Raw genomic sequence first — 72,089 nt, 5'->3', positions numbered from 1 at the left:
TATTTGAGTTTACGCATACAACACCCATGTTTGCTTACACCGTCCTCGGCCACTAGTCGTAGCCTCATTGAGGTCCACACATTTTGATCTGAGTTGACAGGCCTCCAGCTGCTTTTACCCGGGAAGTTCCTTTAGCCATTTTACACGGTTCAGTGTTTCCCACAGGTCAGGCATCTATTTGTGGTGGTGTGGTCGGGCGGCGGGGGGTGGTGGGGGGGTTGGGGGAATGGATGGGGATGGGGATGGGGAGGGGGGAGGCGGCGGCAAAGGCGGCGATGCCCGAGAAGAACGCGGAGTTGAAATGTAATTACAACACTTTATGTACATATTTATATAATATTTACATATTTATATAATATGTAACTACAAGCTCCATTCACAGACAGAGTCCCATTGCTTTTATGAGCGGTCGAGCGAGTCAAAAGCCGGAGGAAAAAAAAAGTTGTATTTTTAAAAAATTGTTTTTAATTTGTGGCAGGCCGCCACAAATAAATGAATGTGTGGGAAACCCTGCGGTTTCCACACAACTTTTTTCAGATACTGTACACCAATACAAAAAAAATGATGTTTGTTATTAGCATTCCAGCTGCAGCACACATAGCACTGTTTCCTGTAACTTATTCTGATTGGTCACCAGGCAAAAGATACAAGGCTTGATAATCCTGATTCCAATTGGAAGATGGAAGAGAGAACAAAGTTAAAAACCTCCCCCTCTTGCGATTAACAATTGCAGTAATTAAAACTTTGGTGTCAATTTGATGTCGATTAATTGTGCAGTCCTATATTTAAGTTATTAATAACTTGTTATGTTTGTATATTTAAAGTGATTCTGTTGAATTTGTCTGCAATTCTTTGTAAAAAAAAATGGAATGAACAGACAAAGTTATGTAGGAGGGCTTAATAATATTTTAAGGATGCTTCATTAACCCCTAAAATTGGCCTAAGGATGCCACCACTGTCTGGGAGCTAAAGACCTACCTCATGTTCACTGCTTCTCTGCTCACACACTTCACGAACGCTTTACATTTTGTGAAAAAAGCACAGTAAATGCAAGATTCTTCAATATTCACTCATTTTTATAAAACCAGATAGTGTTCTTATTGCTGTATGTAAAATATGGTGCTGCTGATGTTGTAGAAGCTCTGTGGTCTTCTTTTATGTCTTGCTTTTTATTTTTTAATGTTTCCCGCTTGTTTTCCCTTGTTCTTTTAACTTACTGATTTGAACCCCCTTTGGGACTGCACAACAATCACCCCTCTGTGGGATATATAAAAGTCTAACCTATCCTATCCTATCTCTACACAGCTCTGAGAGGTGGGTGGGAACATTTCGCCTATGAGGAAAGAATGCAGATTTACCCTGCCACAATTTACTACTTCTAGAGTACAGTGGTACCTTGATCTTCTCTATAAATCTACATCGGGGGTCGGCAACCCAAAATGTTGAAAAAGCCATATTGAACCAAAAATACAAAAACAAGTCCGTCTGGAGCCGCAAAAAATTGAAAGCCATATTATATACAGACCCCAAAAGGGACAAGCAGTAGAAAATGGATGGGATGGATTCCATATAGATAGTGTCATGAGATATAAATTGAATTAAGAGGACTTAAAGGAAACTAAATGAGCTTAAATATATCAACAAATGAGTCATAATGATGCAATATGTACATACAGCTAGCCGAAACAGCATGTTAGCATCGATTAGCTTACAGTCATGCAGTGACCAAATATGTCTGATTAGCATGAATTGATTAACGTGGACCCTGACTTAAACAAGTTGAAAATCTTGTTCGGCTGTTACCATTTAGTGGTCGGTTGTACGGAATATGTACTGAACTGTGCAATCTACTAATAAAAGTTTCAATCAATCAATTCAATCAATCAAAAATCACTCCACACAAGTCAATAACATCAACAAAACTCACCTTTGTGCATTCACGCAAAACGTCAAAAGTTTGGTGGACAAAATGAGACAGAAAAATAAGTGGCATGATAACACACATCGTAGAAAGTCGGGGAAAGTTATACATGTAAACAAACTACGGTGGGTTCAAGGACCGCCAAAATTAGTAGGACAAAACGGCGCTCGCCAAATACTCTAATCGGTGAAGCATGTTTAATGTAAACAGTGTGCTTTATAACAATTAGGGAGGTTTGTGTCATGTTTGTCCTCCGACAGAAATCATATTAATACAAAAAAATATATATTTTCCCCCCTCATCTTTTTCAATTTTTCATACATTTTTGTTAAAGCTCCAGAGAGCCACTAGGGCGGCGCTAAAGAGCAGCATGCGGCTCTAGAACCGCGGGTTGCCGACCCCCGATCTGAAAAAAAATACGGTGAGTTCATGACCACCAAAATTAATAGGACAAAACGGCGCTCGCCAGATACTCGAATCAGTGAAGCATGTTTAATGTAAACAGTGTGCTTTATAACAATTAGGGAGGTTTGTGTCATGTGTGTCCTCCTACTAGAGATGCGCGGTTTGCTGTGTCATCCGCGGAGACATATAATGTACTACAATCAACCATAGTAGTTTAATTGAGTAATGTAATAAGTGGACTTCTACGGTGTCTCCTGTGAGATGCTTCTCCATCGATCAGCCGCTTTTCCATAGTGTTATCAATAAATGACCACCATTTAGAAAATATTGTTATGTCATTGGCTAGTGTTTAATAGCTTCTGCTTGAATATAGTGCAGGTTGCACTGCGACACGATCATGCTGTTAGATGTTTTATTTTTTTTGTGTAATCAATTTCATCCGCTTCTTCTTCTCAGCACTTTCTTTCACACTCACTTTCTTCGGACTAAAATAAAAAAGTATTCTAGCTATTAGCTAATGCTGGTGAGTGACATACCGGGTGTTGAGTGAAGCTCACAGGGTTCATTGTGGCATTCGCTACGCCAACTAGCACTGGGGAGGTGTCTGAAGCTGGTCCGTAACTCATATTTTTAGAAGCAGGCAAAACATTTCTTAAAACAAAAAATAGCAAGAGACTGCACAGATCTCCAAAAAAGTTGTAAGGTGGGTTCTTATAAGCCGAGGTACCAGTGTATGAAACAATGTTTTAAATTTTATTAAAAGGGGAACATTATCACCAGACCTATGTAATCGTCAAAATATACCTTGATGTTGCAGAAAAAAGACCATATATTTTTTTCACAGATTTCCGAACTCTAAATGGGTGAATTTTGGCGAATTAAACGCCTTTCTATTTATCTTTCTCAGAGCGATGATGTCAGAACGTGACGTCACCTAGGTAATAAAGCCGCCATTTTCTCAAACACATTACAAACACCGCGTCTCAGCTCTGTTATTTTCCGTTTTTTCGACTATTTTCTGGAACTTTGGAGACATAATGCCTCGTCGGTGTGTTGTCGGCGGGTGTAACAACACTAATGGAGGGATTCAAGTTGCACCACTGGCCCAAAGATGCGAAAGTTGCTAGAAATTGGACGAAATTTGTTCAAAATACGAGGGTGTGGGAAAAGCCGACAAAATGGTCAGTCGTTTGTTCCACACACTTTATCGACGAAAGCTATGCTACTACAGAGATGGCAAGATTGTGTGGATATCCTTCGACACTCAAAGCAGATGCATTTCCAACGATAAAGTCAAAGAAATTTGCCGCCAGACCCCCCATTGAATGTGCTGGAGTGTCTGCACATTTTACCGGCGGTGCTAAGGCAGACATGGCACAGAGATGTATTGTATGGATAACCTGCAGATGCATTTCCAACGATAAAGTCAACTAAAACACAAAGGTGAGTTTTGTTAATGTTGTTGACTTATGTGCTAATCAGACATATTTGGTCGCGGCATGACTGCCAGCTAATCGATGCTAAGATGCTCTTTAGGCTAGCTGTATGTACATTTGAAACTATATTTACATCCAGCGTTTCCCTCCACCCACATTTAATGCCAAACAAACACTTACCAATCGATGGATTTGAGTTGATCCAGTGTCACAAGATGCGAAACTTCCGATCGTTGGTCTGCACATTTTAGCGGCGATGCTAAGGCAAACATGGCCGAATAGCGTCAATATCTATTCGCTCAATAGCTTCAGTTTCTTCTTCAATTTCGTTTTCGCTATCTGCCTCCATACTCCAACCATCCGTTTAGATACATGCGTAATCTGTTGAATCGCTTAAACCGCTGAAATCCGATTCTGAATCCGAGCTAATGTCGCTATATCTTGCTGTGCTATCCTTATTGGCATCACAGGATGACGTCACAGGAAAATGGACGATGGCTTCACAGGTAGCGAAAATCAGGCATTTTAAAGCTTTTTTTAGAGATATTCCGGGATAGGTAAAATTTTGAAAAAAAAATTCAAAAAATAAAATAAGCCACTGGGAACTGATTGTTATTGGTTTCAACCCTTCTGAAATTGTGATAGTGTTCGCCTTTAATAATGAAAATTAATTACATTTGTATATTTCGCTTCACAGAGAAATGAGAACCCATCCTTCATTCACTCCACATCCACACATGGATGGTAGTAAGCCACATTTGTAGCCATAGCTGCCCTGGGGTAGACTGGCAAAACCGTGGTTTCTAATTTGCGCCTAAAGCCTCATTGAGTGCAAGGTGGGTAGTGTTAACCCAAGGACGCAACAACCGTGACTAGGATGCTGGAAGCTGGAATCAAACCTGAAACCCTCAAGTTACTGGCACGGCCTCTCTACCATCTGAGCCGCGCCGTCTGAAGAACACTTACAGATCATGTACTTATTTTTGTCTTTAATGAACTTTAGTCATGGTTTTACAGGCGATAAAGAGCGTGCAAATATAGCATTTGTTTTTGATCATTACAAATCCGTCAAAATGAGTGAAAGGAAATTATCTCATGCTGCCAATTAAGAACTTGCATATTTGAAATATTTCCTCTCCAACAACCTCAACACTAAACCTCAGCACTAAACACCAGCCAAAAAATCCAGCATTAGTTTGGACACTTCGTTTTAGACAGCTGTTTTGAGGCCGAGAACAGTGTTAAAAGGATGATAGATTAGTGGTTTCGAGTTTGGTTTGTTAATGTGGATATTTTATCATGATGGTAAAAACTTTTCCTCACACCTGTTACACTCATTTTTGTTTTGGTTTTTAGATGGAACTCCAGCCATCGAGACTCTTCGTAGGGGCCTGACTGAGCTCTGTGATGTTTGTCAACATGTTCTCAACACTTTTGAGGTAAGTATTCACCTGTATTTTTACAAAGTAGCAGCTATCTGTGGACAAGTGGGGTCCAGTTTTCCTCTTAAACAAATATGCAATTATATAAATGTAAGTGCAAACCTCACATTTCTGCAACCATTTATGTTTTCTAAAGGGGACAAAACTTTACAAATATCACTGAGACGTTATAAATCAAATCAAATAAAATTAACTTTATTTATAAAGCACATTTAAAATTTACCACTGGTGTAGCCAAAGTGCTGTACAATGGACAGGTTATAAGATAATACGAGAACTGAGCAAACAACACAACACAAACAGAACATGATAAAAAATAAATAAGTAAAACATAAAAACAGGTTCACAGCAGGTGTATAATGGGGCGCCATTGCAGGATGGATATCACTCAGTGTTAAAAGCCAAGGAATAGTATGTTTTTAAGAAAGATTTAAAAACAGGAAGAGAGGAGGCTTGTCTAACACTCAGAGGTAAGTCGTTCCAGAGCTTGGGAGCAGCAGCGGCGAAAGCTCTGTCACCTCTAAGCTTCAGCCTTGTGTCAGGGACCGTCAGTAGCAGCTGATCGGCTGATTTTAGGGATCGGGTGGGGCAGTAAGGCTGAAGGAGGTCGGAGAGATATGTAGGCGCGAGGTTGTTTAGACATTTAAAAACAAATAGGAGTTTAAAATTGATTCGATAACGCGCAGGGAGCCAATTATAGTCTACATAGCTGCCAACACATGTGAGTACACTTTTAGTTCCCAGTCTTCATTTACATGTTCATCATATTCATATTGGTGTATCATCACTTTGGAGCAATGTTCACTGACTCTAGTATTTGTCTTTTGAGCGGGTGAAGTGTGCGGGTGTGCTCGTGGTGTGTGGCCACAGTGTCGAGAGCAGCGGGATGTGAGGCTGAAGAGAGAGGCGATGCATGCTGGCGTGTTCAGGGGTTAAATCGGTGCCTGTTCGTGGGTCTGTTGGTCACTTTCTGAGCGGGGGTGTCACTGATGTCATATTAATAAAAAAATGTTTTCTTATATTTTTAGAATCGACCTGTAGGGTCCGAAAGATCGACTGTTTGATCACGATTGACGGGTTTGCCCCCCCATGAAATTACTGCGTTGCACGTGACCTCAGGTATGGACGCCATGTGTCAGCACTGAAGCACAAGGTGGACGAACAAGTATTAATAAAAATGTATAATTTGAAAGCAGAGTAAAAATGTTGCATTCATGCACTGCTGTTCTCGCCTGTAGAAATAGTTCCAACACAAACTAAGGCAAAAATAATTAAAATCGTGAAAAAATGTAAATAGACGGAATATACATTTGAACTGGAAACTGGAAAACTTATATAAAAATATACAACTTATGGTGGCAAGAAACACATCAATAATGAATAAAACTAAATATTTATTGGACCAAAAAGCACTTCATATTCTTTACTGCTCACTATTGTTACCATATTGAGGGTTTGTGCAGTAATATGGGGAAATAAATACAAAAGTAGGCTTCAGTCACTAACCGTTTTACAAATAAGATCAGTTAGAGAAATACATAACGTTGGATATAGAGAACACTCAAACCCTTTATTTATTGAATCGAAAATATTAAAATTCCATGATATAGTGATTTTGCAAATAGCTAAAATTATGCACAAAGTAAACTATAACCTGCTACCAAATAACATACAACAATTCTTCTCTACAAAAATAGAGAAATCTAACTTTAGAGAACATTTTAATTTAAAACATTTGTTTGCATGTACAACATTTAAAACCTTCAGTATATCTGTATGTGGAATTGAATTACTGTGATGAGGTGGCGACTTGTCCAGGGTGTACACCGCCTTCTGCCCGATTGTAGCTGAGATAGGCACCAGCGCCCCCCGCGATCCCAAAGGGAATAAGCAGTTGAAAATGGATGGATGGAATTGAATCATGGAATGAATTAAGTAAATAATTAAAACTGTACTAATGTGATCCAATTGGAATTGTATGCATGTTCGAAACAAATTTAAACTGCGATTGGATGTCAAAGTTTACCAACAAATTAAAATCACAAAATGTAATTGGGGTATACTGTAGTTGGCGGATTTTGGATGGTTATTTATTGGGTTTTACTGGCGGCATAAAGGACCTCCCATTGGCTCCACTGTAAGCGGACTTGTATTTGTTTATTTATGAGTTAGAATGCATTATAGAAAAAATCCATCTGTCGTCATGTATTTGATTTGAAATGATTGTGATCGATAGGCAAAATTCCAAAAAAGTGCAGTTCCCCAGGACAAAGACTAAGGAGTTGAGTGGTTGCTTGCAACCCAGCAATTCTTTCATACTGGCCACTTGATGTTCAACATTCACCGCGAGGCATATAACGTTTGATTTAACAAATATAATTGTTGCTTTTCAAAAAATAAAAACAAAAAAAATAATATATATATATATATATATATATATATATATATATATATATATCTCCTGCTAAGGTATTTAAGGTCATACAATTATTTGTAGTTGCATTTAACAACACGTCTTTAGCATAATGCTAAAAGAGGGCATCCATCCATCCATTTTCTACCGCTTATTCCCTTTTGGGGTTGCGGGGGGCGCTGGCGCCTATCTCAGCTACAATCGGGCGGAAGGCGGGGTACGCCCTGGACAAGTCGCCACCTCATCGCAGCAAAAGAGGGAAATTGAAGTTAATTATTTTAACTCCACAAGGCTTTCTTCATAATTACTGTCATTATTGATACTATTATGTATTGTTTCTTCATTCACAAGACAAGTTATTATACTTCTTTACAACGGTTTCAAACAAAACAAATGAGCACCGTATCTTTTTTTCTTTCTTTTGTTCTATATTTTCAGAATAATTTTTTTCTGGCAAGGCGGGACTTGGTTAAAAAAAAGTAATCCTTCCGTAAGAACTGGTCACAACTGGTCTAGGAAGACCTAGATTCTGAGTGTGCAGCTCATAAAAACGGCCCTCAATGTGGCCCTCAATAAAAATGATTTGACACTCTTGACCTTCTGTACTTTAAAAGAAGCTGCTAAAATACTGTAACTTGACTGCCCACTGATTTGTATCTCACATACCCTATATGTATTTTACTTGTGTTTTAAATTGCCTTTCATTATGTATTTTCAATCCTGTGTAATTTTTATTGTGGATGTTAGATGCGCCATAAAAAGACTAAAGATAGAAATTAGCATGGTGCTAAATCTGGTGCAGCCATCTTCCTAATGTAACTACACATTTTCCTATAAATAAACAAATACAAACAAACCTACAAGATCGGAGAAGATTGGTTTGTAACGCTCATGCAGCCATTTTCCAAGATCGGGTCGACTAGCAACAGACCTTGCCAGGGTTGACCAAAAAAGCTGAGTCCTCAAGCTTGGCATCCTGCCCAGACGTTTGCTGGAAAAATAAACAAATGAATGCTTTCAGCATTGCTGCATCGATTTGGTCCGCCTTTGTCTCAGAGGGCAGCCTCATGTAAACCCAGTTAGCATAAAGTTTGCTGAAGACAAGCAGTACAATTGAATGAAGTAAACAACACCCAGATATACTTGAAAGGATGTTTACTTCTCACATTTGAACCAATGCAGGACAAATTCTGGGTACATGGGAAAAGCTGTGTGCTCACCAAATGCTTGAAACTGTGCTAGTCTGCAAAAGGAAATGACGTCACATTAAACAAAATTATCGAAATATGGTAGTTTGATTTCACAATAATCTGTAGTGGTTCGATTAAAATTAAGTCTGGGAACTGATGGTCAAATGGTCTTTTATTGAACATCCGTGTACTCAATGACCAACATAAGAGCAAATGAGCAAGCATTCTGAAAAAAATGGCACATTAGGATACATATTTTAACCTTACTCACCTTTTTACCTTGTTCCCTTTCAACTTGAATTAGAATCCTTTTAACTCTTCGTTAGATACTTCAACTTTTAACTACTCAAACTATCTTTACTTTGGCACTTTCTTTACTGTTGCTGTGGAATAATTGTTTCCATATTAATAATCCATGACTTCCTTTTGTAATTAAATGTATATCAGGTTTTTCCACCTTCAAAATACAAAAAAAAAGATACAGCAATAAATTCACAAAACAATGTTTCAGCGTGTGAATCTTCAGGTGTGTAACGATCCGATCCGACTCTTTCTCGGAGTGACGACTGGATTCAGAACCGATTCTTCTTTCAAGATGATTCTCGAGTCAAAACGATTCCTGAAATTAACCTTTTTCAAAACATGTTACAGGTTAGAAAAGCTTCTTCTGGTTGCATGGAGATGGCTTAAAAATTTATTTAGAAATATTTATTCTTACAAAAAATAGTGTGTGTATGTATGTATGTATGTATTTATGTGTGTATATATATATATATATATATATGTATATATATATATATATATATATATATATATATATATACACATATATATATATACACATATATATGGATATATATAGATAGATGGATAGATATAAAATGTTAAGGGAATAAGCGGTACAAGATGGATGGATGTTTTTGAAACATACAAGACAACTTGTCCTTTATAGTAAGTAAGCAAACAGACTCCTAATTTAACTGCTGACATATGCAGTAACAGTGTCATTTTCCATTCTATTGTTTTGTCAACATTAAGGACAAGTGGTAGAAAATGAATTATTAATCTATTTGTTCATTCACTGTTAATATCTGCTTAATTTCTATTTTAACATGTTCTATCTATACTTTTGTTAAAATGTAATAATCGTTCTGCCCAAATGCAGCTGAGATAGGCTCCAGCGACCCCAAAAGGGACAAGCGTTAGAAAATGAATGGATGGACTAATTCTTCTTTTGTTTGATACTTTCCATTAGTTTTGGATGATACCACAAATGTGGGTATCAATCCGATACCTAATAGTTACAGGATCATACATTGGTCATATTCAAAGTGCTCATGTGTCCAGGGACATATTTCCTGAGTTTATAAACATAATATATCTTTTTTTTAAAAGACAGAATATATTGTGATGCCAAAAAATATCGACGTCATCATAGTAGTATCGACTAAATACGCTACTGTACTTGGTATCATTACAGTGGATGTTAAGTGTAGATCCACCAAAGGTGTTTGTTTACATTTTGACACAGGTGAGCTACAGTGTGGAGTGAAGCATGTTTAGCTATTCCTCGCCCTGCAGGGATGATACTTGTAAAAAATGTACTTTAGTTGTCGCCATGGAGTCAAGGATTAATGATTTAGAAGTAGCTACAACACTGCCAACTGGAGCTGGACTTTAGCCGCTAGCTAGCTAGCTAGCCATGTCTTAAAGAATCTCTTCCAGTGGGTGTTTCTGTGTTATCTTTATTGTTAGTTTTTAAGCCCAAATGCGTACAATCTCCCTTTTCTGTGTACACACTGTGTCTGCTTGTAAGTACTCCGTGATAGTGCACTGCCGAACATGCTCGTCTCCTCGTAAACCAGCAATGACACGACATGACGACGACGGGGGGCGGGGAGGCCCGGTACTTTTCAGAGGCGGTGTAGTACCGATTATGATTCATTAGTATCGTGGTACTATACCGTACAACCCAACTTAGGACACAAGTTTGATGTTTAATGGTGGTGTGCTCACTTGTGTTGCCAGCTATTTAGACAAAATTGGTTGTTTGCTGTGTTGTTTTCAAGGGACAGTAAATCTATAATGATATACAAGCTATACACTGCCTGTTGTAAGTTTTATCTTGTGTAAGTTCTATAGCATTGTCCTTTAAAAAAAATGGTTTCCTAAATGTGGATACACTGTGAAATGATTTACTTGGACCCCGACTTAAACAAGTTAAAAAACGTATTCGGGTATTACTATTTAGTGGTCAATTGTACGGAATACAGTGGGGCAAAAAAGTACTTAGTCAGCCACCGATTGTGCAAGTTCTCCCACTTAAAATGATGACAGAGGTCTGTAATTTTCATCATAGGTACACTTCAACTGTGAGGGACAGAATGTGAAAAAAAAATTACAGGTATTCACACTGTAGGAATTTTAAAGAATGTATGTGTAAATTATGGCGGAAAATAAGTATTTGGTCAATCATTCAAAGCTCTCACTGATGGAAGGAGGTTTTGACTCAAAATCTCACGATACATGGCCCCATTCATTCTTTCCTTAACACGGATCAATCGTCCTGTCCGCTTAGCAGAAAAACAGCCCCAAAGCATGATGTTTCCACCCCCATGCTTCACATTAGGTGTGGTGTACTTGGGATGCAACTCAGTATTCTTCTTCCTCCAAACATGAGGAGCTGAGTTTATACCAAAAAGTTCTATTTTGGTTTCATCTGACCACAAGCCATTCTCCCAATCCTCTTCTGTATCATCCATGTATCCATTTTGGTATAAACTCAACTCGTCGTGTTTGGAGGAAGAAGAATACTGAGTTGCATCCCAAGAACACCATACCTACTGTGAAGCATGGGGGTGGAAACATCATGCCTTGGGGCTGTTTTTCTGCTAAGGGGACAGGACGATTGATCCGTATTAAGGAAATAATTAATGGCGCCATGTATTGTGAGATTTTGAGCCAAAACCTACTTCCATCAGTGAGAGCTTTGAATGATTGACCAAATACTTATTTTCCACCATAATTTACAAATACATTATTTAAAATTCCTACAATGTGAATTCCTGGATTTTTTTTTCACATTCTGTCTCTCACAGTTGAAGTGTACCTATGATGAAAATTATAGACCTCTGTCATCATTTTAAGTAGGAGTACTTGCTCAATCTGTGGCTGACTAAATACTTGTTTGCCTCACTGTATGTACTGTACTGTGCAATCTACTAATAAAAGTTTCAATCAATCAATCAAACTCCTACACAATTTTTCCAGACATGCAATGAGAGTTATATCAAGTGAGGCATAGATGTTAATTTTATATATATATATATATATATATATATATATATATATATATATATATATATGTATATATATATATATATAGGTGTGGGAAAAATCACAAGACTACTTCATCTCTACAGAACTGTTTCATGAGGGGTTCCCTCAATCATCAGGGAACCCCTCATGAACCCCTCATGAAACAGTTCTGTAGAGATGAAGTAGTCTTGTGATTTTTCCCACACCTACATATTGCGCTCTACCACGGTATCGAGCACTATTCTCTGGATAATCCAATCAATACATATATATATATATATATATTTATATATATATATATATATATATTATTTTTTATTTTTTTACTTAAATCTATATGCTGTAATAATTTTTAATACAGGTTTGCAAATTAATATAACAAGAACAAGAAGGCAGCAATTCGCTTCCGTAAAAACTATATAATACATTGATAATGATATTACGATATGATAAATGAGATGAAAAAGTATTTGATCAAGTATTTTCTAAATACTTTTTGGGACAAATTTGCTTTCATAAAATAAACACAATATTGGGAGTGTTTCTTACCTTTTTGTGTTCGTGTCTGAAGCAGCACTATCTACCAACCATTAAATCATATTATACCTTAACATATATCACAGTCATTTGTTCTCAAAATATCACTTAAAGAAGTATTTGATCTTAGATATATAATCCTCCATATTGGCAGACACCTTCATTTAATTTCATTCAAAGCAACATTTTTGCATCAGACAAAACACATGTCAGTTTCGTTAGAAACATCACGTGCCGGCTGACCACATGTCCCTGCATTAGTCCCTTAAGAAAGTATGCTTTAATTTGCTCTGCTCGACAGCTGGTCACGTCAGGCTTTTGGAACATCATGTTTTAAGATAGATCCATAATGTGAGAATATGTGCATAAGAGTTTGAGTGGCTTGGCTTAGATATCACATCACATACTTTATTTATTGAAATAACTACTTTATTGTGTCTCCAGTTGTCAAGAGTAATTTCATGATGCTGGAATGGTCACAGCATTGCGTGAAAGTACTGTACTTCATTACTATCATTCCATGTTTACAAATAGTTTTCTTATACAGAAAAGATTAACAGTCTGCTTCATCAAGTTGTTAATAAAACATATTGATGTTTTTTTAGTTACCTAATGAAACAGTACGTGTCATACAATGTGTATGTTGTTTTTACACCTCTGCAACTGTACAATTTGGCCATCACAGCTCAAACCCAAACATCTTAAAGTGAGGCAGGGAGAAAAATAAAATATGGATGCGTCTTCAGACTGAAGACAGTTGTGCCGGATATAAAGCAGTCTTAGGAACTCACAGAAATGGTGTCAGTGTTGCACCGGGTTCAAAGACTGAAGTAAACGCATATAAGAACACAACACCATAAATCAGTGGGAATAATAAGGGAGAAGCATACGTTCAGTATATTTTGTGGCGGCCCACTACAAATAAATTTAGACAGCCACAAATCGATAAAGCGCTGCCTGTACGTCCTCGCTCATTAACACATATATATTTATATTATTCATGCACGATTCACCATAATTAGCATAATGTGCATGTTAGTTTCATTTGACCCTCTAAATTGTCCATAAGTATGAATGTGAGTGTGAATGACAGTTTGTATATATATATTTGTGATTGGCCCTGCTAATTTTCATTAACCTCTCAATTGTAGTTTGTCCATTGTACGTTAGCATTAAGCTTGCGGCATTAGAGCCAAACTTCATCCTTTTTAGTTGCATTGCTTTTTTCCGTTTATTCCAAACTGTATTATTATTTTAACAGGATTCCTACATGTATGTGCCCTTAATGTATATATGGATGTACTGTCCTTTGTGTGCTTAGTCTTACAGTGACTTCATTTTGGAGAATATCAATAAACCACCAAGTTATTTCTTTCATCTCAAATTCAAATGAGTGTTTATATGTGCAGCCTGTATTACCTTAGACAATAGGCAACAAACAAATCCTAAAAATGAATTAAAGAAGCACCAAAACAATGTAAGAAAAGAAAAAATGTACATGAATACCAATAACAGATTTAAAAAAATATATATTCCTAACATTTTCTACCGCTTGTCCCGTTCGGGGTCGCGGAGGGTGTCTCAGCTGCAATCGGGCGGAAGGCGGGATACACCCGGGACAAGTCGCCATCCCATCGCCGGGCCAACACAGATAGACATTCACACTCTAGGGCCAATTTAGTGTTGCCAATCAACCTATCTCAAGGTGCATGATTTTGGAGGAGGGAGGAAGCCGGAGTACCCGGAGGGAACCCACGAAGTCAGGGGGAGAACATGCAAACTCCACACAGAAAGACCCCGAGCGAAGGATCAAACCCAAGACCTTCGTATTGTGAGGCAGACGCACTAACCCCTCTTACATTGTGCATTTAAAAGAAAAAATATATATGCGTCACAGCCAATTATGCAGATTATATGATGGCGTCATATAGGCAACGCCTCTACAGCCACAAGTATATTGACAATTTGTGCGAAAAAATGACAGTCTTTTAAAATTCAGTTTATAAAAAAATGAAGAAAATTTTTGAGCAGAAATATTTGTTCCCTCAAAACTCAAGATTCACATTTGATGATTTCAAGGGAAACTGCACTTTTTTTTAAATTTTGCTTAACGTTTACAATTATTATGAAAGAATTGATGACGGATGGATTTTTAAAAATGCATTTTAACTTGTAAATAAACGTAAATGAAAATCCGCTACAGCAGAGCCAATGGGAGGTCTTCTATTCCACCCATTAAAAATCCAATAAATAACCATTTAAAAACCACAAACAATACTTTACATTTCATGATTTGGATATTAACCAAGTATTATTACTATTTTTATGACATTTATTTAAATTTAATTATAAGTTAGAATGCATTAAAAAAAAACATCTGTCATTTCCTTCATATTGATTGTAAACAATTCCAAAAAAGTGCAGTTCTCCTTTAAGTGTACCTTACACAGATACTTTTTAAGTGTTGAATACTATTAACATAGACTGGACAATGTGTTGGATTATTAAACATTACGTGCTAACAAAATGGACACAAACACTTTTACAGACACTTTCACACACACACGCACATGCACACAGAAACACTTTCACATATACTATCTGTATCTTTATTATAAATAACTATGGAAAAATAATTTAAACCTAGTCTTGTCGCGAGAGCGATCTGCTAAGTATTTGAACCTAAACTTGTCATTCAATATACACTTTTCTTTGTCCATTTCTACTTGCTACTCATGGCTCGACATCAGCTAGAATGCAGCTGCTTTTCTCCCCAATACTATATGGACTGATATTCACACAGGACGTGCGCATGTTAAACGCTCGTCAATTTTTTTGTTGTTGTAAAACATTTGTGTTAAATCGTAATTATTGCCTTAAAGCATTGACAGCCCTAGTTTTAACAGTTATTTTAATGCATCTATCTGCATCTAATGCATCTATCCCATACCCCTAAGCATTAGGGGTATGGGAAAAAATCGGTTCGAATACGAATCGAATCGTTTACGTTGTGCGATTCAGAATCAATTGTCATTTTTTTAAAAATCTATTTTTATTTTTTTTTATTTATTTATTTTTTTTAATCAATCCAACAAACCACTACACAGCAATACCATAACAATGCAATCCAATTCCAAAACCAAACCTGACCCAGCAACACTCAGAACTGCAATAAACAGAGCAATTGAGAGGAGACACAAACACGACACAGAACAAACCAAAAGTAGTGAAACAAAAATGTATATTATCAACAACAGTATCAATATTAGTTATAATTTCAGCATAGCAGTGATTAAAAATGCCTCATTGACATTATCATTAGACATTTATAAAAAATAATAAAAAAGAACAATAGTGTCACAGTGGCTTACACTTGCATCGCATCTCATAAGCTTGACAACACACTGTGTCCAATGTTTTCACAAAGATAAAATAAGTCATATTTTTGGTTCGTTTAATAGTTAAAACAAATTTACATTATTGCAATCGGTTGATAAAACATTGTCCTTTATAATTATAAAACCTTTTTAAAAAAAAATATATACTACTCTGCTAACATGTCAGCAGCCCGGGGTAGATCCTGCTGAAATCCTATGTATTGGATGAATACAGAATAATTTTGAATCGGAAAAATATAGTTTTTGAATCGAAAATCTAATCGAATTGAAAAAATCGATATATTATCGAATCGCGACCCCAAGAATCGATATTGAATCAAATCGTGGGACACTCAAAGATTCACAGCCCTACTAAGCATGACCCCCCCATGCACCAAAAAAAGCTGGCCACTAACTGTGTGCGCTTCTTGCTTTTACTACTGGGATAGGTTACATCCTAAAAATACAACAAAACAAGTCTGGAAAGGATTTAAATATACATTAAAAAATGGAGCGCAGCATATTGTGTTTTCATAACATCACCATGTGCTGACAATATTTTTATTGAGTCAATGTCTTGGTTCGGCTCTGTTCCAAAGTTGTATCTGTTCTTCCTTGGCCGATTCCACCACACACAGTTTGAAAAAGACATCAACTTTCGCAAATCCATAAATCGCTTGACAAAGGTCATTTCCGTTCTTGAAATAGACGGAGCAGTGATCAAAGCCTTACTTACACTTCCGGATGCCTCGCATAGTGCGCTCCTGTCATCTTCCTGTAGTCACTTTCATCAAGCACTGCGCAACTGTTCTTTCATCACATTGCAAAGCCTTCTTGCCCACCCAGAATATTGACCAAAAACTGATATTCATACACCCACACACACACAGAACGGTACTTTCACATGCAGAGTTCCTCCCCAAAATGTATATTTGGTGTTGGGATGCAGGGGGATTGCTAAATCACGTCATTGTCTTAGTTGTATTATTCAACATTATAAAAAACAGCTTTTTGTTTTTTGTCACACGAATTGTGTCATATTCCAGTAGTTTGTGTTTTTAAAACTTGTTTAGTACAACATGAAATTATTGACAAATGGGTGTTTGTTTCATTTTGTGCAGTGGCAGACATCTTAAACATCCATCCATCCATCCATTTTCTACCGCTTATTCCCTTTTGGGGTCGCGGGGGCGCTGGCGCCTATCTCAGCTACAATCGGGCGGAAGGCGGGGTACACCCTGGACAAGTCGCCACCTCCTCGCAGGGCCAACACAGATAGACAGACAACATTCAGACTCACATTCACACACTAGGGCCAATTTAGTGTTGCCAATCAACCTATCCCCAGAAGGCGGGTGGGCCTTCTGGAAGCGACACCCTCCTTGACACTCTGTCATATTTTCGGCTTTTTTCCCCCTGACTTCCATCTCCTATTACACTTATGCCAACCATTCTGACTTTTCCATGCACAGGTAAAACATTCATCTCGATTCATATACATTATAATTCATGATAGGCTCCATGTGAGTGTGCGCATGATATATCAGTGTATTTTCCTGAGAGTCATTTTGTGAAAATACATAATAGCTAGGGAGGGGGACCGAATACGATACTTTAATAAGCAACGGACACATTTTGTCTGTATTACCAGACTCAGCCGGCTCAAACATTTGGTGGGTTGACAAGCACTGAAGCAGCATTTGGGGCGGAATCAGCCAAACTGTCTTTATCTAGGCAATGTTACAATTGTTCATGCCAACAAAGCAAGTATGCCTGATAGAAAACACTTGATTTACAGTCAGGCTCAACTTTTCAAAATGCACTAGCTCGATGCTAATTTACTTTGAATCTGAATAGCATTAACAATTTACATGATGAGTTCAACACATCCAAATTTGGTAATCAAAACTACAACTAAGATACTTATTACAATCAAACAGCTGGTGTGTACAAGTACAAAACTTACAATGTAAACACTTTTTAGGGTGAACAAAAGCCTTGATTCAGCGTAATCGCAAAGACAACTGCTGACTAGGAAACTCACCGTAGTCTATAAACTACTGGCATTTAACGTAGAGGAATTGCAACAAATGGGTAACACAGTTGTATAGAATAAAATGTATTTTATTGGTAAACAAATTGACAATTATTAACACATGAAGCCACACAGACGAACTAAGAAATGGGTCCCGTTAAGTACAGGTATCAAGTCCCAGGTATTAAGAATTGGTATTCTAACTATTGAAATGTGAAACGTACCCATCCCTAATTGTAGGGCAATTTTTTCAAAAATATGTAAGTCTGACAAAAGAAATAGACCAAAAACAAATTGCTTTCGGGAGGATATTGATGAACAGATATAATGTGCCATCAAGTCATGTGAGGTTATGAATCACTCTGTGGATTTAAAGGCCTACTGAAACCCACGACTACCCACCACGCAGTCTGATAGTTTATATATCAATGATGAAATATTAACATTGCAACACATGCCAATACGGCCTATTTAGGTTACTAAATTACAGTTTTAAATTTCCCGGGAGTTTCGTCTTGGAAACGTCGTGTAATGATGACGTGTACGCAAGACGTCACAGGTTTTTAGGACGTATGAGCTCTGCGCACACACACAGCTAAAAGTCGTCTGCTTTAACGGCATAATCACACAGTATTCTGGACATCTGTGTTGCTGAATCTTTTGCAATTTGTTCAATTAATATTGGAGAAGTCACAGTAGAAAGTTGGAGTTGGGAAGCTTTAGCCTTTAGCCACACAAACACATAGTGATTCCTTGTTTAAAATTCCTGGAGGTGAAACTTCACTATGGATCAGAGCGCGGTCAAGCGAACATGGATCCTACCGGATGTCAAGCAGCAGGTTTCGGTGAGAAAATTGTGGTTAAAAAGTCGCCTCTTACTGGATATCAGCTGAGCTTGTACAGCTGCTGTCGACTCCCCTGAGACACTTCGCGACAACACACCCGTGGACAAACATCTCTGACTATCAGGTACTATTTAACTCATTAAAACACTAGCAACACAATAGAAAGATAAGTGATTTCCCAGAATTATCCTAGTAAATGTCTCTAAAAACATCAGAATCCGTCCCAATGCAATCGCGTTTTTTTTTCAACTTTTTTTTTTTTCTAGTCCGTTGCTATCAATACCCTCAAACACGAATTTTTCATCCTCGCTCAAATTAATGGGGAAATTGTCGTTTTCTCGGTTTGAATAGCACTTTTTGTTGGAGGTTCCCATTATAAACAATGTGAAGATGTGAGGAGCCCCCACACTTGTGACGTCGTCTGCGACTTCCGGTAGAGGCAGGGCATTTCTCTTAGCCCCTAAAGTTGCGAACTTTATCGTGGATGTTCTCTACTAAATCCTTTCAGCAAAAATATGGCAATATCGCCAAATGATCAAGTATGACACATAGAATGGACCTGCTATCCCTGTTTGAATAAGAACATCTCATTTCAGTAGGCCTTTAAAACGACAAGCTACACAGACAGTAGTACCGTTATAAAGCAATGCCAACTCTTTCTCTGCCTGTCCTAATGGAATTGTAACAAAATATCAGAAATAAATGAAAATATACTGACTTTGGACACACACGATTCTGTTCATCTCAATTAGGTGTCAGTTTAAATTCCATGTCACTACTAAAGTGTTCTTTTTTTCCCCCCACTAAAGGCAAAAGTAAATGAATTCCAAGAGAAACAGGAGCAACCCATGGAGTGACTGAAGATCCATCATGCAAAATTTCTTTGTCATATGTTCCTTTGAATATACAATATCTTATTTATATTGTTTTATACATCAAACACCCTGAGAACCAGCGTCCTCTGCAGTGGACATGCATAACAATGCAATTTTTTGTAACTCTGACAAAAGACCAACAACAATGTCCGCTGCAGAAGATGCTGGACCTGCGGAGAATGTGTTTTACTTAAGTCGTGGCACATTTAAACTTTTGTACAGGCTGCTCTTTTGTAAGATTTTTTTTTTTTTTTGTATTCCATTTGACCCTTTCATACTTTAAGAATTGTTGGCATGTGACATTAAACTTAAGAAAACATCTGTTCATTGTCAACTCATTTTTCCTCTTCCTACCCCGCTAATATTCAGACATATTAGATGATATTTATTGTCACAAGTGCTCATGTGTCGCGCTTTTTGAGGGACCCTTGGAGCACCAAATTGTTTGCATCTGTCTTTTGAAGATGTGTTTGACATCTGAAGGAAACTTGGGACGTTAAGCGGGAGTAATTAGCAGAAGAATGTGGTGTGAGGTATTTTGTACTGTGCCGCCAGGTCGGAGAAAGAAAAAGAAAGAGGGGAGTGAAGTGTAAATAATAGGGTTACTTGGTGTTAATTATACCCGTCTGTCGGTCACATGTAAAGCCATCGGTGCGTGCATGTGTACAGTTGGACTTAGGAACAACCGTCACCACTTATTTGTTATTTTTCAATGAGGACTCGGAATTCTTCATCCTTTTTTTTTTTGTTCTTGTACTGTAACAGTTTTCTTGCGTGTTTTCTGCTCGGCTGTGCAATGTTCCCATGTGTTGAGCCGATTTGCCTTGACAGACATGACATGCACAAGCCACAATGACTGTGGACATCCTTTAGTAGTAGAGCCAAAGCTGGACTTAGCAAGTGGGTTGCATTTAGGTCCCCTCTTTAGCACCCAAACCAGTAACCGATCTACTGTTCTCCACCTCAAAAACTTTTTACATGGCGAGACTTTCATTGGTGTTGTGGGAGATCTGTATTTTTAAAAAGACTTTTGTTCGTGTACTGTAACAGTTTTCTTGCGTGTTTTCTGCTTGGCTGTGCAATGTTGCCATGTGTTGAGCCGATTTGCCTTGACAGACATGACATGCACAAGCCACAATGAGTGTGGACATCCTTTAGTAGTAGAGCCAAAGCTGGACTTAGCAAGTGGGCTACATTGAGATCCCCTCTTTAGTACCCAACCAGTAACCGATCTACTGTTCTCCACCTCAAAAACTTTTTTATCTATCCAGACTTTCATTGGTGTTGTGGGAGACCTGTATTTTTAAGAAGACTTTTGCAGCTTCTTAAAGACAAGTTTAAGAAGTACTTCAAAGTAAATTGAATAGAACTGTATGGCGCAGGTGTATTTAACATCTCTCTTCACTATTAGACCTATTTAGTGTATTCTGCAGAATCAACGTCCTCTACAGTAGACATTTGATTTCGGTCTTATTATTATTAGAGTCACAGGAGTTTTCTGCTGTTTTTAAGGACCTTCTGAATAAAAAAACTAGTCAAAGATCATCTCTATGACAGCACACACTGTGTTCTAAGAATCTGCAGCAAAAATATAGTAGTTTTCTTAAGAATAGAATAGAATGCCTCTTATTGTCACTATACACAGGTACCATGAAATTGAAAACAACTCTAGTATCAATGCGACAGTCTACAAAATATGCAAAACAGGAAGAAAATAAAAATAGTGCAAAAGGAGTAAGGTTCACAGGCTAGTCCTGAGAACGATTTATGTTCAATGTGTTGTTTGCAGGAAATACATATTATACTATATACATATATCCAGAAGCATTCAGTAGAAAGTAATAATTGCACACAGAGGTGTTACAGTATAAAATCAGTGCCTATGAGAGTTCACCGTGGTTATGGCTTTAGGGAAGACACTTCTTGAGTCTGTCTTAAACCGGATGGCCCTGTAGCACCTTCCTGAGAGCAGCAGGTCAAACGGGTCAAAGCCAGGGTGGGAGCTGTCCTTGATACTGTTGGTAGCTCTGCTGAGGCAGCCGATGATCCGCTGTGCTGCCTTTACCACTCTCTGGAGCCTCTCCGTGTCTGCAGTGATGCAGTATGTCAGCAGCCTCTCAATGGATGAGCGGTAGAAGGTCAGCAGCAGGTTGTAGTCCAGGTTGTATTTCTTGAGGACATTCAGGAAGTGCAGCCGATGCTGAGCCCTCTCAGTAACTAAACTAAATGGCTGTGATGATGAAAAAACAAATACCTAGAAAGAATCTTAAGGAAAACTACTAGTATAATTAAAGTAGTTTCGCAAATGACTACGACTGTAACTGCATCTAAAGTACACAAGCTACAGCAACACTTTTGTTGTATAAATCACATTACAGCAAACATTTATTTCTGCCAAAAAGTAGAGGACTGAAATGGGTGCCTCGAGGAACTCACGCCTCAGTTACCTAAATCACGAGTTTGAAACCCAGTGTCTAATGTTTGCTAGCAATAATAAAATATCAATGCAACGATCTGCCAATCTTTTTAAAGTAGTTCAAGTTCCTCTATACCAGTGGTTCTCAAATGGGGGTACGCGTACCCCTGGGGGTACTTGAAGGTATGCCAAGGGGTACGTTAGATTTTTTTAAAATAGCAACAATTCAAAAATCCTTTATAATTATATTTATTGAATAATAATTCAACGAAATAGGAATGTAAGTTTACAAACTGTGAAAAAATTACAACAATGCAATATCCAGTGTTGACAGCTAGATTTTTTGTGGACATGTTCCATAAATATTGATGTTAAAGATTTCTTTTTTTGTGAAGAAATGTTTAGAATTAAGTTCATGAATCAAGATGGATCTCTTTTACAATCCCCAAAGAGGGCACTTTAAGTTGATGATTACTTCTATGTGTAGAAGTATCTACATGCTGCCGCTAGGTGACATCATACGCAAATACGGTGTTAGCTTTCACTGTTATGCTGATGACACCCAACTCTACATGCCCCTAAAGCTGACCAACACGCCGGATTGTAGTCAGCTGGAGGCGTGTCTTAATGAAATTAAACAATGGATGTCCGCTAACTTTTTGCAACTCAACGCCAAAAAAACGGAAATGCTGATTATCGGTCCTGCTAGACACCGAACTCTATTTAATAATACAACTCTAACATTTGACAATTAAACAAGGCGACACGGTAAAGAATCTGGGTATTATCTTTGACCCAACTCTCTCCTTTGAGGCACACATTAAAAGCGTTACTCAAACGGCCTTCTTTCATCTCCGTAATATCGCTAAAATTTGCTCCATTTTGTCCACTAAAGACGCTGAGATCATTATCCATGCGTTTGTTACGTCTCGTCTCGACTACTGTAACGTATTATTTTCGGGTCTCCCCATGTCTAGCATTAAAAGATTACAGTTGGTACAAAATGCGGCTGCTAGACTTTTGACAAGAACGAGAAAGTTTGATCACATTACGCCTGTACTGGCTCACCTGCACTGGCTTCCTGTGCACTTAAGATGTGACTTTAAGGTTTTACTACTTACGTATAAAATACTACACGGTCTAGCTCCATCCTATCTTGCCGATTGTATTGTACCATATGTCCCGGCAAGAAATCTGCGTTCAAAGGACTCCGGCTTATTAGTGATTCCCAAAGCCCAAAAAAAGTCTGCGGGCTATAGAGCGTTTTCCGTTCGGGCTCCAGTACTCTGGAATGCCCTCCCGGTAACAGTTCGAGATGCTACCTCAGTAGAAGCATTTAAGTCTCACCTTAAAACTCATTTGTATACTCTAGCCTTTAAATAGACTCCCTTTTTAGACCAGTTGATCTGCCGTTTCTTTTCTTTTTCTTCTATGTCCCACTCTCCATTGTGGAGGGGGTCCGGTCCGATCCGCTGGCCATGTACTGCTTGCCTGTGTATCGGCTGGGGACATCTCTGCGCTGCTGATCCGCCTCCGCTTGGGATGGTTTCCTGCTGGCTCCGCTGTGAACGGGACTCTCGCTGCTGTGTTGGATCCGCTTTGGACTGGACTCTCGCGACTGTGTTGGATCCATTATGGATTGAACTTTCACAGTATCATGTTGGACCCGCTCGACATCCATTGCTTTCCTCCTCTCCAAGGTTCTCATAGTCATCATTGTCACCGACGTCCCACTGGGTGTGAGTTTTCCTTGCCCTTATGTGGGCCTACTGAGGATGTCGTAGTGGTTTGTGCAGCCCTTTGAGACACTAGTGATTTAGGGCTATATAAGTAAACATTGATTGATCGATTGATAGAAATCTGTATTTATAATTGAATCACTTGTTTATTTGACAACATCTTTTTTTCCAAGTTGTTCAAGAAAGACCACTACAAATGAGCAATATTTTGCACTCCTATACTATTTAATAAATCAGGAACTGATGACATAGTGCTGTATTTTACTTCTTTATCTCTTTTTTTGCAACCAAAAATGCTTTGCTCTGATTGGGGGGTACTTGAATTGGAAAAAAAGGTTCACATGGGGTACATCACTGAAAAAAGGTTGAGAACCACTGCTCTATACAACAGTAGCACTCCAGCGTTTTTAGGAATTTGCTACAAAAATCTTTGTCCCTGCAGCATGGTGGAACAGTTAACTCTGGTGTCTTTCTGTGTGGGGTTTGTATTTGCTTTCCGGGGACACTAAATTGGCTTTATTGGTGTGAATGTTGTCTGTCCATCTGTGATTAGGGAGCAATTTGTTCAGGGTGTACATTGTCTTCCACCCGAGTGCAGCTGGATATGCCTCCCCTGCCCACCTCCACCCCAAAAGGGACAAGCAATAGAAAGTGGATGGATAAATGGATGTTTGTCTCCCAAGTTCAGATCTCAACTTGGGGGATGATATGGTGTCATTCACGGGTCAGATTTGGATTTGGCCCCCTGGGCCACCAGTTGATTAGCAGTGGTATAGTAAAGTGGTTCTCAAATGGGGGTACCATTTGTACCCCTGGGGGTACTTGAAGGTATGCCAAGGGGTACATGAGATTTTTGAAAAATATTTGAAAAATAGCAACAATTCAAAAATCCTTTATAAATATGTTTATTTAATAATACTTCAACAAAATACGAATGTAAGTTCATGAACTGTGAAAAGAAATGCAACAATGTCGAGCTGTTAACAATTTAGTGTTGACAGCTCGATTTTTTTGTGGACATGTTCCATAAATATTAATGTTAAGGATTTGTTTATTTTGTGAAGAAATGTTTAGAATTAAGTTTCTGACTCCAGATGGATCTCTATTACAATCCCCAAAGCAGGAACTTTAAGTTCATGATTACTTCTATGTGTAGACATCTTTATTTATAATTGAATCACTTGTTTATATTTCAACAAGTTTTTAGTTATTGTATATCTTTTTTCCAAATAGTTCAAGAAATACCACTACAACAAATGAGCAATATTTTGCACTGTTATACAATTTAATAAATCAGAAACTGATGACATAGTGCTGTATTTTACTTCGTCTCTTTTTTTCAACCAAAAATGCTTTGCTCTTATTAGAGGGTACTTGGATTTAAAAAATGTTCACAGGGGTTACATCACTAAAAAAAGTTTGAGAACCACTGGTATCGTAACACACAAATAGGTTTGCATCTCGGTTAGGTGCAAAAAAATAATGAAATACACAAAAGTGACACAAAAGTGGCATAAAAGACATCACATTTATTTAACCCTTCAGTGGACATTCCATCCAAAAGTGGCATAAAAGACATCACATTTATTTAACCCTTCAGTGGACATTCCATCCATCCATTTTCTACCGCTTGTTCCCTTTGGGATCGCGGGGGACGCTGGTGCCTATCTCAGCTACAATCGGGCGGAAGGCGGCGTACACCCTGGACATTCAATTTGAATAATCGTTAAAGCCAAACAAGACATATAAGTCCTCAAAGGGTAACTGCTTTTTTGGGGGGAATTTGGCTTATTATATACTGTTGAACCTCGATCTACGAACTTAAATAGTTCAACTTGGTTCGCCAACCGAAACGTTGGTATAGTGATGCAGAGTTCCCGATAAGAATCCATGTAAATATAAATATTTGGTTCTAGCCTCAGCAAAACTCCCAATTTTAGTAAACAAAAAACTGCACACTTTGAAAACACAATAATGACACTTTTGCCTAAAAGTAGACAAAATGCGCCATGAAGAAATGAAGACACGGTCTGGGCCCAAAAAAGGGAATGGTGCAGAGCCGAACGGCAATGGCACAAATCAAAGCTCCAACAAGCTCATTAGGTGATTTACAAAGAAAAACTAAATGTCTGCCACCAGACATTTGTGTAGAACAAGGGAAAAATATTTTTCTGAATTCCTCAACCAGGCAAAGTTTGGACACACCTTCTCATTCAAAGGTTTTTTTTTATTTTAATGACTATTTACATTATAGATGGTCACTGATGGCATCACAACTGTGAATGAACACACGTGGAGCTATGTACTTAACAAAAAAAGGGGAAATAACTGAAAACATGTCTTATATTCAAGTTTCTTCAAAATAGCCACCCTTTGCTCTGATAACTGCTTTGCACACTCTTGGCATTCTCTCGATGAGCTTCAAGAGGTAGTTAGCTGGAATGGTTTTTACTTCATCGGTGTGCTTAAGGCTCATCAAGAGTCACAGTTTTGAATTATTAAAAAAAATTATATTATGCAAGTTTATTCTAAATAACAACTGTGACATGATTTGATCTGAAGGCCTTTGAATGGTTAATATTTATAAAAAACATGGCATTTTTGTTATTTTTGTTTAGAACTAAAGTTGATTAAGAGAATTGAGAAAAAAAGATCAAACAATATATGAATCTTAAATGTTTTTATGCCCTTTGACAAATGAAGCAGTGCTTTGGGGTAATGTTGAAAAACTGCCAGTGTATGGCAGGCGTGAAAGAATTGGACCATCAATTTTTTTCATTAGACATGGAAAAAAAAGCCTTTCCAGACAAATCATGTATCATTGAGTAACACAACACAAATTATGGTCAAAAATACATCAACAATCTACTGAGAGGACCAAAAAGTTACTGTTAAAGTCAAGAATTTTTACACCATGAAATATGTATTTACAAAAAAAAGGTGACTAACTGTATCCAAAAGAGAAAATTCAATTTGATATTGGCGTAAAAAATGTTTATCGTTTAATTCCAAGAGCTGGATGTTTTTCTAGCTTCTGTACAGTTTGCTGGCTTCAACTTCAATGCTGACAAGTTTATATACCTCTTCACTGCCAACTTTGCATGGATACTTCTAGCAAAGCCGCATGAAATTTCGGTGATATAAAAAAAGATGTGGTTAAAGGTAGTTAATATTCATCGGTACAGTTGTAGTTGGTTTCAATAAAGATGTAAAAAAGTCATTTTTTTATTAACAATTTTTTTTTAACAATGGGTTATACACCACCAACATCACGTAACATTTCACAGCAGTCAAGTATTTTATCAGCACCTGCTTTTTAAGTCTTCAACAAGTTAACTGTGTTTGCAGTGTAAGGTGCAATGTAGCACAGATCTATTTCATGACATACATTTATCCTCAATGTATAATATAAATTATTTTAATCAATTAGTATGTCAGGTGGTTGTGCATTGAAACAAGGTGTGTTTTGATGCCACGCAAAGGCGGCACAATGAAATGACATCAGAACAACTTTATGGATTATTTTGTTAGTTGTATGTGTCACTTTTTTGAGTGGATTAATATTGGCCTGTGGATCACTGGATTGGTAAGAAGACGGTTGATGAAGCGCGGCAGGTGCGGTCGTGACCCGTGAGTAAAACGTGTTCACTTCAAAACGACACTAACTCTTACTAATTAGTGTGTGAGACATTTGAGGAGGAAATATTGTGTTACAAACTTTTGTGCGGGGTTGCTTCCATATTTGTGATTATTCCAAGCTGATTATCAGATTCTATACCTGTGTCTTTTTTAGGCATAACCGTGGGTCGCGCAAGTCATAATTTACAAGGTTAGCTGGATAAAAACACAGTTAGCCGTTATTTGTCCAGTATGTAAACGGTCTCCCTCGACTGACCCAATTAGGAACCGGTACCAAAAAATACCGGTACTTGTAAATGGTGATAATATAATGATGTTCTGGTCCTAGTGGCCCAGCTCTATACTCTCCGCAGGGTTCTTGAGGGTGCTTGGGAGTTTGCCCAACCAGTGTACATGTGCTTTGTGGACTTGGAGAAGGCATTCGACCGTGTCCCTGGGGAAGTCCTGTGGGGAGTGCTCAGAGAGTATGGGGTATCGGACTGTCTTATTGTGGCGGTCCGCTCCCTGTACGATCAGTGCCAGAGCTTGGTCCGCATTGCCGGCAGTAAGTCGAACACATTTCCAGTGAGAGTTGGACTCTGCCAATGCTGTCCTTTGTCACCGATTCTGTTCATAACTTTTATGGACAGAATTTCTAGGCGCAGTCAAGGCGTTGAGGGGTTCCGGTTTGGTGACCGCAGGATTAGGTCTCTGCATTTTGCAGATGATGTGGTCCTGATGGCTTCATCTGACCGGGATCTTCAGCTCTTACTGGATCGGTTTGCAGCCGAGTGTGAAGCGACCGGAATGAGAATCAGCACCTCCAAGTCCGAGTCCATGGTTCTCGCCCGGAAAAGGGTGGAATGCCATCTCCGGGTTGGGGAGGAGACACTGCCCCAAGTGGAGGAGTTCAAGTACCTAGGAGTCTTGTTCACGAGTGAGGGAAGAGTGGATCGTGAGATCGACAGGCGGATCGGTGCAGCGTCTTCAGTAATGCGGACGTTTTACCGATCCGTTGTGGTGAAGAAGGAGCTGAGCCGGAAGGCAAAGCTCTCAATTTACCGGTCGATCTACGTTCCCATCCTCACCTATGGTCATGAGCTTTGGGTCATGACCGAAAGGATAAGATCACGGGTACAAGCGGCCGAAATGAGTTTCCTCCGCCGTGTGGCGGGGCTCTCCCTTAGAGATAGGGTGAGAAGCTCTGCCATCCGGGAGGAACTCAAAGTAAAGCCGCTGCTCCTTCACATCGAGAGGAGCCAGATGAGGTGGTTCGGGCATCTGGTCAGGATGCCACCCGAACGCCTCCCTAGGGAGGTGTTTGGGGCACGTCCAACAGGTAGGAGGCCCCGGGGAAGACCCAGGACACGTTGGAAAGACTATGTCTCCCGGCTGGCCTGGGAACGCCTCGGGATCCCCCGGGAAGAGCTAGACGAAGTGGCTGGGGAAAGGGAAGTCTGGGTTTCCCTGCTTAGGTTGTTGCCCCCGCGACCCGACCTCGGATAAGCGGAAGAAGATGGATGGATGGATGGTCCTAGTGGCACACATGATTGACCCGTTTTCAACGTATCATGATGTGCCGTGTTGTTTGATTGATTGAAACTTTTATTAGTAGATTGCACAGTACAGTACATATTCCGTACAATTGACCAACAAATGGTAACACCCAAATAAGTTTTTCAACTTGTTTAAGTCGGGGTCCATCCATCCATCCATTTTCTACCGCTTATTCCCTTTCGGGGTCGCGGGGGGCGCTGGCGCCTATCTCAGCTACAATCGGGCGGAAGGCAGGGTACACCCTGGACAAGTCGCCACCTCATCGCAGGGCCAACACAGATAGACAGACAACACTCACACTCACATTCACACACTAGGGCCAATTTAGTGTTGCCAATCAACCTATCCCCAGGTGCATGTCTTTGGAAGTGGGAGGAAGCCGGAGTACCCGGAGGGAACCCACGCATTCCATGTAAATCAATTCATGGTACAAATATATACTATCAGCCAAATACGGTGCATTCCATATTGATGTGGCATGGAAGGAGAATGAGTTAAGACTTTTGTTAGATAGGAATCTGGGTTTAACGTGGTTTGTGGAGCTCCCCCTGGTGTTGTGGTTATGGCGGTCATTTACGTTATAGAAGTCGTTTGACATGTACTTCGTTATTAGGGAGGTGTAGCGAATTTCATAGACTTAGCTCAGTGCAAGTTGTTTTACTCTGTTGACAACGAAGTGGAAATTCCCTATACTGTTCAGTTGTCAAGATGCCAAATAAAGCACAGGCTGGTGCCTTGAAACCATTATAGTCTAAATCCTGTCACTCACCTGCATGTAAAGGCTGAATCACTGCAGATGGCAAATGATCCTCTCAGCATCAAACACACATAACACTCAGCAGGAAAAAGCGATTTCATAATAATCTAAAACACATCAAATTTCACAAAATCAATCAATGATTATTTATATAGCCCTAAATCACTAGTGTCTCAAAGGGCTGCACAAACAACAACACAAACCACTACGACAACCTCTGTAGGGCCCACATAAGGGCAAGGAAAACTCACACCTAGTGGGACGTCGGTGACAATGATGACTATGAGAAACCTTGGAGAGGACCGCATATGTGGGCAACCACCCCTTCTAGGGGACCGAAAGCAATGGATGTCGAGCGGGTCTAACATGATACAGTGAAAGTTCAATCCATAGAGGATGCAACACAACCAATTCGCTCCATTTTGTCCACTAACGATGCGGAGATCATTATCCATGCGTTTGTTACGTCTTGCCTTGATTACTGTAATGTATTATTTTCGGGTCTCCCCATGTCTAGCATTAAAAGATTACAGTTGGTACAAAATGCGCCTGCTAGATTTTTGACAAGAACAAAAAAGTTTGATCATATTACGCCTGTACTGGCTCACCTGCACTGGCTTCCTGTGCACTTAAGATGTGACTTTAAGGTTTTACTACTTACGTATAAAATACTACACGGTCTAGCTCCAGCCTATCTTGCCGATTGTATTGTACCATATGTCCCGGCAAGAAATCTGCGTTCAAAAGACTCCGGCTTATTAGTGATTCCTAAAGCCCCAAAAAATTGTCTGCGGGCTATAGAGCGTTTTCCGTTCGGGCTCCAGTACTCTGGAAAGCCCTCCCGGTAACAGTTCGAGATGCCACCTCAGTAGAAGCATTTAAGTCTCACCTTATTACTCATTTATATATTCTAACCTTTAAATAGACTCCCTTTTTAGACCAGTTGATCTGCTGTTTCTTTTCTTTTTCTCCTCTGTTCCAATCTCCCTTGTGGAGGGGGTCCGGTCCGATGGCCATGGATGAAGTACTGGCTGTCCAGAGTCGGGACCCAGTATGGACCGCTCGTCCAGAGTCGGGACCCAGGATGGACCGCTCGTCCAGAGTCGGGACGCAGGAAAGACCCCTCGCCTGTGTATCAGCTGGGGACATCTCTGCGCTGCTGATCCGCCTCCGCTTGAGATGGTTTCCTATTGGCTCCACTGTGGACGGGACTCTTGCTGCTGTGTTGGGTCCGCTTTGGAATGATTGGTCGGAGAGTTTAAAGAGCAGTTAAAATTTGATTGTCAACTTTCTTGAGGTTGTTTTTCTCTCTCGGTACCTCAAGATACCAGTTTAATTGGTTTTGTGATGCAGCTTCTACTTTGAAAATGTCGTACTGAGAAACAGTGCCGTCCATTGACATGTCCATTGACATGAGTGTGCAAAGCACTTATTAGAGCAAAGGGTGAATATTTTGAAGAAACTTGAATATAAGACATGTTTTCAGTTATTTCACCTTTTTTTGTTAAGTACATAGCTCCACATGTGTTGATCAGTGTCGTCTATTAAAAGGATTTAAAAACAGTGTCGTCCATTGAAGTGAATTAAAATCAATTGAATTGGTACTTGGCATGCAAGACAACATCATTTTAAGATGTAACCTGCATTTTTAGAAGGAAAACTATTTTTTAGATAAAAAGTATTGTATTGGAAAAACAATATTGCATAATGTACTTCTAAAAAAATACAGTAGTTTTATGAAGTAATGTAATAATAATGTACAGTATTTACCTTGGAGAGCAGCTTTCTACGGGATCGCCTTTAAGCTGCTTCTCCTTTAAACACACCATCGACAATCACCATCAATTTATCAGCAATAAATATCTGCCGTAGGGCTGGGTCAAATAATATAAAAACCCCGTTTCCATATGAGTTGGGAAATTGTGTTAGATATAAATATAAACGGAATACAATAATTTGCAATTCCTTTTCAACCCATATTCAATTGAATGCACTACAAAGACAAGATATTTGATGTTCAAACTTATAAACTTTATTTTTTTTGGGCAAATAATAGTTAAATTAGAATTTCATGGCTGCAACATGTGCCAATGTAGTTGAGAAAGGGCATTTTCACCACTGTGTTACATCACCTTTTCTTTTAACATCTCTCAATAAACCTTTGGGAACTGAGGAGACACATTTTTGAAGCTTTTCAGGTGGAAATCTTTCCCATTCTTGTTTTATGTACAGCTTAAGTTGTTCAACAGTCCGGGGTCTCCGTTGTGGTATTTTAGGCTTCATAATGCGCCACACATTTTCAATGGGAGACTGGTTTGGACTACAGGCAAGCCAGTCTAGTACCCGCACTCTTTTACTATGAAGCCACGCTGTTGTAACAAGTGACTTGGTATTGTCTTGCTGATATAAGCAGTGGTGTCCATGATAACGTTGCTTGGATGGCAACATATGTTGCTCCAAAACCTGTATGGACCTTTCAGCATTAATGGTGCCTTCACAGATGTGTAAGTTACCCACGCCTTGGTCACTAATACACCCCCATACCATCACAGATGCTGGCTTTTGAACTTTGCACCTAGAACAGTCCTGGTGGTTCTTTTCCTCTTTGGTCCATATGACACGACGTCCATCGTTTCTAAAAAACTATTTAAAATGTGGACTCGTCAGACCACAGAAGACTTTTCCACTTTGCATCAGTCCCTCTTAGCTGAGCTCGGGCCCAGAGAAGCCGGCGGCGTTTCTGGGTGTTTTTGATAAATGGCTTTGGCTTTGCATAGTAGTTTTAACTTGCACTTACAGATGTAGCGATAAACTGTAGTTACTGACAGTGGTTTTCTGAAGTGTTCTTGAGCCCATGTAGTGATATCCTTTACACTCTGATGTCGCTTGTTAATGCCGTACCGCCTGAGGGAACAAAAGTCTGTTATATCATTGCTTATTTCAGTGATTTTTCCAGATTCTCTGACCCTTTTGATAGTATTGCGGACCTTAGATGGTGAAATTCCTAAATTTTTTGCAATAGACCGCTGAGAAAAGTTGTTTGACAATATGCTCACACATTTGTTCACAAAGTGGTGACCTTCGCCCCGTCCTTGTTTGTGAATGACTGAGCATTTCACGGACGCTGTTTTTATACCCAATCATGGCACCCACCTGTTCCCAATTAGCCTGCACACCTGTGGGATGTTCCAAATAAGTGTTTGATGAGAATTCCTCAACTCTATCAGTATTTACTGCCACCTTTCCCAACTTCTTTGTCACATGTTGCTGGCATCCAATTCTAAAGTTAATGATTAATTGCAAAAATAAAAAAGTTTATCAGTTTGAACATCAAATATGTTGACTTTGTAGCATATTCAACTGAATATGAGTTGAAAATGATTTACAAATTATTGTTTTCCGTTTATATTTACATCTAACACAATTTCCCAACTCATATGGAAACGGGGTTTGTATTTGACTTACGTGCAGTGATTTCTCCAGATTCTTTGAAACTTTTGATGATATTACGGACCATAGATAGTGAAATCCCTAAATTTCTTGCATTAGCTCGTTGAGAAATGCTGTTCTTAAACTGTTGAACAATTTTCTCACGCATTTGTTCACAATGTGGTGACCTTTGCCCCATCCTTGTTTGTGAATGACTGAGCATTTCATGGAAGCTGCCTTTTTAACCAATCATGGCACCCACCTGTTCCCACTTAGCTTGTTCACCTGTGGGATGTTCCAAATAAGTGTTTGATGACCATTCCTCAACTTTTTTAGTCTTTTTTGTCACTTGTGCCAGCTGCCAGTTGCAGGCATCAAATTCCAAATGAGATAACATTTGCAAAAAATAACAGAGTTTACCAGTTCAAACGTTAAGTATCTTGTCTTTGCACTGTATTCAAAAGGGTATTGAAAAGGATTTGCAAATCATTGTATTCTGTATTTATTTATGATTTACACAACGTACCATCTCAATCTAAAGCACAACAATCAGCCAAGAGACAGCTCGTATCCTTAAACACTCATGACGTACCACTGTATTTGTTTCTTTTGCATACCTTTGCATACAATGTAGTTCCGGCCAACTATTTTGATAAGGACCTAAATTCGGAATTGCAATTACTTTGCTGCCTCAGTATATTGTAAGATAACATTTTACAGTATGTGTCTGTCAAAGCCTTCTGAGAATCAATCTACTACTTATTGCTTTTGGTCCATTTTATCAGTCACAGGTGTAAGTGACTATCAAGAAAATACACACACAAAAAAACATGCATGTTTTTACAGAAATTAAAATTGTTCAGTCCCTCAAGTGTTTTTTGTAGTCTGTACCTGAATCATCATCAACCCATTGAAAGCCATGATTGCCGACCATTTTCACGTGCATTGTTGATAGTTCTCTGATGTGAAATGCAAACAAAGAAACCATTGAGACATTAAAATCAGAGCATGAAGTCATTGTTCAAGTAGTTATCAACCATTACCTTTTGAAGTTTCGTTTCGACTCGTGTTATGACTGTGATATTCTTGTTACGACTTGGAAATAACGAGAGGACCCAGATGCAGAGAGGAAGTTCCAAAATTACAGCTTTTATTTTGAAATAACTTTTTTACCTCCGGTGCAAAAAGTATCTCACAATAATATAAACGACGTACGGAAAAAAATTCAGAGAATAAACACGTAACTCAAAAATGACTCCAAAAAATAAGGAGGAATAGTACTTCTAAGAAAAAAATAACAAAAATAGAATAGCAATTAGAGTTAACCAAAAGCGCTCCAACAGGAGGGAAAAACTCTAATGATCTATACAAATACACTATCTATGAATACACAAAAGAATCCCTCAATCAATAAGGCAATTAAACGAAATTTGGAACAACAAAAACTCACCAAAGAAGGGGGACAGGAGGGTGTGTTCCAACTATGGTGGGATCACACTCCTCAGCCTTCCCGTTAAGGTTTATTCAGGTGTACTGGAGAGGAGGCTATGCCGGATAGTCGAACCTCGGATTCAGGAGGAACAGTGTGGTTTTCGTCGTGGAACTGTGGACCAGCTCTATACTCTCGGCAGGGTTCTTGAGGGTGCATTGGAGTTTGCCCAACCAGTCTACATGTGCTTCGTGGACTTGGAAAAGGCATTCGACCGTGTCCCTCGGGAAGTCTTGTGGGGAGTGCTCAGAGAGTATGGGGTATCGGACTGTCTTTTTGTGGCGGTCCGCTCCCTGTACGATCAGTGCCAGAGCTTGGTCCGCATTGCCGGCAGTAAGTCAAACACATTTCCAGTGAGGGTTGGACTCCGCCAAGGCTGTCCTTTGTCACCGATTCTGTTCATAACTTTTATGGACAGAATTTCTAGGCGCAGTCAAGGCGTTGAGGGGTTCCGGTTTGGTGGCCACGGGATTAGGTCTCTGCTTTTTGCAGATGATGTGGTCCTGATGGCTTCATCTGACCGAGATCTTCAGCTCTCACTGGATCGGTTTGCAGCCGAGTGTGAAGCAACCGGAATGAGAATCAGCACCTCCATGGTTCTCGCCCGGAAAAGGGTGGAGTGCCATCTCCGGATTGGGGAGGAGACCCTGCCCCAAGTGGAGGAGTTCAAGTACCTAGGAGTCTTGTTCACCAGTGAGGGAAGAGTTGATCGTGAGATCGACAGGCGGATCGGTGCGGCGTCTTCAGTAATGCGGACGTTGTACCGATCCGTTGTGGTGAAGAAGGAGCTGAGCCGGAAGGCAAAGCTCTCAATTTACCTGTCGATCTACATTCCCATCCTCACCTATGGTCATGAGCTTTGGGTCATGACAGAAATAATAAGATCACGGGTACAAGCGGCCGAAATGAGTTTCCTCCGCCGTGTGGCGGGGCTCTCCCTTAGAGATCAATCATCAATCAATCAATGTTTATTTATATAGCCCCAAATGACAAATGTCTCAAAGGACTGCACAAATCATTACGACTACAACATCCTCGGAAGAACCCACAAAAGGGCAAGGAAAACTCACACCCAGTGGGCAGGGAGAATTCACATCCAGTGGGAGATAAGGTGAGAAGCTCTGCCATCCGGAGGGAACTCAAAGTAAAGCCGCTGCTCCTCCACATCGAGAGGAGCCAGATGAGGTGGTTCGGGCATCTGGTCAGGATGCCACCCGAACGCCTCCCTAGGGAGGTGTTTAGGGCACGTCCAACCGGTAGGAGGCCACGGGGAAGACCCAGGACACGTTGGGAAGACTATGTCTCCCGGCTGGCCTGGGAACGCCTCGGGATCCCCCGGGAAGAGCTAGACGAAGTGGCTGGGGAGAGGGAAGTCTGGGTTTACTGCTTAGGCTGTTGCCCCCGTGACCCGACCTCGAAAGAGCGAAAGAAGATGGATGGATGGAAAAACTCACCAATTAGGTCGACGAAGGAAAACTAAGGGCGCTCGAAGGAGGAAAGAGTAAACTCAAATTTACAGCAAAAAACTGCTTTGATCAAAAAAGGAGAACCAGGAAAACAGGAGCAAGGCAAGGAGGGAATCAAGGACTTGGACTTGGACATGGACATGGACGCTTGAAGGCACGATTAACGAGACAATCTGGCAAAGGACAAACAGAGAAGTGAGCCTAAATAGGATGTGGAAATGATGGGAAACAGGTGGAAACAATCAGGAATCAGGGATGACGTCAGACTGGTGACACAAGAAGAAGGACCCGTGATCTGAAACAAGAGGGTAGCTTTTCAAAATAAAACACGTAGATCACAAGACAGAAAAACAAACAAGACTTCCCCACACCGCGGTGTGACAATTCTATCTTGTGACCAAATGCACCACAAACAACTTTATACCGGCAGACAGAAACTCAAACCACAAAGATGATATAAAATAATATTTATTACTGCATATTGTTTATAAATACATACAATCGAAATGCTGATAAGTATTGACATTGCATTGAACCTCGGCTTTGTATTTCTCTCTCCCTCGCAAGACAAAGCGGTGTGGACCATGTGGTCTGGTGGATGGATTTGCCATAAAATTGAGTTGCTGAGTCACTTTCTGCATGATCAGCTGAGCGGCTCCAGCAGGATCAATTACTGTAGCAAATGGGCGCGAAATGCATTTGCTCAGCAACGAAATAAAATAAAGCTTGTAAGTCAAAATAAGTTTTGAATAGCCCACCGAAGGGAAAAAAAAAAATTTGAGTCAACATTCGCTAATTGTATAACTCTTTAATTAGGACACTCTGCCTCTATTTGATTGAATTACCATAAGAATACATTTAGACAACGGCTGCACTGTTTGAGTGAGGATCTCTTATGTAAAGTACAATTTATATAAAAAAAACAAATACACTGAATGTTGGAAACCCTCGCCCCAGATTTCTCCACTTTGAAAAGCAGCCACCGTTTATCCTAAAAAGATGATTAACTCTTTGATTCTACAACTTTTTTCAAAAAAAGGCAAGCACATGTAATATGCAGTTTTCTCCGAATGTGGTTATGGATATGCAACAAGTTGCACTGTGGGTCAAACCTGCCAGTCACATTCCAGTACAAACTGCAAATATGATTAATCATATTTTGAACACTTTGAGTTGGACACACTGTCGTTAATCAGTAGACCTCTCATTTGCATCTTTCTGCATTATATAGGTTTAAAAAACAGGTGTATGTTACAGGAAGATCTTGCTACATCTTTAAGATATTATCTTTCACATTATGAAACGTATACTTCTCCTATAAATATCCAGGAGATCCTAAACTTCCAGTAGACGCACTATATTCAACAGAAATACTAATGTATAAAAATATGCTGGATGAAGAGGTTTAGCAAAAATAACCTTTCACACATTAGCTTTGACAGCAAAGTCGTGATGTCAAGTGAAGAAAATGATTCTGGACTTGTGACATACGTAGACACTGTCATGTGGTCATGAGATCATTATTTTTGTACTTATTTGGAACTCGAGCCTCCTACAGCGCGTGGAGGGGAGTTTCCATCAATATCTTCAACAACAGTTGTCCTTCACTTTGACTGTAAGCAGCGTAACGTCTGACGTTCCAACTCCCCATTTTCTTTGGTAAGATGTTGCCAAGGCAGTGAGTCTGTGCTCAAGTGCCAGATGTCCTGCTGATTGCGTTCATATAAATCAGGACGATATTTTCTCTGAGGTATTGAAGCTGCAGCGCTATTATGTATAGAAACACAAAGGCTAGATACTCTATTATGTTATATGTGATTTGCATGTGACGGGATGCATTTTCGCCTCTGTAGAATGCAGTTTGCCTTGGTGACTTCATTCTGCAGGTACAGTCCTGTGATTTCATTGTTTGGCCTGACCATTTCGTGTCCTTCAGTCCGGTCCCAGCTCCAGCTCCACTGGTGCTGATTGGAAACATGTTTTTTTTTGTTTTTTTTTTCGGGGATTAAATGAAGTGCTGAATAAGGGTGGGCGTGTTTATGAGGAGCTTGTGTATTTCTGACTAGAACGGGAGTTGGAGCGATCCAGTCCGTTGCCGTGGCAGGAGCCCTTCCATCCTGACCCGGACCCTCGATCATCCAATGGGGATGTTCCGTAGCACCAACAGCACAGGCAAGACTGCAAGAACAAAATGGTTTGTAATCACTTTTTTTTTTTGGATTGCTTGTATCTTTTTAATTCTTCTACCTGCGCTTAGTCCAGTAGTTGTCAAAGTTTTTTTTTTTTCCAAGTACCACTTCAGAAAAAAACTCCCTTCAACGACCACACTTGAAACACATTAATATTATTAATATTATCATTATTATTATTATTATTCCTTTCTCTATACAATACAAATGATTATTATTCCTATCTCTGTGCAATGCACACATTATTATTATTCCTTTTAGATCTTCTTTTCGTCCTATTGTTGGATCATTGAGAAATTATGATTTAAAAATAATTCTTCTGATAGGGCGAAGTATTCATTAAATACGAGGCAGAAGTTTTGCTTAATATGTAGAAGTACAATTTTTGGCCTCTGTAACATGACACACATGTTGAACATTTACACTGTTTGAAAAAAAGGGAAATAAAACGCTGTACTTTTGATTTAAGTAAAAGTCACAGTCAAACATTAAACTTTTGTCCACAAAGCTGAAAAAGTGGCTTAAGGAAAATCTGAAATGTGAGCACTAGAACTGGATGTGGTATGGACAAATAGGGCCAATTATTTTCAATTTGTTTTTATTTTTGTACTTGTCTTACCGTATTTCCTTGAATTGCCACCGGGGCACTAATTAATTTAAAACCTCTTCTCGCTCCTGCACTTACCAAAGGCATGCGGTAAAAGTAAGCATGCGCAAATTATTTGGAAACCTCTTCTCACTCCGGCACTTACCAAAGGTATGCAGTAAAAATTTGAGTGGGATGTAAGCTTGGACCTTAAATCCTAGTGAATAGCTCTGAATCTTCTTCCCTTTATACGATTTCAAATTACTGGTATTGGAATCAGCCATTTTGAAAATGATGACAGAGGAAATGTCAATCGTGACGTCACGAGTTTGACCAGGCGGTAATACTAAGCATGCGCTAATTATTTTGGGAAGCGAGTTTGACCTGGCAGTAATTCAAGGCAGGCGCATACTATATGCCTTGCGGCAATTCAAGGAAATATGGTAATCCTTTTGTATGTGTTTTACACTTTTCTCATTTTTAAAAGAAAAAAGCCTAACCAGGGACAAGGTTTGCAAATTAGCCTGTGGCTAGAAGTCCTATGTACTTTGACATCGGTTACCTGGAGGTAACAATGTTTAATTGTTACAATGTCCCTGTCAAATAAATAGATAAATAAATTAAGTGATTTTGCGGCATACCACTGGATGCAACCCACATACCACTAGGGGTAGAGTTGTGTATAAAGAGAATATTGACAACAAAACAACAGGCGTCATTACTGCTACCAGATGCATGCTATTGATGTCGTTTTGACATTAGTTTTTCTGAGGATATAAACAAAAAAAAAAAGTATATACAGTGGGGTTGAAAAAGTATTTAGTCAGCCACCGATTGTGCATGTTCTCTCACTTAAAATGATGTCAGAAGTCTTTAATTTTCATCATAGGTACACTTCAACTGTGAGAGACAGAATGTGAAAGAAAAATCCAGGAATTCACATTGTAGGAATTTTAAAGAATTTATTTGTAAATTATGGTGGAAAATAAGTATTTGGTCAACCATTCAAAGCTCTCACTGATGGAAGGAGGTTTTGGCTCAAAATCTCACGATACATGGCCCCATTCTTTCCTTAACACGGATCAATCGTCCTGTCCCCTTAGCAGAAAAACAGCCAAAAGCATGATGTTTCCACCCCCTTGCTTCACAGTAGGTATGGTGTTCTTGGGATGCAACTCAGTATTCTTCTTCCTCCAAACACGACGAGTTGAGGTTATACCGAAATGGATACATGGATGATACGGCAGAGGATTGGGAGAATGTCATGTGGTCAGATGAAACCAAAATATAACTTTTTGGTATAAACTCAACTATATATATGTACAGTTGCTGGTCATATTATTAGAATATCATAAAAAAGTTGATTTATTTCAGTAATTATATTCAGAATGTGAAACTTACATATTATATCAATTCATTAAACACATAGTGATATATTTGAAATGTTTATTTCTTTAAATTTTGATGATTAGTACTGACAATTACTGAAAATCCCAAATTCAATACCTCAGAAAATTTGAATATTAGTTACGACTAGTACCAAAAAATATTTTTTAGAAACTCGGGCCAACTGAAAAGTATGAACAAGTTTCAGCATGTATGGCAATCAATACTTAGTTGCAGCTCCTTTTGCCTGAATTGCTGCAGCAATACGGCGTGGCATGGAGTCCACCAGTCTGTTGCACTCCTCAGGTGTTATGAGAGCCCAGGTTGCTTTAATAGTGGCCTTCAGCTCTTCAGCATTGTTGGGTCTGGCATCTCGCATCTTCCGCTTCACAGTACCCCATAGGTTTTCTCTGGGGTTTAAGGTCAGGTGAGTTTGCAGGCCAATCAAGAACAGGGATACCATGGTCTTTAAACCAGGTACTGGTAGATTTGGCACTGTGTGCAGGTGCCAAGTCATGTTGGAAAATGAAATCTTCACCTCCATAAAATTGGTCCGCGGCAGGCAGCATAAAGTGTTCTAAAACTTCCTGGTAGACTGCTGCATTGACCCTAGACCTCAGGAAACACAGTGGACCAACACCAGCAGATGACATGCACCCCAGACCATTACCGATTGTGGAAATTTGACACTGGACTTCAGGCAACGTGGATTTTGTGCCTCTCCTGTCTTCCTCCAGACTCTGGGACCTTGATTTCCAAAGGAGATACAACATTTACTTTCATCTGAAAACATAACTTTGGACCACTCAGCAGCAGTCCAGTACTTTTTGTCTTGAGCCCAGGCGAGACGCTTTTGACGTTGTCTCTTATTCAAGAGTGGCTTTACACAAGGAATACGATAGCTGAAGCCCATATCTTGCATACGTTGGTGCGTGGTGGTTCTTGAAGCACTGACTCCAGCTGCAGTCCGCTCTTTGTGGATCCCCCCCACATTTTTGAATTGGTTTTGTTTGACAATCCTCTCCAGGGCGCGGTTATCCCTCTTGCTTGTACACTTTTTTCTACCACATCGTTGTCTTCCCTTCGCCTCTCTATTAATGTGCTTGGACACAGAGCTCTGGGAACATCCAACCTCTTTGGCAATTACCTTTTGTGTCTTGCCCTCCTTCTTTAAAGTATCAATGGTCATCTTTTGGACAGTTGTCAAGTCAGCAGTCTTCCCCATGATTGTGTGTCATACAGAATCAAAACGAGAGACCATTTAAAGGCTTTTCCAGGTGTTTTGAGTTAGTTAGCTAATTGGAGTGTGGCACCAGGTGTCTTCAATATCTGACCTTTTCACCATATTCGAATTTTCTGAGAAGTTGAATTTAGGGTTTTCATTGGTTGTCTGCTATAATCATCTCCTTTTTTGGCAAAAAACACTTGAAATGTATCAGTCTGTTTGGAATGAATGTATACATTCTACAAGTTTGACTTTCTAAATGGAATTAATGAAATAAATCAACTGTTTCATGATATTCTAATAATATGACCAGCACCTGTATATATGTGTGTGTGTGTGTATATATATATATATATATATATATATATATATATGTATATATATATATATATATATATATGTATATATATACACCCTGGGAGGTGAGGGGAGCAGTGAGCAGCAGCGGTGGCCGCGGCCGGGAATCATTTTGGTGATTTAACCCCCAATTCCAACCCTTGATGCTGAGTGCCAAGCAGGGAGGTAATGGGTCCAATTTTTATAGTCTTTGGTATGACTCAGGCGGGTTTGAACTCACAACCGACCAATCTCAGGGTGAACACTCTAACCACAAGGCCACTGAGCAGGTTTGTCATTTAGTGTGTCATTTAAATATTAACGATATGCTTCTTCTCACCAATCAAAAATATTAACCGTCACCTTTCAGCTGGTATTTGACATTACCCCTGTGTTCATATTCAGACCGCAATGTCGTTGCGTTCTTACCTGGAAGCAGTTTTTGAACTTCTGGCTGACAAAGTAGAGGGCGATCGGGTTAATGCAGGAGTTTAGTGAAGCCATGTTGATGCCAATGTAATCCATCACTAAAAGGAAGCTGGAAGGGAAAGGAGAACGCTTATGGTCAGTTTGCCAGGAAGCCACGAGGCAGAGAACAATGGGCCGCCGTGACTTTCCCAGCCTATTTGTGACGGTGCGTGCCTACCTGAGGAGTTCGCAGCGGTTGGGGTCATTTTGGTCATAAACTGTTTTCTTGAGAATGCGACTGAGGTGAAGTGGCAACCAGCACAGAGCGAAAATCAGCACCAGGCAGAACACTGTCTTTGCGACTTCCCTCCTCTAGACAAAGACAAACATTAAGCTCAAGCCTTTAGTCTTAAAACGCCATGATGTGTGTATTCATACCTGTTTCATGTGGTCGTTTAGTGCCACCCGCATGCCTTTCTTGCGACTCAGCATCTCGCAGGACATGAGAGTGTAAAAGATTCCTGTGCAAGCGAGCGGCAGGCAGAAGTAGAAGCCAAACAACCACCAGTCTTTCACGTCCTGGTAGAACTGGGGAGATGCAAACACACTCTGGGTCTGATTTACTCAGATCTAAATACCTTGTGCTAGACAGCGTGTGCAATCTAAAAATACATGTACAGTGAGTGGGTGCACACTATGAGAGGCTGTTAGGGACATTATTCAGAATTACCTCTTATACACACTACTGAAATGCTCTCTCATAAACAAATGTTTTTCTCTCACTCACACTATTGCAACACTCTTATACACACTACTGAAACACTCTTATACACACTACTGAAATGCTCTCACATAAACAAATGTTTTCTCTCACTCACACTATTGCAACACTCTTATACACACTACTGAAATGCTCTCATATAAACAAATGTTTTTCTCTCACTCATACTATTGAAACACTCTTATACACACTACTGAAACACTCTTATACACACTACTGAAATGCTCTCACATAAACAACTGAAATGTTTTTCTCTCACGCACACTACTGAAACACTCTCATACACACGACTGAAACACTGTCATAAACACTACTGAAATGCTCCAACATAAACCAACTGTAATGTTTTTCCCTCACACACACTACTGAAACACTGTCATACACACAACTGAAACACTCTTATACACACTATTGAAATGCTCTCACATAAACAACAGAAATATTTTTCTCTCACACACACTACTGAAATGCGCTCACATAAACAACTGAAATGTTTTTCTCTCACACACATTACCAAAACACTCTTATAAACACTACTGGAATGGTCCTACTTAAACAACTGAAATGTTTTTCCCTCACACACACTACTGAAGCACTGTCATACACAACTGAAATGCTCTCACATAAACAACTGAAATGTTTTTCTCTCACGCACACTACTGAAACACTCTCATACACACTACTGAAACACTCTTATAAATACTACTAAAATACTCCAAATAAACAACTGACATGTTTTTCCCTCACACATACTACTGAAACACTCTCATGCACACAACTGAAACACTCTTACACACACTATTGAAATGCTCTCACATAAACAACTGAAATGTTTTTCTCTCACACACTACTGAAACACTCTCATGCACACAACTGAAACACTCTAATTACACACTATTGAAACGCTATCACATAAACAACTGAAATGTTTTTTCTCTCACACACACGACTGTGTATAAGAGCGTTTCAGTAGTGTGTGTGAGAGAAAAACATTTCATTTGTTTTTGTGGGAGCCTTTTTAGGAATGTGTGTATAAGAGTGTTTCAGTAGTGTGTAGAAGAGTGTTTCAGTAGTGTGTAGAAGAGTGTTTCAGTTTTTTAATGTGAGAGCATTTAAGTAGTGTGTATAAGAGATACTTCTGAATAATGTCCCTAACAGCCCCTCATAGCACACAGTACGCCTTTTTTTAAATGAGGCGTTTGCGTGTACTAAAAGGGGAATCACCACAGAGACATCTCATTTGCTGCACTTTCATGTTATTATGCTCATACCTGTTGTGTTTTGGAATGTTTTCAAATATGCAGGTGACATCCACCATTTTTGATGTTTTTTTAAAAATAAGTCGTGGAGTGCATCTGCATTGACACCACTATTTTTTTAACCACTGCTCAAGATGCAAAAATGCATACTTCGAGAAGTTTGTATTATATAGTATATATTTTAGTAATATATATTCAATGTGAAAAAAGAAACATCATCAAAAATATATTCAATGACACCAAAATCCATCAATTGAATTTGTTTTAATCAGCACCTTAAATCATCTAGCAGCTACGAAATTATAAGAGGATATTGCTGAATAGACAATATGTCTTATATGTTTAATTCCTGACTGTCAAAATATGTTAAAATGTACACAAATGTGTGTCTTTGCAGCGCAGGCACTCGTCTCTCACAGCCGTGTGCGTAACTGTATCAGTTTGCGCTTCCTTTTCAAACGTGCTAAATAAAGTGCAACATAGTGCTGCCGAAATGATGAATGTTGATAAATCACACTCTGCATGCTGTTTAATGTATTGTATTCTCTCCTCCAAGCATTGTGGGTGTTTGGTTAACCAGCATGCATTTCACATATTAATGAAAACAGAGACACAAAATGGATTCCACGCCTTATTCTGCTCACTTGACAGACCCAATCCACTTTGCACACGTTTAGTAATTCTATTATGTTTGAATACAGGCAAACCTTTCATACATCAGGCTCCCAGTGTGCAATATACTGCAAATACATTCAGTGTTTATTCTTTCCTCCCATCGAGGATGTGAATGGTTGTTTGGCTCTATATGGAACCTCTGATTGACTTTTCACCAGTCAAAGTTGTGGTACGCCCAGTTTGGCTGTCAATCAAAGGAAACACATAGACAAACAACATTCACACTCAGAAACCACACTCAATCTGTTTGCACGCATGTTAACAAAGGAGCAGTTCTACTGAAAAAAATCAGTCATACAGTAGCGCCTGGATTTTTTAACGGCTACTTTTTGTAGGATTTGCATTACTCCGATTTTAATTTGATGTCTCAGTTATTATACGGCCTAAGTACCACTGCAAAATCAACCACAATGGTGCCAAAGAAAGTTGCGAGTCTCAGTACTTTGATAAAAAAAAGTTTAGAAATACTATTGAATTTAAGAAAGAACTCGTAGAAAAGCTCTCCACACCACTCCTCACTCATCGTCCACTCATCATCGTCTTTGCCAACAATAGTCTTCAATAAAATGTGTTAGTAATTGTTAATTTCATTTATCCATGTAATTGTTTATTTTTAAAGGGACAAGCAGTAGAAAAGTGATGGATGGAAATGTGTTTTGGCGTTTCTGGGTGTTGTTGCTAAATGGCTTTAACTTTGCATAGTAGAGTTTTAACTTGCACTTACAGATGTAGCGACAAACTGTAGTTACTGACAGTGGTTTTATGAATTGTTCCTGAGCCCATGTGGTGATATCTTTTACACACTGATGTCACTTTTTAATGATATTACGGACCGTTGATAGTGAAATCCCTAAATTGCTGGCAATAGCTTGTTGAAAAATGTTGTTTTTAAACTGTTCTACAATTGTTCACAAAGTGGTGACCCTCGCCCCATCCTTGTTTGTGAATGATTGAGCATTTCATGGAAGCTGCTTTTATACCCTATCATGGCACCCACCTGTTCCCAATTAGCCTGTTCACCTGTGGGATGTTACAAATAAGTGTTTGATGAGCATTCCTCAACTTTCTCAGTCTTTTTTGCCACTTGTGCCAGCATTTTTGAAACATGTTGCAGGCATCATATGAGCTAATATTTACAAAAAAAATAACAAAGTTTTCCATTTTGAATGTTAAAGACCTACTGAAACCCACTACTACCGACCACGCAGTCTATATATTTTATATATCAATGATGAAATATTAACATTGCAACACATGCCAATACGGCCGGTTTAGTTTACTAAATTACAATTTTAAATTTCCCGCGGAGTTTCTTGTTGAAAACGTCGCAGATTGATGACGCGTATGATGACGCGTGCGTGTGACGTCTCGAGTTGGAGGGGACATATTAGCGCAGCACCAGTAGCGGCTAAAGGTCGTCTCTTCTCATCGCGCAATTACACAGTATTTTAGACATCTGTGTTGCTGAATCTTTTGCAATCTGTTCAATTAATAATGGAGAAGTCAAAGTAGAAAGATGGAAGTGGGAAGCTTTAGCCTTTAGCCACACCAACACACGGTGTTTCCTTGTTTAAAATTCCCGGAGGTGAAGCTTTACTATGGAGCAGAGCGGTCAAGGGAACATGGATCCCGCAGGTTTCGGTGAGAAAATTGTGATACATAGTAGCCTCTTACCAGAGATCAGCGGAACTTCTGTCATGCTGCTGCTGCCGTGACTAATTCCCTCAGAGACTGGCGTCAAGACACCCGTGGACACACCCCTCCGACTATCAGGTACTATATAATCTCACTAAAACACTAGCAACACAATAGAAAGATGAGGGATTTCCCAGGATGATCCTAGTAAATGTGTCTAAAAACATCTGAATCGCTCCCAATGCAATCGCCTTTTTTTTTAAACTTTATTTTTTATTTATTTTTATTGTTTTTCTAGTCTTTCGCTAACAATATCCTCAGCCACAAATCTTTCATCGTCTCTCAAATTATTGGGGAAATTGACGTTTTCTCAGTATTTTTGTTGGAGGCTCCCATTATAAACAATGTGAAGATGTGAGGAGCCCTCACACGGGTGACGTCATTGTCTGCGACTTCCGGTAAAGGCAAGGCTTTTTTATTAGCGACCAAAAGTTGCGAACTTTATCGATATAATCTCACTAAAACACTAGCAACACAATAGAAAGATAAGGGATTTCCCAGAATGATCCTAGTAAATGTGTCTAAAAACATCTGGATCGCTCACAATGCAATCGCCTTTTTTAAAAAACTTTATGTTTTATGTTATTTTATTTTTTTTCTAGTCTTTAGCTATCAATATCCTCAGCCACAAATATTTCATCCTCGCTCAAATTATTGGGGGAATTGACATTTTCTCTGTCTTTTTGTTGGAGGCTCCCATTATAAACAATGTGAAGATGTGAGGAGCCCTCACACGGGTGACGTCATCGTCTGCGACTTCCGGTACAGGCAAGGCTTTTTTATTAGCGACCAAAAGTTGCAAACTTTATCGTGGATGTTGTCTACTAAATCCTTTCAGCAAAAATATGGCAATATCGCGAAATGATCAAGTATGACATAGAATGGAATGGACCTGCTATCCCCGTTTGAATTAGAAAATCTCATTTCAGTAGGCCATTACAGGGGAACATTATCACAATTTCAAAAGGGTTAAAAACAATAAAAATCAGTTCCCAGTGGCTTGTTGTATTTTTTGAAGTTTTTTTCAAAATTTTACAGGTCTCGGAATATCCCTGAATAAAGCTTTAAAGTGCCTTATTTTCGCTCTCTGTGAAGACACTGGCCATTTCCCTGTGACGTCACACAGTGCTGCCAATGTAAACAAACAATGGGAATACCACAGCAAGATATATCGGATTCAAACTTGGATTTCAGCGACTTAAGCAATTGAACAGATTACGCATGTATTGAAATGGATGGTTGGAGTATGAAAGTATTGAAGAAGAAACTGAAGCTATTGAGCGAATAGCTATTGACGCTATTCATAGCCATAGCATGGCCGAATAACTACGTTAGCATTGCCGGTAAAATGTGCGGACCAAACGATCAGGACTTTCGCATCTTGTGACACTGGAGCAACTTAAATCCGTTGATTGGTAAGTGTTTTTTTTCGCATTAAATGTGGGTGGAAAGAAACGTAATATAGTTGCAAATGCATCTGCAGGTTATCCATACATCTCTGTGCCATGTCTGCTTTAGCACTGCCGGTAAATAGCATGTTACCATAGATTAGTGTAGCATGTTAGCATCGATTAGCTGGCAGTCAACATCAACAAAACTCATCTTTGTGATTTCGTTGACTATCGTTGCAAATGCATCTGCAGGTTATCCATACATCTCTGTGCCATGTCTGCCTTAGCATCACCGGTAAATGTGGAAACACTCCAGCACATTCAATGGGGGTCTGGCGGCAAACACTTTCGCATCTTCGGGCCAGTGGTGCAACTTGAATCCCTCCCTGTTAGTGTTGTTACACCCTCCGACAACACACTGTCGAGGCATGATGTCTCCAAGGTTCCAAAAAATAGTCCAAAAAACGGAAAATAACAGAGCTGAGACCCGGTGTTTGTAATGTGTTGAAAATGAAAATGGCGGCTGTATTACCTCGGCGACGTCACATTCTGACGTCATCGCCTCCAGCGCGATAAACAGAAAGGCGTTTAATTCGCCAAAATTCACCCATCTAGAGTTTGGAAATCGGTTCAAAAAATAGATGGTCTTTTTTCTGCACCATCAAGGTACATATTGGCGCTTACGTAGGTCTGGTGATAATGTTCCCCTTTAAGTATCTTGTCTTTACAGTCTATTCAATTAAATATAGGTTAAAAAGTATGTGCAAATAATTATTTTCAGTTTTTATGTGCGATTTACACAACGTGCCAACTTTGCTGGTTTTGGGTTTTTATATATTATGTTGTCCTTGCTTGTGGCCGTGCCTACCTTTATGAAGTTGGAGCTTTGTTCCGGATGCAGCAGGCACACGCGCAGTTTGTTGCCTCTGTACGGCATCTCCAACATGTCGAACGCCAGGGCCTCGGGGACTGCCAACAGCACAGCGATCAACCAAATCAGCGCCACCTCCACCGCTTTCCACACAGGGATGCCCATTCCCTTCACCCTGCTCCATGACGTCACTGCATGATAGCTGTGCAAGCAAAACACATGATATTTCCTGCTTTGAGCAGTACGTCAAATAACTTGGAGGATGAGGAACATATACGCACCGGTCAATACTCAGCGCACATAGACTGAGGACAGTGATACCCACTGAAGCTTTTTGGATGAAGGGCATCATCTTGCAGAGATACACCCCGAAGGGCCAATCTTTTGCTATTAGCTGAGGATAAAAACAAAGAAAGACAGTCCAGTTTGTGGTTATAGAGTGTTGTAATCAGCACATGGAAAAACCATTTGGAGTTCAATTAACGGTCACATTGTGTCTTTTTCCCCTTCAGAGGCCAAAACTATGAACTATAAATATTTTCTCATAAAATGGATAATGTCCTACTTCCAGGGGCTGATCAAATTAGTTCGGCATTGGGCAGTGTCTCAAAAGTAGGAAGAAAGAACTCCCAACTTTTCAACTCTAATTGTCCTTTTTAACACGCGCTGACAGATAACTATCACAGTGCTTCATAATGCTTCACGTTTTCCACATTTACGTTACGTTACGGACTTATTGGGGGCGGTATAGCTCGATTGGTAGAGTGGCCGTGCCAGCAACTTGAGGGTTCCAGGTTCGATCCCCGCTTCCGCCATCCCAGTCACAGCCGTTGTGTCCTTGGGCAAGACGCTTTACCCGCCTGCTCCCAGTGCCACCCACACTGGTTTAAATGTAACTTATATATTGGGTTTTACCATGTAAAAGTGCTTTGAGTCACTAGAGAAAAGCGCTATATAAATCTAATTCACTTTACTTCATTATTTCAAATTGGAATACATATTTTTCCCCCTCAAAATTCTACACACAATACCCACAAAAAGCATGTTAAGATTTTATTTTTTTTAATTCTGAAAATGTATTAGAAATAAAATTAAAAAACAATCAAATTCACAGGGTTTGTTCAATACTTTGTTGGTGCACCCTTAGAAGCTCTGCTTCGTTCACTCCTTTTCGGACACGCTGCAATACCTGTAGAACAGGATGTGTACTTGGTAATACTGTGGTTAATCATCTGATGTATGCGGATGATTTAGCCATCCTGTCTCCTAGCAGTGCTGGCTTTCAACAGCTGCTGAATATATGTACAGATTATGGTTTAATATATGATGTGGAATATAATGCAAAGAAGAGTGTCATCATGATATGTAGAACTAGAAAAGACAAGGATCTCTCTTTTCCTTCATTCTATCTGTCAGGACAGGTGCTGAGTGTGTGTCATAAAACTAAGTATCTGGGGCACATCATAACTGATCTATTGGGTGATGATGATGACCTATACAGACAGCGGCGTATGCTGTATGCCCAAGCCAACATGCTGAGCAAGACATTTTATTATTTTACAAATGATGTAAAGATCAACTTATTCAGAGCCTATTGCACTCCTTTGTATACTGCCCCCCTGTGGGTAAAGTTTAAGCAGAAAAGCTTTCAGAAGCTGCAGGTTGCTTATAATGATTGTATGAGGCTTCTCCTGGGAATTCCAACAAGCTCCAGTGCAAGCCAGATGTTTGTTAGTGTTGGGGTGCCGACTTTCTCAGCGTTGCTATGCAACCTTATGTATAAGTTTATGTGTAGGGCATCTGAGTCTGAGAATGACATAATCACTGTGTTAACGAACCCTGGCTGCAGTTCTGTTAGATACTCATCTGGACTGTGGGACCATTGGCACACATCTTTGTATGTTAGAAACTGACATTTGGGCTTTATGTTTCTTTTTATTTTTTTGTTTTTTAATGTTTTAGTGTTTTGTTTTGTTTTGTTTTTAATGTTTTGTATTGTGTTTTTTTATATGTTTAATGGATTTTAACGTCTGCAATAAAGATTGATGATGATGATGAAAGAACTGGTAATATGTGATGTATGGCATTGTTATTGTTTTGTATAGATGTTCGAAATAAACTGAAACCAACCGACTGACCGACCGACCAACATTTGGCAGCAATTACAGCCTAAAGTATTTTTGTATATGAAGCCACAATCTTGGCACACCTATGCTTGGGCAGTTTCACCCTTTCCTGTTTGCAGCACCACTCAAGGTACGTCAGGGTTGGATTGAAAGCTTTGGTTTTCATCCAGGATGTCTCTGTAAATGAGCGCATTCATCTTAGTCTAGTCAGGGAGGTGACCAAGAATCCGATGGCCACTCTGACAGAGCTACGGCATTCCTCCGTCGACAAGGACAACCATCTCTACAGGAAATCCACCAATCAAGCCTGTAAGGTGTTGTGGCCAGATGGAAGCCATTTTTCGGTAAAAAGTTTGCCAAAATTCACATTAAAGACTCTCAGACCATTAGAAACAAATTATCTGGCCAGATGAGACACAGATTGAACTCTGCCATGCATCATGATTAGAGGAAACTACAGCGAAGCATGGTGGTGGCAGCATCATGATGTGGGGATGTTTTTCAGTGGCAGGACTTGAGAGACTAGTCATGGTCGAGGGAACGATGAAAGCATTCGTGTACAGAGACATCCTGAATATAGACTAATGCTTGCCATCAAACATGATGGAGCTTGAGAGGTGTTGCATAGAGTAATGCCCAAAGAGGAATGGGCGAAACTGCCCAAAGATAAGTGTTAAAAAATACTTGAGGCTGTCATTGCTGCCAAAAGAGGCATCAGCAAAGTATTGATCAAATTCTATGAATACTTATGTACATGTGATTTTTGTAGTTTTTCATTTTTAATACATTACCATAATGTTTTGTGAAAAAAAAAAAAAAAAACGTTCATTCAAAACAACTGTTTTCACTTCTTCCTAATACAACTGCATTCAGAGTGCAATCGTAAATAAACCGCCACCACCAATATAACGTGTCAAGCCATTCCTGGTAAAGTGCATGCATTGTACAGGCAAGATGAATTCAACATGGATAGTACATTTTAATAAAAGTGAGCCCGGCGTCTTGAGGGAAAGGAATACAATTTTGAAGAGGCCTTTAAAAGGAGTGCTAACGCTTCATCAGTGTAATAGCTGTCAATCAATATACCGCATTGTTAGTATAAAAATTCCAAAACTGTTAAACGTGAAAGTAAACTGGCCAACATCACATTAAATTGTCTACTTCAAATACATGTTCAAACAGCTGACTTTCTCATTGCCCACATTGTTGGGTTTGAATCCTTTCCGACCATATAAAATACTACACGGTCTAGCTCCAGCCTATCTTGCCGATTGTATTGTACCATATGTCCCGGAAAGAAATCTGCGTTCAAAGGGCTCCGGCCTATTAGTGATTCCCAGAGCCCCAAAAATGTCTGCGGGCTATGGAGCGTTTTCCATTCGGGCTCCAGTACTCTGGAATGCCCTCCCGGTAACAGTTCGAAATGCTACCTCAGTAGAAGCATTTAAGTCTCATCTTAAAACTCATTTATATACTCTAGCCTTTAAATAGTCTCCCTTTTTAGACCAGTTGATCTGCTGTTTCTTTTCAATTTCTTCTATGTCCCACTCTCTCTTGTGAAGGGGGTCCGGTCCGGTGGCCATGGATGAAGTACTGGCTGTCCAGAGTCAGGACCCAGGATGGACCGCTCGCTTGTGCGTCGGTTGGGGACATCTCTGCGCTGCTGATCCGCCTCCGCTTGGGATGGTTTCCTGCTGGCTCCACTTTGGACGGGACTCTCGCTACTATATTGGATCCACTTTGGACTCGATTCTCACGGTTAAGTTAGATCCGCTATGGATTGGACTTTCACAGTATCATGTTAGATCTGCTCGACATCCATTGCTTTCGGTCCCCTGAGGGGGTTTGCCCACATATGCGGTCCTCTCCAAGGTTTCTCTTAGTCATCATTGTCGCCGTCCCACTGGGGTGAGTTTTTCCTTGCCCTTATGTGGGCCCTACCGAGGATGTCGTTGTGGTTTGTGCAGCCTTTTGAGGCACTTGTGGTTTAGGGCTATATAAATAAACATTGATTGATATAACATTTAGTTATAACCCTCAAAAGGTCCTATTGAGCTGTAAATGTCACTTCCTATCAGACGTTACTTTCCAATCACAAATCATGAGCTTGAATACCTGATTAAGTTTGTCCTTATTGTCCCATGTACTAAAGTGAAAACAGGTGCACAACTGCATGGATTCTGGCTGTGCAGCATTCTCCCCCTCGATTAGGAAAATAACCTTATAAGACATTTTAAGTGGAGCAAACATTAATGTGGGTGTTACCCTGTCAAATATGGCCTTCCATGTATTCTCCATCGACTCCATTTGCTTTTGGTCTTATGCGCCTCTGAGGCTGCAATAAATTCAGCGCCCCAGGAAAGTGAAACGTTGCATTGCACTTTGGATGCCGTGTACACCACATATAATAAAACGATGGAAGAAACTTCCAAAAAGCTATCAAATCTATTCTGATCCCTTCAATTGAGACACCTGCAAACATAAATCAAGATAATAATATAGTGTCTATCAATGGATTGGAATGTATTTTTTGACAGTGAACATCAACGTTCCTTCTAATTTTTCATGTGTCTGAGCAAATCAGACGTGTCGCCACACCGGCATCACACCTGTTCCACAGCTGTCATAAGTTAAATGTTTTACTACAACAATCAAATAAGAGCACTCATTTCCAAGATGTTATTTTCTAATAGAAATGATTTGGCCCACTGACAATGAAAATGCCAAATATTGTTTTTCATGAGCTTGATGTCTGGGTTGGGGTCCTGCTGTGGAAATATTTTAGACATGTACGCCTTTCAGAGATCACATTTTGTTCACCTCATAACATTCACATTTTGCACAATGAGATGTGTGCTGCAGCACAAGCATGGGATACAGTGTAGAACTTTTTGTTTGTAAAATACATCATTACAGAGTTTTTAATAGCATTTATGAACTTTAATAACAGCATTTTCTGATTAATATCCATAAATTAACATTCTTAATACATGGCACAAGAATACCATATTTTTCCGACCATAGGGTTCACCGATTTATAAAGTGCAGCGGATTATAGGGTGCGTTAAAGGCCTACTGAAATTAGATTTTCTTATTTTAACGGGGAAAGCAGGTCCATTCTATGTGTCATACTTGATCATTTCGCGATATTGCTATATTTTTGCTGAAAGGATTTAGTAAAGAACATCGATGATAAAGTTCGCAACTTTTGATGCTGATTAGTGATTCCTAAAGCCCCCAAAAAAGTCTGCGGGCTATAGAGCGTTTTCCGTTCGGGCTTCAGTACTCTGGAATGCCCTCCCGGTAACAGTTCGAGATGCTACCTCAGTAGAAGCATTTAAGTCTCACCTTGAAACTAATTTGTATGCTCTAGCCTTTAAATAGACCTCCTTTTTAGACCAGTTGATCTGCCCCTTCTCTTCTTTTTCTCCTCTGTCCCCCCCTCCCTTGTGGAGGGGGTCCGGTCCGATGGCCATGGATGAAGTACTGGCTGTCCAAAGTCGGGACCCAGGATGGACCGCTCGCTTGTGTATCGGTTGGGGACATCTCTACGCTGCTGATTCGACTCCGCTTGGGATAGTTTCTTGTGGATGGGACTCTCGCTGCTGTCTTGTATCTGCTTTGAACTGAACTCTCACGGCTGTGTTGGATCCACTATGGATTGAACTTTCACAGTATCATTTTAGATCCGCTCGACATCCATTGCTTTCAGTCCCCTGGGGGGGTTTGCCCACATTTGTGGTCCTCTCCATGGTTCTCATAGTCATCATTGTCACCGACGTCCCGCTGGGTGTGAGTTTTCTATGTGGACTATGCTGGATCCATGCCAGGAAATCCACCAGTAAAAATAAACCAAATACGAGAGCTCAAATAGTCATCCTGAATTATGCCTGAAGCTTGTACATGGCTACAAAATACATCTGGTAGAGGTAAAACTTGCTAAGGCACATTAAATCACTCAGTGGGGGTGTATGTAATGGTAATATTGTATTTGGATCAGTAGGTAGAATGTATTCTATGTGTAAATAGGATGAAGTTTAGATAAATTCAAACTAATTCAACCAATTGATCCAATCATTGAAAATACATGTTGTACTGTTGTAAATAAACTTAAAAGTGCCCCGACTTAAGAGTTTTTTGAGGAAAGAGCTGTCTTTTGGCTAATTGTTATGCAAGCAAACATCTAAGATACAAGCCTAGCCGCTATTAATCAATTAATTGGTAGCAAATAACAGAGTGAACCCTAAAAGAACCGCCTAAAATATCTGGTCTCACTCGCTAGCATGAACTTTTAGCTAGAGATCGATACATTTTTTTTTTTCCAATCCTGGGAAGGAAGAAAGTAAGCGTTATGGACAGTGCAGAGAAGAAGTGGATGATAATCATTGAATTCAAGAAATAAAATCATCCAAAACATGGCAGTCGACTTGGCAAAGCAACTGGAGCGTATCATTGCTAGTTTGCAAAATACTAAAGCGGAATGAGTCAGATGTTGAAACAATGTCTAAATGGCGGACAATTAAAATATGGACAAGCTGCTGATGGTGTGTTTGACGGAGAAACATCCGCAAGGAGATCCACTCCGAGGTAAATGCTGTTCATTATTTTGACATTATTTTATAAAACTACTGTAGTCGATGGTAATGCATTCTACAAAATTATATTCTATTAGGCATGTATGTTGAGGTACTGTATATTCATTCCAATCTACAAACCCCGTTTCCATATGAGTTGGGAAATTCTTTTAGATGTAAATATAAACGGAATACAATGATTTGCAAATTCTTTTCAACCCATATTCAGTTGAATGCACTACAAAGACAATATATTTGATGTTCAAACTCAAAAACTTTTTATTTTTTCAAATAATAATTAACTTAGAATTCAAGTGCCAAAGTAGTTGGGAAAGGGCATGTTCACCATTGTGTTAAATCACCTTTTCTTTTAACAACACTCAATAAACGTTTGGGAACTGAGGAAACTAACTGTTGAAGCTTTGAAAGTGGAATTTTTTCCCATTCTTGTTGTATGTAGAGTTTTAGTCGTTCAACAGTCCAGGGTCTCTGCTGTCGTATTTTACGCTTCATAATGCGCCACACATTTTCGATGGGAGACAGGTGTGGACTGCAGGTGGGCCATGAAAGTACCCGCACTCATTTTTTACGAAGCCACGCTGTTGTAACACGTGCTGAATATGGCTCAGCATTGTCTTGCTGAAATAAGCAGGGGCGTCCATGAAAAAGACGGCGCTTAGATGGCCGCATATGTTGTTCCAAAACCTGTATGTACCTTTTAACAATAATGGTGCCCTCACAGATGTGTAAGTTACCCATGCCTTGGGCACTAATACACCCCCATACGATCACAGATGCTGGCTTTTGAACTTTGCGTCGATAACAGTCTGGATGGTTCGCTTCCCCTTTGGTCCGGATGACACTATGTTGAATATTTCCAAAAACAATTTGAAATGTGGACTCGTCAGACCACAGAACACTTTTCCACTTTGCATCAGTCCATTTTAGATGATCTCGGGCCCAGAGAAGCCGGCGGCGTTTCTGGATGTTGATGAATAGCTTTTGCTTTGCATAGTAGAGCTTTAACTTGCACTTACAGATGTAGCGATGGACTGTATTTAGTGACAGTGGTTTTCTGTAGTGTTCCTGAGCCCATGTGGTGATATCCTTTAGAGACTGACGTCAGTTTTTGATACAGTGCCGTCTGAGGGATGGAAAGTCACGGTCATTCAATGTTGGTTTCTGGCCATGCCGCTTACGTAGAGTGATTTCTCCAGATTCCCTGAACCTTTTGATGATATTATGGACCGTAGATGTTGAAATCCCTAAATGTCTTGCAATTGCACTTTGAGAAACATTGTTCTTAAACTGTTTGACTATTTGCTCACACAGTTGTGGACAAAAAGGTATACCTCGCCCCATTTTCTGGGAAGCTGTTTTTATACCAAATCATGGCACCCACTTGTTCCCAATTAGCCTGCATACCTGTGGGATGTTCCAAATAAGTGTTTGATGAGCATTCCACAACTTTATCAGTATTTATTGCCACCCTTCCCAACTTCTTTGTCACTTGTTGCTGGCATCAAATTCTAAAGTCAATGATTATTTTCAAAAAAAAGAAAGTTTATCAGTTTGAACATCAAATATGTTGTCTTTGTAGCATATTCAACTGAATATGGGTTGAAAATGATTTGTAAATCATTGTATTCAGTTTATATTTACATCTAACACAATTTCCCAACTCATATGGAAACAGGGTGTGTAAAGTAAGAACAGTTCAAATAAATCATTAAGTGCCCAAAATCAGGGAGTCAATGAATGATTGATGACATTTATTCCCATGATGAGTGCGTCTAAAGCATGGGTGTCTAAAAATTAGCTGAAATTTTTGAATGAAAGACACTTCTCTTCTAAATGTGTCCACTGGATGTCGCAATAGCAAATATTTGTATCTCGTACCGCAGGAGAGCGCATGACTTCAGAGGGGGCGGAGCTATGTGCCCGGTTAAGAAAGAGGACTGGGGACGCATTTACTGGGCGCACATAAATATGTTGAAATAACATGTATCCCCTCCTGACTTCATGTGTGATTCATGAAATGAGTCCGAATTCACAAGTTTTATTGTAAATAGACTCCCTTTTTAGACCAGTTGATCTGCCGTTTCTTTACTTTTTCTCCTCTGTCCCACTCTCCCTTGTGGAGGGGGTCTGGTCCGGTGGCCATGGATGAAGTACTGGCTGTCCAGAGTCGGGACCCAGGATGGACCGCTCGCCTGTGAATCGGCTGGGGACATCTCTGCGCTGCTGATCCGCCTCCGCTTGGGATGGTTTCCTGTTGGCTCCACTGTGGACGGGACTCTCTCTACTGTGTTGGATCCACTTTGGACTGGACTCTCACGGTTGTGTTGGATCCACTATGGATTGAACTTTCACAGTATCATGTTAAACCCGCTCCACATCCATTGCTTTCGGTTCCCCTGGGGGGGGGGGGCTTAGACCGTTTATTTTATTTTATTTTAATCGTTTATTTTTTTTTCTCCCATTCCCCCCTACTTTTTTACCTGTATCTCACCTTTTTTGTAAGGGGCGCCGGAAGTTGGCAGACCCATCAGCGATCCTGTTCTGTCTCCCTGTAATGTTTGTCTGATCTTGAATGGGATTGTGCTGAAAATTTTAATTTCCCCTCGGGGATTAATAAAGTATGTCTGATTCTGATTTTGATTTATTTTTAAGTTATCATGACGTGATTTTACCAGTCCGGTCCATTTGGAGATTTCTTTTCCTCCATGAGCTAAAATGACACCCCTGGTTTAAACCCCTGGTTTAAACTGTAAGTTTGTCACCCCCTCAGCTATCTCCAGGTGAACACGAGCCTTACAAAACCACAAAGGAAACAGTGGAAAGGAAGACCATTTACCTTATACACATTGATGGGGATTGCGATGACGATATAAAGTAGGTCCCCCAGTGCCAGGCTCCCAATCAGGACGTTGGGTCCATTCCTCATGCACTTGTTCTTGTATATGATCCTCAGCAGTGCGGAGTTGCCAATGATTCCAACCACAAAGATCAAGCAGGACACAATAGTGTTCACATACTTGAAGGCGTGCTTAATTTCCGTGGGCTTCATGCACATGGGGGGGAAGGAGTCCCTCGGCCGATCCGCCTGCGGGGGTAGGCGCTGAATGGACGCATTAGTGTTGGAATCATCAAAAGTTTCAGGCACACTCGGGGAGTCCCGGATAAACCGAGAGGCCCCGACCGCCACGACCATCAGGAAACAGAGCAGAGCGACGGCCTTCATTGTACAAGCCAGGCAGGTTCTTTCAGAAGGAGGCGTTTCCTCAGTCAAAGGCACACAGCAGTCCTAACGCACACACTCACACACACACATTTTCCTTTTTTGCTTTGGGCCTGGCGGTGTGGATCCTTGTTCCAATGTGTCCTGCGGAGAAAATGGACAAATCATTTATCGGGACAGGCAGGAAACCAGCTGTTTGAGTTTAGAAAGTGAGTTTTTGGACAGGCATGCAGAGTTGAAAGCTATGCAGGGAACATTTACCTTATCTTTAATGCCGCTTAAATTGTTATCAACGCCTATTGATAATAAATGATGCATTATAATTGTCCATCCATCCCTTTTCTATACACGTTTCTAGCTCTAAACAAAGGGGTCTCAAACTTGTGGCCCTCTACTTGACTTCATTTTTAGTATGATCACAGCCCGCACAGCCTAGGTGGCTGATAGGTAAATATTTTATGGCAATCTTGGCTCCTACGAAAAAGAATATTAACCGCAATGACAAAAATGACAGCACGACAAACACACATTGGGCAAAATTTCCTAAAAGCAAGCAGAATGGTCTCTAACCATGTCCTGGGGAATGCAATAGGTTCAAAATAATTTTAATTTTTTATTTTAAACTTGTTATAGATATTGATGGAATTCTGTCAGTCCCACCGGGTATCAACTCACGTAAAAATCAAACGGTGCCATATTTTTCATAGCTTTGATGCATGTGACGTCATTTCCGGTTGCAGACTTGACACTTGGCGAGTAAACAAGCACTCAGAGCACTCACTCAATTGGACTGCCTCTATGTAATGTTACAATATTCCATGCCGACAAAGCAAGTGTGTTCTAACATCTCCCGTCCAAAGGCAAAACCCAGTAACTCAATTTTGGTCAAAACTGAGCTGATAATAATTTTGGGGTTCCTAGGTGATATGCTTTACAATAGTGTGTGCGATATTGTAATTTGTTCCGTAAGTAAGCTGTTACGCGCATGGCAGGACCTAGCAACTACCACGTAACCGCGTAGTTACAACAGAAAAACCTAGTATCTCAAGGGACCAATCGGAGCTTCTTTGTCAGTCGCCTTATTATCCTTAATGAGACATTTGCACGAATGGGGGCCGACGGTCAACCTGATTATGTGATATTATGGCACGAGGGGATATTTGGAAGATTGGCCCGGGACGTTGCAAGCACCTTCATTAAATGTATTGTTCTTGATTCTTCCCCTTGCATACTCTTTTGGGTAGTTTAACTGTGGAGGTCGAAATAAAAACTGGACGCTGTACACGGCTCTTGCCCATTGTGCAAACGCAGAATGGGGCCCACCCGAGATTGTGATAAAATATCTGGAGAAAGGGCACACGTTCATGAGAGCAGATTCAATCCATGGCTCAATCGGCAAGAAAATGAGAGCTCAAGAAAACATCTATACGTTTGATGACTTTGTAGATCTTTGTAAGACAGCATCAAGATAGATTGGTGTTCCTTTGTTTTCTGAAAATCAGCTAGAAGTGAGTTACTAGGTTTTGCCTTTGAAAGGGAGACATGCTGTAAAGCTTTACTTTTAAAAATGCACTTTAGTTAAAGATAAAGTACCAATGATTGTCACACACACACTAGGTGTGGTGAAATTTGTCCTCTGCATTTGACCCATCCCCTTGGGAGGTGAGGGGAACAGTGGGCAGCCGCAGTGACCGTGCCTGGGAATAATTTTTGGTGGAAGTAATAGGTCCCATTTTATAGTCTTTGGTATGACTCAGCCGGGTTTTGAACTCACAACCTACTGATCTCAGGACAGAGACTCTAACCACTAGGCCACTGAGTCGGTAGATTGGATAGATGGATTTGATTTGCCGTAGACATACTACTGATTAGCATTAGCGATTTTACATGGCATTTACAACACCTTTAAATTTGGTAATGAAAACCACAACTAAGATGCATGTTCCTATTAAACAGCTCGGGTCTAATAAGTACAGTACTTGGAGTATAAACGCATTTTAGGGCGGAACAACAAACTCAGCTTCATGGCACACGGTAACCATCTGCAGAGCGGTGTGTAGAGACACTATGGCCAACTCGGCTTCAGGGTTGGTCACAAACATGGTGGCCTGTAGTCACGTGAGGGGCTTTTGGGTATGGGCAGACGATCTCCTGAATGTTTGGTCAAAAGACCCTCACGTGGCAACAGGGCGTCATGTTTGGGACCAACTCTGAAACCGACTTTGTTATTCTCTCTCTATTCACGGCTCTGGCCATCCACTAAAACTACTGCCATCCGTCTAATTTGTCGGTATTGCAGCGACGTGCAAAGTTTATACTTTTAAATGATACTCAGAAGTGTAACAAGATATAACAGTCATCATAATCAGCATGTTTTTAAATGCCCATCCATCCATTTCTACCGCTTATTCCCTTTGGGGCCGCGGGGGGCGCTGGTGCCTATCTCAGCTACAATCGGGCGGAAGGCGGGGTACACCCTGGACAAGATAGACGGATAGACAACATTCACACTCACATTCACACACTAGGGCAGTGGTTCTTAACCTGGGTTCGATCGAACCCCAGGGGTTCGGTGAGTCGGCCTCAGGGGTTCGGCGGAGCCAGTCAAGACACACCCGACTCATCCATGCTTGCAAGCCTTGAGACCTTCGAATTTGGGAGATGGGGGGGGGGATTGAGGTGCCCGGGGTTTGGTAGTAGCAGGGGTGTATATTGTAGATCCCGGAAGAGTTAGTGCTGCAAGGGTTTGTGGGTATCTGTTGTGTTGTGTTACGGTGAGGATGTTTTCCCGAAATGTGTTTGTCATTTTTGTTTGGTGTGGGTTCACAGTGTGGTGCTTGTTTGTAACAGTGTTAAAGTTGTTTATACGGTTACCCTCTGTGTGACCTGTATGGCTGTTGACCAAGTATGCCTTGCATTCACTTATGAAAATCCAAAAGCCACATAAATGTGAATGCGCCGACACGCCGTTTGTATAGAGGAAAATCGGACATCGCGAAAGGTTGTAGAGGACGCTAAAGCAGAATGGTTGCCCCGGGAGATTTTCGGGAGCGGCACTGGAATTCTGGATTCTCCCGGAAAAATCGGGAGGGTTGGCAAGTATTGACTCATCGTGTAAATAAAAACTTCTCCATATCGGCGTATTGTAGGTACGGCAACTGCAGAAGTCACACTGATTTGCAGGTGTGTAATTTGTTGTGAGTTCATGCACGGTTCATTTTGTACACCAAGAAAAAAAACATATAACTTTGTCTTGAATTTGAAAAAAAAAAAAAAAAAAAATTCACAAAAGAAGGGTTCGGTGAATGAGCGTATGAAACTGGTGGGGTTCGGAACCTCCAACAAGGTTAAGAATCACTGCATTAGGGCCAATTTAGTGTTGCCAATCAACCTATCCCCAGGTGCATGTCTTTGGAAGTGGGAGGAAGCCGGACTACCCGGATGGAACCCACGCAGTCACGGGGAGAACATGCACTCTCCACACAGATAGATCCCTAGCCCGGGATTGAACCCAGGACTATTCAGGACCTTTGTATTGTGCGGCAGACACACTAACCCCTCCTCCACCGTGATGCTCTGTTTTTAAATGTTGAGTGTAAAATATGTATTTTGTTATTGAACAAATTAACATGTTTTAACACATGGACACACAAGTACTGTCAGGTACAGGGAATCAATTGTGAAAGGCACCCATCCCTAGTTACTATAGATGTTGGTAGAAGTAATGATGGTTAAAACATGAATATGAAGTAAAACCAGCCTTACTATACCTCCATTGGCCCCCAGTTAAATTGAGTTTGAGACCTCTGATCCACACCCATCTCAGCTGACTTAAGGCACATGTTGGACTTGATCGCTTGCCAGGAAGTCTGTTCTAATTTAAATATCTGATGTTTATTAGTGTAAACCTACATACTTTCATTTGGTGACCTGGACAGGCAGGGAATAACAACATTGACCCAAATAAACATTTTTTGTTTAAGGAGGGGAACAGAAAGTGTTTGCACCTGATCCCCAAATAGAATGGCGATAATAGAGATTTCTGAGTTATCTGTGGAACTTTTCCGCAATGTTTGCATGCATGTGTTGCCTTCGGCTTGCTCAATGCGCACAATCCACTAATCGCAAACATAAGTCTCCAAAGACATATGTTTAGGGATGAACTGCATTTAAACACCTTCACCCTGAATGTATGTCATTCCTGCACGGGGCCAATGAAACACAGCTGGCATTGGTGGCTACGTTTGAGGCCCGAGCACAGAGGCTTGTTGTCTCCGTGCACAAAAGACAAAATCACATGGATGAACTCACACACATATCACATGAAATCAGTCTTAGAAATCTGGCAGACTTCCACTCAAATCTTCTCTGTTGTGGCTTTGTGCTGGACCTTGTTATTAGGGGCTGAGAGCGAGGGGAGCAACAACGGCAGGGTGGTTGTTGAGTTTTGACCGGAATTAACTCCTGGATCTAATAGGTTTTTACCTCTGAAACCCTCTCTGACCTTTATTTGTGTTGGCGCCATACGTAGAGCAGGGATATGCAAGTAAATTGCTCTGAAGGACACATTTCCAGAAAGCTAAAGACATTGGGGCTAAACTTCTTCCTTCACTATTAGTCTTATCTTACTTTGGAGAACTACAGTAGACATTGGATTTTGGTCCATGGATTTAGTTAGAGTCACATTAGCACTGTGCTGCTTTTAAAATCTTCTGCAAAAATGTGAAGTCTCTCACTATTTTTTTTTAAAATAAACCCACAGGCCACAAGTTGATAGTCCAAATGATGCAAAAGAGGACCTAAACCGGAACCCTGTGGGACAGTACTAGTAAAGAACTTGAACAAAGGACTACTCACTGCATCTGAAGTAATCAAGCTATAACAACAATCAGTTACACAAATCCTATCATGTAAAAAAACTGCCAATAGTGAGAGGACTTAAATAGGTACTTTGAGGAACTTTTCCGTGAAGTAAATCACAGGTTTGGATCCTAGTGTTCTATGTTTGCTTGCAAGGTTAAAACATCAATGGAAGGATCTACTGTCTGGACAGGAGCCTGCAGTGCCTCAGACTGGAAGTCTCTGCAGAGAATGGTGAGGACGGAGGAAAAGATCATCAGGACTCCGCTTCCTCCTAAATGGGAGATTGCAAAAATCCGCTGCCTGACCAGGGTTCAGAAAATCTGTACAGACTCCTCTCACCCCCACCAAGGACTGTTTTCACTGTTGGACTCTGGAAAGAGGTTCCGGAGCCTCCGTAGCAGTCTAACAGCTTCTTCCCTCAGGCCATTAGACTCTTGAACGCATCATAATAATCCCCTTTATTCCCCCCCCAAAACAATTAACTCGCTAGACTACAAAGACAATAAAACCTACATCCATAAATGTGGATGCATATACAAAAGTGCAATATATTTATCTGTACAGTAAATCTATTTATATCTGCCACTTATTGCTCTTTTATCCTGCACTACAACGAGCTAATTCAACGAAATTTCATTCTTTTCCTTAGGGTCTTGTTCAAATTTGAATGACAATAAAGGAAATCTTAGTCTAAGTCTGAGTTTAAGTCTACCAATGTGTTTACAGTGACCCAAGTTCTCAAGGGGCCATGAGCTCTCTCATATTTTTAGGAATTTGCTCCAAAAATGTTGTTCTCCAAAGTTTCGAACTGAACCTGGGGGCCAGCATGGTGTCATTTCAGGGTCGGATTTGGCCCACAAGCCGCCGATTGAATAAACCTGTCTTAACGGGCAGGAGAACGGTACTTTTTGAGTGAATGAGGAGCCAGGAGATAAGTGGAAGGCATGTGAGCAATGGGCTAAAATGTGGTAATTTGATCAAGTGAGAGGAGCAAGGGGAGGCCATGGATGTAGAACAGACCTGGGCAATTATTTTGACTCTGGGGCCAGATTTAGAGAAAAAAATGTTTGGGGGCCGGTATATCTATTTTTAAGAACACGTATTCAAAACCTCACAATAGTGTCTGATTGAATGCTAAAAACGTTATGACAGACCGCCTTAAAAAACACAATCAATCAATGTTTATTTATATAGCCCTAAATCACAAATGGCTCGAAGGACTGTACAAACCACTACGACTACAACATCCTCGGAAGAACCCACAATGGAATTTTGCATTTTTCTATGAACGATAAGACACTGAATATTTACAAAATATGAAAGTCACACCCCCTGTCGATCGACATATTCTACAAATAAGTGAAATGCAACAAAAATGCAACAATCAGTGAAATAGGAACGCGAAGGGTACAAAATAAACCCACCTACAATCTGATATAGCTGATATATCACTAAGCTTTAGATCTTTGTTGTGAAAATCTCCTTCCGCATCTGTGGAAATGCTTCCCGCACACACTGCTTGGTGCCTCGTCTGAGCTGCTGTGACGTACATCACCATAGTAACTAATTAGATGACCATAGTAACTGGTAGATCATCCATAAGCACAGATTCCAACCATTGAAATACTTTGTATAGTTGAAGACTTACAGTCATTAGAAAACATCACAGAACGTCATAATGGCAGCTACACTTTCCATCTTAAACATCTAAAAAAAATATTTGAGAATGTTCGGCAGGCCAGATTGAAAAGTTTAACGGGCCGCGTGTGGCCCCCGGGCCTTAATTTGCCCAGGTCTGATGTAGAAGTATGTCATTCATTGGAAAGCTAGGGTCAGGGGTCATGAAGGACTACAGTAAAGACATCAGACGGAGGACAACAGTTACATATAAACAATTTGCTCTGAACTCCAGCATTCCAGATCCTCAAAACCAGCATGGCAATAATAATCTTTCAATATTGTTCTGCTCTTTCAACAAGCAATTTTGCGGTAGAAAAAAAATGACACATCCAAAGACAGCACAGGTTGTTCTTATAGAACCGAACCACAATCGTCAAACAGCAGCAAGATTAAAGGCCTACTGAAATGAGATTTTCTTATTTAAACGGGGATAGCAGGTCCATTCTATGTGTCATACCTGATTATTTCGCGATATTGCCATATTTTTGCTGAAAGGATTTAGTAGAGAACACCGACGATAAAGTTCACAACTTTTGTCCGCTAGTAAAAAAGCCTTGCCTGTACCTTAAGTAGCAGATGATATGCCCATAACGTCATGGGTTGTGGAGCTCCTCACATCTGAACAATGTTTACAATCATAGCCACCAGCAGCGAGAGCGATTCGTACCTGGAAAGCGACGATTTCCCCATTAATTTGAGCAGGGATGAAAGATTCGTGGATGAGGAAAGTGACAGTGTAGGACTAGGAAAAAAAAAGACTATAGAGTGGGAGCGATTCAGATGTTATTAGACAAATTTACTAGGATAATTCTGGAAAATCCCTTATCTGCTTATTGTGTTACTAGTGTTTTAGTGAGATTATATGGTCGTACCTGTACAACCTGAAGGTCGGCCCCGCGCCTTTCTTCAGCACCAGTCGACGGGTGGTGGCGATGCCCATCTCTGCCCTTCTCAAGGGACCCTCTTCGAAACACGATCTTTCGAAATGATTGCTGCGTAATACACTGTACTTTGTGTGTGTGGTCCAATCCAACCCTGTTCGCTTGACCGCTCTGTTCCATAGTAAAGCTTCACCGTCATCTTTCGGGAATGTAAACAATGAAACACCGGCTGTGTTTGTGTTGCTAAAGACAGCCGCAATACACCGCTTCCCACCTACAGCTTTCTTCTTTGATGTCTCCATTATTCATTGAACAAATTGCAAAGGTGTAGCAACACAGATGTCCAGAATACTGTGGAATTATGCGATGAAAAGAGACGACTTATAGCTGTGAACGGTGCTGGAACAAAATGTCTTTTACAATGCGGGACGTCACTCGCACATGTCATCATTCCGCGACGTTTTAGCATGATACTTCCGTGCGAAATTTAAAATTGCAATTTAGTAAACTTAACCGGCCGTATTGGCATGTGTTGCAATGTTAAGATTTCTTCATTGATATATAAACTATCAGACTGCCTGGTCGGTAATGGTGGGTTTCAGTAGGCCTTTAAAGTCAATAAATCCCTGCTATCAGCGATTTAAGTTTGTTTTTACAAGCGACTTTGTTGCTGATTTAAAGTGATCCCGCTCATCCGTCTAATGAGACTTTCTGGAAACAAGAAACACTGCAACATGAAAAGGAATTGTGTGTGGGAGCTTGAATGCAAACCGTCAGGATGTCAAAGGCAGGCCAAAGTGAATAAAGGCATTTCACATTTTTTCTCCAGCTGTGAAACTTTCACAGCCTGCTGCAGTTTCTTACCATTAAAAAAAATCCAGTCTTTATAGGTCAAATCCACATGTAAAAGTGCAGCACAATTTTAAAATGTGCTATTGCAGCTGCACTTTCAGACTGTAGACCACACACAATTGACATAGATCACATATTATTGGTAACACTTTAGTTTGGGGAACATATTCACCATTAACTAGTTGCTTATTAAAGTAACAAATACTTAATTTAGAGTTATTTGGACAATAGGGGAACATTTAAGAGTTAGGGTTACTAATAAGCAATAATTCTGAGGTTATTGAGGGAAGACTCTTAGTTAATGGATTACTGGTTGTATAATAAGGCCATGCAAAATAAGGCATTAATAAGTATCTATTTAAGAGCCAATATGTTACTAATTTGCATGTTAATAATCAACTGATTAATGGTGTTAATTAATATTAATATGTTGTCTGTCTATCTGTCCAGGGTGTACTCCGCTTTCCGCCCAAATGCAGCTGAGATAGGCTCCAGCATTCCCCCCGACCCCCCCAAAAAGGGACAAGCGGTAGGAAATGGATGGATGGATAGCACATATTAATGAATATGTGTCCCCATACTAAAGTGTTACCATATTATTATTACATTCCAGTATGAGATGTCAAATGCACCTATTTAAAATCTTAAAACTTGAGTTGATTAAAATGTTTCGCTCAATATCGCATTCTGCAGGTCATTCATTCATTGCTTCCATAGTTGACACCATTCAAAAAAACACTCCTTGGAAATGAACCACTTCAATAACTTTTTCCAGTTTTTTAAAGCACAATTCCATGACTTACCAGAGAATGGAAATGCAGAGATAATGGCCAGGTCAAAAGTTTTTTCTTATTAACATTCCAAGTGTTGTTGGAAAGGCATAGTCGGATTCCTCCAGTGTCCAGTGAGTCCTGTTAGTGCTTGGCTCCTCTCCACCCAGCCTGTCTGCGCTCTGACGCGCCGCAGGACAATGCGCTGTTTTATATGCGCCAAACACACTCAGCCAATCACGTGTCCGCGCAGATGAACAGCCAAGTGCGCCTAAACTTACACTCGTGAAAGTCTTTGGTCTGTTTTTTATTTTATTTATTTTTATTCAGTCCTTCTCTTTGATGCACTAACCATAGAAAAAAAAACACAGATGTTGTCCACACTCATTAGGTATTCCTGCACGATTAATTGTGGTTTGATAATAGCCATGTGTAAAAACACATTTAAGAATAAATCTGGAACAATTCATATTTTGAAGTAAATATATTTTGTTCTTATTTGTAATTTAAAATTGATGAATCAAACGTGTAATATTCGGGCTGTTGTGTGCAGTGGTGTAAACCTGCAATGCAAAAACAAAGTCCACTGTTTTTAATATTGTGCAGTTGTACCCTAAACAGTGGCACCTCAACTTACGAGCTTAATTGGCACGGTAGAAACCCACTCTCCAAGGTAAACGCTTTACATTAGTAGCATATATATATATATATATGTATATATATATATATATATATATATATATATATATATGTATATATATATATATATATATATATATATATATATATATATACACACAGTATACATACTGTATATCCATCCATCCATCCCTTTTCTACTGCTTATTCCCTTTGGGGTCGCGTGGGGTGCTGGTGCCTATCTGAGCTACAACTGGGTGGAAGGCAGGGTACAACCCGGACAAGTCGCCACCTCATCGCAGGGCATATATATATATGTATGTGTGGGAAAGATCACAAGACTACTTCATCTCTACAGAACGGTTTCATGAGGGGTTCCCTCAATCGTCAGGATATTCCCTCAATCTCCTGACATATATATGTATATATATATGTATAAATATATATATATATCTATATATATATATATATATATACATATATATATATATATATAGATATATATATATGTATATATATGTATATATATATATATATATATCTATATATATATATATATATATATATATATATATGTATGTATGTAACGAACGTTGCTATGCGTCCGTGAAATCAATGTTTAAAAACACCAAAATACTGTAAATATTACATGTTTTTATGTTTGCGCCTGTCACTAAATTACATATATACTTACAGTATGTAAATAAAATGTCGATGGATGTTTTTTTATGTGTTTGAGAGAGCTTTATATGCGGAAAAGATCAAATCCCCATTAACTGCATTGTTAGCCACCTCTTGCTAGCGTTTATTTATGGTTTAGAATGCACAAGAAATGACAAACGTGTGTTGTTGTCTCACATAGGAATTGTGAAAGAGTTTTTTTAAAATTGCAGTTCCCCCATAAAGTGTAACAAAACATTGCAAAACGTTTATAAATTGGGGCACTCATTCTATAAGTTGAGGTACCACTGTACTGTGGCCAGCAAGGCACAGTTTGGGCCTTCGCCATTGGAATTTTTTTTCACCCTTTTTTTTATTTTTGTGAAACAACTTGAATACGTTTTTAATCAAACCTGATGCATGTTTCACAAGTTCAACATAATAAAAACACATGTTTCACATTTTTAACGCACTAACCACTGGGAACAATGAGCATGTCCGGGGAAATCAGCCATTATATTCTTGTAAGTGACAGAACAGGATTGGATTTCAAATATACAATATGTGCACTCAAATTTCAAATGAAGTGCTCTGTCATTCATCACATGCGCTTATTTACACAAACGGGCCTCCGTGGCGAGGTGCAGCCTTAGTTGCCAGTGGCTATTTTTGAAGACATTATCCCCATTCTAACATGCTCCCAAGAGGAATCTACGACACAGGTGTCAAACTTAAGGCCGGGGTTCAGATCTGACCCGCAACATCAATTCATCTGATTAAGTACTTCATATTTTCTCACTAAATGTAATGGATATTTTTCATTTTGACAGAAAAAAATACAAGCACTACTTGAAATCGCATGCATTTTCAACTTTAATAGTATCCATTATTGCAACAAATATTCCAATATATTATCATACTTTCCAAAAATAAAATTCCAAATAAAAAGTAAATACATAAATGTTTGCTTGACTTATAATTTTACAGCAAACTACCCATCAAATTAATAAAAATGAAAATACATGTTGTGGTGTTCATTAAAGCATATTACTGTAAATAAAAATAAAAAAACGTAAACATTTTTTGCGTTAAAATCGTTGATTGAACTGCCAGTAAAAATCTGCGGTTGTTGTTTTTCACGATGTATTTCTGTAAATGGAAAGTGAAGTGAAGTGAATTATATTTATATAGCGCTTTTTCTCTAGTGACTCAAAGCGCTTTACATAGTGAAACCCAATATCTAAGTTACATTTAAACCAGTGTGGGTGGCACTGGGAGCCGGTGGGTAAAGTGTCTTGCCCAAGGACACAACGGCAGTGTCTAGGATGGCGGAAGCGGGGATCGAACCTGCAACCCTCAAGTTGGTTTAGAATACCAACCGAGCTATACCGCCCCAGACAGTACTTTTTTTTTTTTATGGTAGAAAAACTGGCCGCTAAGTTGCCAGAATAAAAGAAAAAAACTTGTTCTGTTTTTCCATTAACAATATAATGTTGTGGAAACCAATTTAATTTAATAGTGAAATTTTGGCAACTAAGCTGCCAGCTTTTTCCGGAAGAAACAAAACAGTGGCACTGTTTATATTTTCACAGTAAAATGTTGTAAGAAATAAAAAAAACAACACTATTTTACAGTAACTTTTTATAAATGTAAAGTTTTTACTGAGAACTCAACAGTCTACTTAAAATATATGTAATTGAGGCAAATTGATACATTATTCACTGTTACAAGTGGCCCTCTGATGGCAGCCATAACTGCAATGTGGCCTTCAATAAAAACGAGTTTGACATCCCTGATTTACGACGATCATGTTTTGCATTGGATCCAAGTTTTTGCAGAATCAGTTTGTCATTGTCTGGACTGCACACATTGCAAACAATTTCCTCATTGGGGAATAAAAGGAGGGTTCTGTGTGACATGTCGTAAAACGTCTGTCATGGGAGCAGTTCAGCCCCGAGGGCTCCATTCTGATAGGATATCAAACACAAGTCCCCTACACAGCCTGGCATCTGTTTCACCCTTTAATAGTACCGCTGCCGGACCCTCTGTCGTACATTGTTGGACAAACGCTGGGTGTTTGTTTCATTGGAAGTGACTTCCGAATTTGATTAATGTCAAGAAAGTACAGAGGCTCTATTTTTCCTTTTTTTTATATGGTAGAAAAACCGTTTCTATCTGCACTTATGCTTATGTAATGTGCGCGGGACATCCACAAATAACCAAGAGCCAAAACACAATTACTGTGTCTACTTTAGACAAAACACAGTGGCAGATCAGATTTTGTACCCCACACTTTTGACTAAAGGTTTGCTCCAGTTTTAATATACTAGTGTTGTCTCGATACCAATATTTTGGTACCAGTACGGGTGCCAGAATTACTTCGATACTTTTCGGTACTTTTATAAATAAAGGGGACCTCAGAAAAATTGCATTATTGGCTTTATTTTAACAAAAAATCTTAGAGTACATTAAACATATGTTTCTTATTGCAATTTAGTCCTTAAATAAAATAGTGAGCATACAAAACATCTTGTCTTTTAGTATAAAGTGTACAAACAAAGGCTCCTAATTAGTTTGCTGACATATGCAGTAACATATTGTGTCATTTATCATTCTATTATTTTGTCAACATTAGTAGGCATTATTAAGGACAAGTGGTAGAAAATTAATTATTAATCTACTTGTTCATTTACTGTTAAATCGGCTTACTTTCTCTGTTAACATGTTCTGTCTACA

The 72,089-nt window shown here is 39.8% G+C and overlaps 2 protein-coding genes across 6 annotated transcripts in view; one reads left to right on the top strand and one right to left on the bottom strand.

Moving 5' to 3' along the window:
• The window catches only part of polr1d (RNA polymerase I and III subunit D), a 28,308-nt gene extending 8,193 nt beyond the window's left edge, over window positions 1-20,115 (top strand). The window contains exons 4-7 of one of the 5 annotated variants that reach the window (XM_061901781.1): window positions 5,119-5,201; window positions 18,847-18,919; window positions 18,978-19,043; window positions 19,729-20,115. In XM_061901781.1, the coding sequence (XP_061757765.1) occupies window positions 5,119-5,201; window positions 18,847-18,919; window positions 18,978-19,036 (215 nt within the window). In that variant the 3' untranslated portion in view covers window positions 19,037-19,043; window positions 19,729-20,115. Of the gene's footprint in view, window positions 1-5,118; window positions 5,202-6,033; window positions 6,112-6,232; window positions 6,324-18,846; window positions 18,920-18,977; window positions 19,044-19,728 lie in introns of those variants that run through there. The other 4 variants (XR_009806929.1, XM_061901782.1, XM_061901784.1 and 1 more) reach the window with 4 other exon arrangements.
• A 16,602-nt stretch (window positions 20,116-36,717) lies between these two features.
• On the bottom strand, window positions 36,718-68,254 carry LOC133553507 (endothelin receptor type B-like). The gene is made up of 8 exons (XM_061901778.1): window positions 68,088-68,254; window positions 58,625-59,152; window positions 49,349-49,461; window positions 49,065-49,269; window positions 42,834-42,983; window positions 42,634-42,767; window positions 42,417-42,525; window positions 36,718-38,443 (listed from the first exon to the last, which is right to left on the bottom strand). The coding sequence occupies exons 2-8, from the start codon at window positions 59,009-59,011 to the stop codon at window positions 38,303-38,305; spliced, it is 1,239 nt and encodes a 412-aa protein (XP_061757762.1). The 5' UTR covers window positions 59,012-59,152; window positions 68,088-68,254; the 3' UTR covers window positions 36,718-38,302.
• Window positions 68,255-72,089: the final 3,835 nt, after the last annotated feature.

This window comes from Nerophis ophidion, linkage group LG05 (genome assembly GCF_033978795.1).
Source record: "Nerophis ophidion isolate RoL-2023_Sa linkage group LG05, RoL_Noph_v1.0, whole genome shotgun sequence".
NCBI lineage: Eukaryota > Metazoa > Chordata > Actinopteri > Syngnathiformes > Syngnathidae > Nerophis > Nerophis ophidion.
The sequence above is the reverse complement of the archived record's forward strand: the minus strand, read 5'-3'. Positions and strand labels throughout refer to the sequence as shown.

What these genes read in the sequence shown, in the direction of transcription:
- LOC133553507 (XM_061901778.1), bottom strand. Translation starts at nt 59,011, where the DNA reads ATGAAGGCCGTCGCTCTGCTCTGTTTCCTGATGGTCGTGGCGGTCGGG. An exon ending in AACCGCTGCGAACTCCTCAG is followed by an intron (nt 42,526 to 42,633) that starts GTAGGCACGCAC and finishes TTTCCCTTCCAG; the next exon opens with CTTCCTTTTAGTGATGGATT. An exon ending in AGTTCAAAAACTGCTTCCAG is followed by an intron (nt 38,444 to 42,416) that starts GTAAGAACGCAA and finishes TTGTTCTTGCAG; the next exon opens with TCTTGCCTGTGCTGTTGGTG.